Source organism: Marmota marmota, unplaced genomic scaffold (assembly GCF_001458135.2).
Source record: "Marmota marmota marmota unplaced genomic scaffold, marMar, whole genome shotgun sequence".
NCBI classification, from domain to species: Eukaryota; Metazoa; Chordata; class Mammalia; order Rodentia; family Sciuridae; genus Marmota; species Marmota marmota.
In genome coordinates, this window is record NW_026000185.1 from 14506532 (window position 1) to 14578620 (window position 72089).

The 72089-nt window shown below is 39.4% G+C and overlaps 3 protein-coding genes across 4 annotated transcripts in view; 2 read left to right on the forward strand and 1 right to left on the reverse strand.

Moving 5' to 3' along the window:
- The first annotated feature begins 13683 nt into the window (after positions 1–13683).
- Positions 13684–26452, forward strand: Anks4b (ankyrin repeat and sterile alpha motif domain containing 4B). The gene is made up of 2 exons (XM_015491151.2): positions 13684–13908; positions 24486–26452. Exons 1-2 carry the CDS (start codon positions 13745–13747, stop codon positions 25576–25578), a joined length of 1257 nt encoding a protein of 418 aa, XP_015346637.1. The 5' UTR covers positions 13684–13744; the 3' UTR covers positions 25579–26452.
- A 5303-nt stretch (positions 26453–31755) lies between these two features.
- On the reverse strand, positions 31756–48095 carry Crym (crystallin mu). Of its 2 annotated transcripts, XM_015491152.1 has the most exons (8): positions 47854–48095; positions 47227–47380; positions 44940–45002; positions 41325–41426; positions 38874–39057; positions 34783–34904; positions 34087–34171; positions 31756–32100 (listed from the first exon to the last, which is right to left on the reverse strand). In XM_015491152.1, the coding sequence occupies exons 1-8, from the start codon at positions 48021–48023 to the stop codon at positions 32036–32038; spliced, it is 945 nt and encodes a 314-aa protein (XP_015346638.1). In that variant the 5' UTR covers positions 48024–48095; the 3' UTR covers positions 31756–32035. The 2 variants fall into 2 exon arrangements, with proteins under 2 accessions (XP_015346638.1, XP_048645588.1); XM_048789631.1 differs by lacking the exon at positions 44940–45002.
- Positions 48096–52319: 4224 nt separating this feature from the next.
- The window catches only part of LOC107146539 (phospholipid-transporting ATPase ABCA3-like), a 134165-nt gene continuing 114395 nt past the window's right edge, over positions 52320–72089 (forward strand). Inside the window, exons 1-3 of the mRNA XM_015490637.2 lie at positions 52320–52393; positions 60370–60491; positions 60787–61039. Coding sequence (XP_015346123.1) covers positions 60432–60491; positions 60787–61039 — 313 coding nt within the window. The 5' untranslated portion in view covers positions 52320–52393; positions 60370–60431. The remainder of the gene's footprint in view (positions 52394–60369; positions 60492–60786; positions 61040–72089) is intronic.

Genomic DNA, 72089 nt, shown 5'->3' on the forward strand with positions numbered 1-72089 from the left:
GAATAGGATGTTTTGCCTTGGAAAAGGCAGCTTTGGTCAGAGCCCCAACTTGGGGGCTTCTGGGAGGCTGAAAGGCAGCACTAAGGCCCTGGGCAGGAGGCGTGGAGAGGAGAAGGTCTACCGTGGGCTGGTGAAGTGCAGCAGAGATTAACTTCATCTCTGTCTCCTCACCCAGGCCCCTGCTGTGCCAGGGACAGCCACCCAACAATTGGCCCCAGGCCCTTGGGATCAGTTTCTAGGATTCCACTTTAGAAAATCCCTGTGTCCATCTACGAGGAGTGAAGTCAGCTTTAAAAATAGGAAGAAATAGCTGCTCTGTAAGATGAAGTCTCCTTGGCAGTAGGTAGGAAAAGCTAGTCTTTACAAAATAGACACATTCTTAATATCTCACTAAATAAAACAGTGGGGTCTCTCAAATGTATATTTCCACACTCTCTTTCAATGAGCTTTTTAAGTTTGGTAATTTATGATTACAGAGGTGTTCCTTTTCTTCGTCTCAGAATGCCCTGGTCTTTAGTCCATAAGGCCTCTCCTGCTACCCGCAAGGCATTTCTTGAGGTAGTTTAAGTTGCTCTTAGGCATGAAGGAAAGCTTATTGGTTTGTTGTTGCTGAATTTGGGTGGTATCCTCTTTCTGAGGTGCAGTTCCCATAAAAATAGTTCGTAACATTTAAAGACTGAATCTGCGATCTTATTGTCCACAACTGTTAAAATATTAACTGAAGAGAACCTGAAGGAATGAGCTTCAGCTATTAGATATGATTGTGTGGATCCATTCAAACCTATGAATGCTGATGTAGAAGGTGGCCATAACATGGGACTTTAGTGTCATTGGATATGGAAAATGACAAACCCCCAAATAGTGCAGTCTTGGAAAAGGGAATGGAAAAGAAAGCCATACATTAATTAATAACATTGATCTTTTCCCAGTACATTCTTTCCTGGTGACCAAAACAAGCCCTGGTAAGAAGGTGTCCATCAAACCAAGAATGACAGTCTCTGGGAAGAGACTTAAGCACAGATCTCTCGCAAAGTAAATCCTTTCCAGATGCTGGCCACTGACCCCCAACCCTCCGCCTTGCCCATAAAAACAGATCCCGGATACTGACCGCTGACTCTGGGCCCTCCACAGCCCAGTCAAAACAAAACAAAACAAAAAGCAAATTCCTGAGTGCTCAAAGTGACACACTCATTAATTAGTAAAACAGACCCCGGATTCCTGAGTGCCCAAACTGGCACACTCATTAATTAAGTCACCTCTCAGTATAATCTGTAAAAGCCCAGACTCCTCCTTTGACTGGTGGCTCATTTTCCACCAGGAGAGTGGGTCCATCAGAGGTGTAATTCCACTCCTGAATAAAGACTATGGTGATCCCTGACGTTTACATCCAGCTGGGTCCTTTTGTGCTAACAAGTGTGTTTTCATTTGAAAAAAAAGTGAAGAAACTTCTCTGTATGTCTCTACCTTTATGTGGGTACATAAATGTGTCTTTGCATTGAAAATCCAGAAGGGTCTTTCAGAGCGTTAACAGTGTCACCCAGGGAAGAGACTGTGCAGGTGCTCAGTGAGACCACATGGCTTTGCAGGGCACTGACCACCATTGCCTGCTCTGATTTGTTTGTGCTTTTGATCTTCTGGTTTTAATATACTTAATATTCTCTCTCTGAGATTAGGAATAGGCAGATAGGAATGGGCGATGACAATGATTTCTTTTATATTTTATTCATTTCTGTTTTGATTGAATTGTTCTAGTGGTACAATAACCAACGAGAACAATTTAAAATTGGTATCAGCAACCAAAGAGAATCTCATTTCTATTGGAGTGACCTCAAGATGCTACAGAACCAAGGATCATCGGCCAAAACTCAGTGGGATACAGGTTTGATGTCCAGGTGAGTTGGCTGGATTTAGAGCACGAGGCTGCCAAAGTCCGGCTCCCTATCACAAAATGAAAACAGTAAGTCTAAAGAGGTCTAGTGATTTTTCCCAAGGTCATTTACTAAGTTAACAGCAGACAGCTCCAGTGAGAAGCCCTGTCTCTTGATGCTATCCCCACCCCTCCTTCAATTTCATTTCCATTTTCTGTGTGTGCATGAGGGGGCGTTTTAAAACTCTGTGCTTTTCTTATAGTTCACTTAGCTTTAAAAGTACAAGATGACATTAATTAGAATTTAGCAGTATAAGATAAATAAGAAATAGACTTCTACCAGTTATGCTAATACAGATTAAAATAGCTTCCAAATATCAAACGTGAATTTAACTTGGCAAAATAAGACTGTCAATGAGAACATTCTTGAACATCATGTGGTAGTTTCTTCTTTACTTTCTTCTTGGTACTGGGGATTAAACCCAGGGGTGCTTAACCACTGAGCAATGTCCCTGACTTTTTTTTTTTGTATTTTTATTTAAAGATAGGGTCTCATTGAGTTGTTTAGGTCCTTGATAAATTGCTGAGGCTGACTTTGAACTTTGCAATCCTCTTGCCTCAGCCTCACAAACTGCTGGGATTACAGGTGTGTGCCACTGAGCCTGGCTATGTGGTAGTTTTTTTTAAAAAATAATGTAACTATGGTGATAATGTGCTCCCCTTTGGACCTTTAGACAGACCCAAGTTGAATGAACCTTCTAACAAGTAGTAGATTAAGAGAAAAAACTAGGACAAAGGCTTTGTCTATAAATGTTAAGGTAGGACTGCTTCCGTAAATTAAGACAGAAAGCTTAGAGGCTCTAAATAAAAGCTCATTTGTATGCAAATGTCAACTACAATTAATTTATACACCAATGTTAACACAGATTACTCTGTGCTAATAGCTGGGGCGATGGTTACCATAGGAATAAAGAAAAGGTTTTCTTAGCAATGTAGCACGTTCCTTTTAGTTAATAGAAAATAAAATACTTGTCCCCACATAGCCTTGGGGGATTGATTCCAGGATCCCCCAATGACACCCAAATCCTCAGATGCTCAAGTCTCTTTTATAAAATGGCACAGCGTTTGCATACAACCATGCACATTCTTCTGTATACTTCAAGTGATCTCTTGATTACCTGTAATACAGTGCAAATGCTGTGTAAATAGTTGTTATGCCATATTACTTAGGTAATAATGATGAGAAAAAGAATTCTGTACATGTTCAATACAGAAGCAATATTTGCTTCCTGAATAGCTTTGAACTGTTTGGTTGAATCTGAGGTGGGAACCTACACACATGGAGGGCTGACTGTATATTAAATTTCTTAACGTGATATGGTGGATTAATTGTAAGGGCCTCACTTTTCTACCCGTCTCTGTACTCCCACTCTTTGCATTGTGTCCTTGTAGTCAACCTGTTTCACCCCTTTCCCCCACATCTGCCTTATGACTTGCACTTGCCAGTATAAAGCGGTGTCCTACATGCCTGTTCCAAGCCTAGCTCTCAAGAGGTCTTGCCCACCTATGCTCTCTCCATGAGAACAAGCCCAGCCTAGTCTATTGGACGATGGGCAACCCCAAAGAGCAGAGCCAGGCCATCCTGGAGTAGCCAGTCCTCCACTGAGCTGCCAGTTGACTGCTGATGAAAAAGTGAGCCCAGCCAAGGTCAGCTGAGTCTAGAAGAACTGAGCAGTTGACTGCAGGCTTGAGTTGAATCAGTGCCTGCTGTTTTAGACACCTAGTGTTGGGTGGCTTGTTATGCAGCACACTTATGGCAGTAGGTGTCTATGATTATTATTAGAATTAGAGATTCTATTTCAAAACGATCCCAGTCTTTAATTATGAAATCCAACACATACTCTTATAGGGGTGGGGAGTGTTTATTGAGCAATCATGAAGCTATGAAGTCTTCAAAGAAGCAACACATGCATATGTGAGTGCCCACTGTGTTACACCCAGAGAGATTCACACACACACACATACACACACACACAGAGTCATTGAGGGATATCTGATAGAGGAGATCAAATGAATACTCATTGAATACTTAAGTAACACTCAAGACCTAGGTGTAAATGAGTAAACTTAAATACATACAGGTATATATTTTTTTCTGTCTAGTAAGGGTAGCACTGTGATGTGGCTGGCTATAAGGAAATCTCTTTCCCATGAGATGTAATCTGGGTGATGCTTTGTCAAGCTGCACTCTTTGGATGAGGGTGGGCATGTGACCTAAGCTAATCAATCAACGTTTCTGTGGAATCTGAAGTTCCAGGTAACAGGGGTTGGAGCTCAGCCCATTCCCTGAAGAATTAGCTGTCTCTTTGATCCTAGAAGCTCTTCTGGTTTTGTAGGTATGTATAGGTTTTATATCCAATTGTTCTTTTAATTTTGAAATCTTACACAGAAAAGTTAAGAAATAGAGAAATGAACATGTATAAACCATCTGCAGGGTTCAACAATTACTGATACGTTTCCATATTCACTTCATCATGTCTCTCTACGTGTTTTTGTCATAGAGTTATTTAAAAGTAAGTTGAGGGGCTGGGTGTCATGGTTCATGCCTATAATCCCAGCAATTTAGGAGGCTGGGGCAGACCAAGTGCAAGTCTGAAGCCAGCTTCCACAGCTTAGAGAGACCCTCTCTCAAAATAAAAAAATAAAAGGCATTGGGGATGTGGCTCAGTGGCAAAGTAACCCTGGGTTCAATCCCCAGTATCAGTCAGTCAGTCAGTCAGTCAGTAAATCAATCAATCAATCAATGTAAGTTGTGGATGATATCATACTTCTAAATATATTATCAAGTGTCAACTAAGAGCAAGGTCATATTCCTCCATAACCACAATATCATTCTCTCTCCCAAGAAAATAATTCCATAATGTCATCTACTACAGTCAGTCCAGAAGCAAATTTTCTCATTTGTCTCAAGAATATGAATCAAAGCTTTTCTTTTTATAAAGAAGGATCCAGTTAAGTTTCATGCACTGAATTTGGTTATATCTCTTTAGTCTCTTTAAGTCCATAAAATACAGTCCCCCCAATTTTTTAATAATAACATTGATTTTTTTTATTTGTTACAGGTGGTTTTCCCACAGAGTAACTTCATTTCTTACCAATTAATTGTTACTTAAAAAGTGTTTTACCCAGAATTGGTGTCTGTTGCTTGATGGTGAAGGAAAACACAAGGTGTTAGATGAACTGGGAATATTAAATGTGGGCAGGTAGGGGTGGTGCTTGTGGAGCAAGGCTTCTGACACTCATTGAACATCTGCCCTGAGCCAGGTCCTTACTACATGCTTCCTGTGTACAGAGAAAGACAGCAACAGTGTCTGGAATATCTGGATACTGAATTGATTTTCCTTATCCCACTTAGGTGTGTAACTTTGCTTATGCTGAATTTGGTTCAAGAACCAAGAGAAGTTGATAACTATAAGGGATTAGAGTTGTGTTTATGTTCACATTATGTGTATGTATATATATAGATAGATAGATAGATAGATAGATAGATAGATAGATACATATTATTTTTTCTTAGAGTGGTCTGCATATACTAGAACAGTGATGTAGCAAGAAATGTGCTGCTGTTTTCAACTGTGACATGATTTTGCTTGTTCAGGGAGTGTTTGTGTTAGGTGCTCAAACAGCACTAACAGGAAAAGACCAGGATAAGTTGTTCCTAAAACACACAGTGACTAACTTATGTGTTGCCACTTCTGTTATGTTTCTATATCCTTGGTTGGATTGGAAAATTTTCCTGCAAGTGTGTGTGTGTGTGTATGTGTGTGTGTGTGTATGTGTGTGTTTTCTTTCTACTAATTCATCTGTAATTGGACAATATGCAAGTTTCTTAAGTCTCACAGCCTTATGAGGGCAGGTGATATTTCTATATCACTCAGAATGGTTCTGCTTCTCTGATCAAACCGGAGTGATGCAGAACTGGTTGCTATCTCATCAGGCGAGGAATCTGGAACCCAGCCCAGATAGATGCAATAGCTCTAGGTCCCATGGCTCTTCACTGACAGTCCTGGAAATGAAATGCCATCTCCCCTCATCTCTATTCTTTACTTTTTCCCTTCTGTATAAAGAATTTGATTCTCATGTTTATATAATTTTTAAAACATCTTTCCCAGAATATCCCCCCTCATATTCAAGTCGGAGTTGAGTCCTGTTAAATCTACCTTAACCTTGGCTTGTAATCCACCTCTTCCTCTTTTGGTCCCCTGCAAGTTTTGTAAAGCCACACCTATGTCTTTCACACTGCACACAGGGTGCTGGGAAGGAGCAGGCGGTTCTCGGAAATACGTGAGTGGATGAGCCTCTCTAGGAAGAAGGGAAGACAATTTTTGTCAAAGTCCATTGTGTATAGGTCTTGTGCTGGGCACCAATAGAAGTAAGAAAAGGAGCTGAAACCTCCTAGAGATGAATCCCCCCAGTTGTTATAGACCAAACGTGTCTCTCTCCATGAAAAAAAGTTCATGTCCAAGTCATAATCCCCAGGACCTCAGAATGGGACTGTTTTTGGAGATGGTATTTACGGAGGTGATAACATCAAATTGAAGCCACTAGGTCCCCACCCCCGCCCCGGCCCTCCCAAACCAACATGACTGGTGTCCTTACAAGACAGAGAAGTTTGGACCCAAAATGTACAGGGAGAAGACAATGTGAAGACCCAAGAAGAAGATGGGCAGCTATAAACCAAGGGCAGGGATGTGGAGCAGATCCTTCCCCCAGGACTCTCAGAAAGAACTGGCCCCTCCGACAGACACCTTGATCCCAGACGGTCCGTCTCCAGAACTGTGGGAAAATTAATTTCTGTTGTTTGAACATCCCATTCCTAGCAAACGAATATAAAATTCCAGATGGAAAGCAACTCTATATGACTACAAAATCTATAATTTTTTACTATGTCATGATGAGAAATAGGGCGACACCCTCCCACACCCCCACATCCCACCTGTTTTTTGTTATTGGGAAGAAAATGCAGAGGAAAGGGAAGATGGTTTTGGAGAATGAAGTGATCATATGTCTATAATTGGCTTAGAGGGGAGGTGATTTCTGCCTTCCTTCTATTTAGTGGTACTGCTGCTAATTTCCACTTGTTGAGTACTCACTCCATACCCTCCTCAGTACCAAGAATTTTACAAATATTCATTCAGCAATTGCTTGCAACAACCCCATGAATAATTGGAAAATCATTCTCTTTATTTTACTGATGAAGAAACTGAGTCTCAGAAATAATTTGCCCAAGTTCATGGTGAGATCCAATTTGGGGCTTTCTGTGTGACTCTGGCTTCAGAACCTGTGTTTTCTCCCATAATTCTGGTTTTATTTCAATGCAAAGCTTGGCATTTACTTTTGCTTATCTGCCCAATCCAACCATCAGCTTCGAGAGTTAAAAGGTTCAGTGATATTTGATGATATGCTAAAGGGTGCTGTCATACACCTCCCCTGTGGTAAATTCTGTCATCTTTAAGCAAATTGGCAGCTAATACATATTTTTCAATGACTTACTGCTTCTGCAGTTTTTAATAGGACTTGAGTTTTAAGGGAAATTCAGGTCATAGAGTTCTACAGGCGACACACTGGTGGAAGAATTAAGTTGACTGAAATCTTCAAGTCACAGAACCAATAATTAATTAGGAAGGGGGAAAGGAATAAAGAAGAAAAAAAAAAAAAGAAAATTTATCCAGCTAACAAAGCCGGTTGATTCAAGTGTTTGAATTAAAATTCATAGCCTTTGCTTAGACTAGCCAGTATTCAAATTTTAAAGAATTTGTTATTTGAAGCCTTTATAAAACTCTCCACTGTTAAAATGTATGCCATCTGGGATTTAGCATTTATAAAATGTGCCGTTAAGAGATGCCAAGAGATTCCTCATGCAAACCAGATGGTACAATAACAACTCTGTATTTTTTTCCCCTTTGGCAGAAAAATAGTGCTCTGAATGATTTTAAACTTATGTGCATAAATTAAGCCAAATCAACACTTCAGGGACATTACGATTTCAATATTCAACTTAACCCACCTAAATATTTTCATCTGGAAAAGAAAAAAACAAAAGTGTAGACAATGGTTCCTTTTGATCTCTTCATGACTGTATACATTTTTTCTTAACAATGTTTCTAAGGAAAACAATATCAATGACCTTCAATGTGGGAAAGAAAGTTTCTTCTTATTTTAAGAGTGATATTGTGTTTAAATCCACATTGAATAGTTTGAACAGTTTTATTACTTTGATAAAGAGAAAAAAAATAGGACAGGTGTAAGTGACATTTTCTGGAGAAAGCATTTGACATGTGTTTACCTCAATAGTTTGGTTTCTCATAAAGCCCCTATTCAGCACAGAGAGAGGGTGGGAACAGTGTCTTGTTTCAGTCTTCCCTGGTTCTTGTAAGTTTTTCATGTAACAACAAGACTTTTGTAAATTCCCTTTTAGATTTCCTTTACTTTCCTGTATTGTTTTTTATTTTCATTGAAATTCATAATAAGACCCTCATTAGATGAAGTAATCTTGTTAAAAGCAATGTTCTGCTCAGATCTTTTTCTTCCTTATTACGTAAAAATGTGCTTCCCTCTCCCTACAAGCAGACTTCTTCTGTAATTAGACATGAATAGCTTTATTTAAAGAACAAACACAATTTGCTTTGAAAAACCAGATCTTTTAGGGTGCAGGGGGCAATCTCATTACCCAAAGTATGTGTTTCTGGGACGCAGAGGCCATTGAATTTCTTTCCCAATTAGCAGCGAATAGCTCTTGGGAACAACAAGGGAGACGTTTGGTTTTTACTTTGCTAACACTGGTTTTTCTTAGGAGTACATAAGACAGACATATCAACTGTCACTGTGTCTCTTAGTCTGTGTTGCCTGTTTTCCCCTCTCCAGGAGCAAAGGAACCCCACCAGACTCTGTGTGACAGATAGTCAGAATCCTAGGTAAATTCTTCCTGGCCAGCATTGGACCCTGTGGTTGATGGAATACCTGTCTAGTTTACCTGGCTGTTAGTAGCTACTGCAAAACTATAAACTCAACATGGAACAGTAGACTATGTCATTGTTCTGAGAGGAGCAGAGCATCCATTGGTGGGAGGATCTCTTCTGTGCTGCCCCTGCGGTAGTTGTTTTCTACTAGTTGTTTTCTCTGGTCAAAAGTAAGAGCTGTCTGGGTAGAAGGGATTCTCAAAATGAAATTTGAGAATTAAATACTCCAAATGCCAGATAATAGATTGAGTTGAGTTTCTAGAACTTTAGGGAAATGAATGACAAAATAAAAGCTACCCCTGTGAACCTAAGTGACAGCCCAGAGGACACACAAGTCACTGCCGGATGTTTCTTAAAGCTGGGTTATACTAGTGGAGGAGGGTGGAGAGGTGTAGGGGCGCGGCTTGGCTCCAACAGGACAGGTTGAGGGCCATGAATAAGGTTACCGCCACTCGGGTCTGACCCTCCAAGTCTCTGCCATGTGTAGGGCAAATATTCTTGACCTTGAAAGAGGCCAGCAGTATACTGTTGCTACACCCTCAAATATTAATTTCCATGAGAGCAGTAAGTTCAAAACATAGTAAAAATCCATAATATCCCCCACTGACTAGAAGACTCCCCAGAAGGACTTGGTGTCTAAATTATATGCACATCTACATTCTTTTCATTAACTTCTGCTCTCACTATTTCTCAGGAATTTTGTTTCCTTTGGGCTTTGGGGAATAAGAAAATAGACCTATCACAATCACACAACTTCTTATAGTTGTAAAACTGTACTTTATAGTTTGTAGGGAATTTTATCTTGCTTCATCTTTACTACTGTAAAGTTAGTTGATGGTGATATTTGTGATCATTAGCAACATCTCCCAGTTTCACCCACAAGGAAACTGAGGCTCAACCAGATGGAGCCACTTTCCCTAGATCTTAGGGACCCCAGGTCTTCTAGCTCTGAGCACAACCTTCTTTCTCAGCCTCACCTTGAAGGGGTGAGGTATGAAGGATATTCAAGTTCAGAATGAGTTGCTTCTGCTTTTCTTTCTCTTCATCACTTATTTTTCTCCTAGGGAAGAAGTTTCCTAAGGAAATGTCAGAGGGTTCTGGGATCTTTACCACTTAAAAAAATTCAGTTGTTTTATCTTTCTTCCCTCTCTCCTCCTCTTTCTTTTTTCTTACTGCTGAAGATTGAACCAGGAATGCCCTACCACTGAGCCACCTCCTCAACCCTTTTTATTTTTTACTTTTAGACGGAGTGTCACTAAGTTAGTTGGTGAGACTAGCCTCGAACTTGCCATCCTCCTGCCTCAGTCTCCCCCATATCTGGGATTATAGGCAAGCACCACCATGCCTGGCTCAGATATTTTATCATTTCATAGGTGGGTTTAAGTCCAAGTCATAAGAACCACTAAAGCCAAGATACTCTTCCTCATCCTCCTTCTCCAGTCCTCTTTTTCTCTATAATTGCTCTGTCCATTTAATCATCTGCCTTCATCCTCACCCTCATTATTCTCCTCCTCTTTATCATCCTCTGACAGCAGAATCCTTAATTGATTGACACATAGGACTGTACCACAAATAATTTATCTTTCAGAAGCCCTTTCCCTGGATATGTATATTTTTCTCTATCATACTACACTAATTAATCCAGTTGTGTCTAAAGATCTTATGCAAAAAGTGAATTGAGAAATAATCTTTCCTTTTTCTCAAAGTGTTCACAAACATGTTTGAATATATCATTCTCTCTGGGCTAAAAACAATTTTTTTTATGGCTAACTAATGCTGTCCTTCAGGCAACTTCCTACAGCTTCTGTTGTTCACATAGAAACCAGAAAAAAATAACAGTGACCCTTGGAGCTAATTAATTATTGTAGGGATTCTGGAGATGAAAGCTCTGTACTTTTACCAAGTAGGCAAATAATTTATTTTGAGATACAGATGGACAAAAAGAGTTAAGAGGAATAAACATCATATCACTTTACTGGACTATTCTCCAAAATACTAAAGATTTTGTAACAACATGGGAAGATATTTATGGCAGGTTAAAGACAGGAAAATACATAATGCAAATGGTATGTAATGTTAAAAATGACATAAAAGTATACTGCAAGTTCTCAGTTACGTAAAGGTGATAGATTTTAATTTTCTTGCACACTTAGGCTTGGAACCTGTTATTTGTATTTGTTGAGACCTGCATTGATTCTATATGAGAGTCAATTGTTATAAATATTTCCTGTGTGCTTGAAAAGAACATGCAGTTTTTGGTTGATTGCAGGGTTTTATGTATAATTTAATACCAAGCTTGTTAATTATGTTCAAATGGTTTATATCTTTACTAATATTTAATCTGATCTGTAACACTAAGGAGATGTGTTATAATCTCCCATGATGATTATGTATTGTTTTTTTCTCTTAAATCCTATTTAATTTTGGTTTTATCTATTGTAGGGCAATATTATTTGGTATACATAAGTTTAGGACAATCATTTTAAAATTAATTTTTCTTTTCATTTTGATGTATTTTCTCTTTCATCTCTAATAATTTTTTGGCTTGAATTATATTTTGTGTGATATAAATGTAGCTACACCAATTTTCTGTCTGCTTAATATAACTTTTGCTTTTTTTTCTTTCAGTCTTTCTGCAATTTTATATTTTTAAATGTGTCTATTATAAATAAAACACATTGACTCTTTTAAATGGTGAATTTAACTCATTTAATTTTATGTTGATTACAGATAGATTTGGATTTTCTGAGTGTTCTATTGTACTCCTTATTTATGTTAATTTTTTTCCCATACTTTTCCACCTTCCCTCAAGTGGAAATTCGACTTAATGATTTAAAACCTTTTTTTCTTTTCTAATAAAAACCTATGAATTTCCCCTTAAGTAATTTAAACTTTATCCTATAAATCTGGATGTGTATTTTTCCCCTCCATATTGGGGGGACTGAACCCAGGGGTGCTTTACCACTGAGCTATACCCCAGCCTTTATTTATTTGTTTGTTTTTATTTTTTATTAATTTTTAAAAAATAAATGATAGTGGAATGCATTATAATTCTTATTACATGTATATAGCACAATTTTTCCTATCTCTGGTTGTAATATAAAGTATGTTGACACCAATTTGTGTCTTCATACATATACTTTGGATGATGATGTCTATCACATTCCACCATCTTTGCTAATCCCCTGCCCCCTCCCTTTACCTCCCACTCTTCTGCCCTATCTAGAATTCATTTTTTAAAATAACAGGATCTCCTAAAGTTGAGCAGCCTGGCCTCAAACTTGCAACCCTCCTACCTCAGACTTCTGAGTAGCTGGCATTACAGGCATGAGAACTGTGTCCAGCTCTTTGTTCCAAATATTGGACAAAAGACTTTTGTCCAGAATACATAAAGAATTCTTATAATTCATTAGTAAAAAGACAACCCAATGGAAAAAAAATGGGGAAAAGATTTGCATGGAAAATTTAAGAATGTCTAATAAGCACATGAAAGGTGTTCACTTGGGCAATGTCAATTAAAGCCACATGATACCTTTCATACCTACTGGGATGAATATAAACAAAAAGATGGACAGTAACAAAGACTGGCAAGGATTTGGAAAAATTGGGACGTTCATACATTGCTGGAGGCAATGTGACATGGTACAGTCACTTTGGGAAACAATTCAGCAACTTTTTTTTTTACTGTATTTTATTTTTAACACAAATGTAACATAATTAGTGTAGTAGTTTTACACATTTATGGTGTATAGAGTGAAACTTTAGTATAAATCCAATCAAATCAGGGTAATTGACACATCTGTCACCTCAGACATTTATCACTTCTTTTTGTTGGGAACATTCAAAATCCTCTCTACTAACTATTTTGAAATATGCCATTAATTGCTGTCAACCATAGTTATCTTACTTTACTACAGAACATTGGTTTGGTATTTTCTAAAAGTTAAATATAAATTACTATATAACCCAGCAAACATTCTGCTCCTTGGCATATACTTGAGATGTAAAAATATAAATCTGTACAGAAACTCATATGTAAATATTGATAGTACCTTTTTTTTTGTATAATTGCCAAAGAAAGGAGAACATCCCAGTGTTCATTAAACATTGAATGAACGAAGAATATTTGATAGGTTAGCATGATGGAATATTATTTAGCAATAAAAAGATAAACTTCAAAATTTATCCTTTGGAAAAAAGCTAGATGCAAGACTATATATTTTATGATTATATTTTTATGAAATGCTCATAAAAAGCAAATATACATAGAGAGGAAAAAGATTAGTGGTTTCCTAGCATTGGGAGTGGGAATTAAGATGGGTGGCAAATGAACATGTGGGATATTCTTAGCATGATGAAAATGTTCTAAACTTGAATTATGGTAATGGTTGCAAAGCTTGGTAAAATTTGCTAAGAATCATTGGAGTATATACATCAAATGGGTAAATTTCAAAGCGTACCAACTATATACCTCAATACAACTATTAAAAAGACTACCCCAGTCAACTAGACTAGTTCTGAATATTTTGGAAATTATTTCTTTACATTCTGTGTTAAGATAACCAGTATCATTAAGACTTGTAATGGACATGGCAAAAATTAAACATTCCTAAAAGCCCTCAAGATGAATAGAGCGGACTTCAATATTCAATGTCATGATCATTCCAGAAGGAAAAGGTCCAAGTTCAGTGCTGCAAATCTTTCTGGCTGCCTTCCAAGGAGAGAGGCTGGGATGAACTTTGTCCTAGCATAACGCTCCTTATCACTGATTAACCAGCTCTATAGGACAGTCACTGTGCCAACATTCGGCTTTGCCTGAAGAGAAATATTCAGCCAAGCCTCGGTGAGCAGGAAAAAAATGTCCACTCGCTACCACCAAGCTGCTAGTGATAGCTACCTGGAACTTCTGAAGGAGGCTACCAAGCGAGATCTGAATCTTTCTGATGAAGATGGAATGACTCCCACTCTCCTGGCAGCCTACCACGGGAACTTGGAAGCCCTAGAAATAATCTGCAGCAGAGGGTAAGCTCAACCTGATGGTTCTGTAAGAGACAGGGGTTAAGGTAGGATTTTACAGGAAACAGCAAGAGTCAGGGAAGTCAGTGAAAATGCTTTGCCCTCTTTCTAGAATGTCCAAATAACTGGCTTTTTAGAGAAAGAGAGAATATTATATTAGAGATGCAGTCGTTCTCACGGAATTGGCTCCATGGGAGGGGCTCACCCATTAGCCAAAGGCAGAGGATTGACACTGAGCTCTAAGGCATTGTTACTGGCCTGGGGGGTGGGGAGATTTTAATCTAGTGTCTTTACAAATCTTTTTCATGTAATTTAAATAGTGGAATCTTTAAAAAGGGGGCTGGGCATGGTGGCACAGGCCTGTAATCCCAGCAGCTCAGGAGGCTGAAGCAGGAGGATCAAAGGAGTTCAAAGCCAGCCTGAGCAACTCAGCAAGACCTTGCCTCTGAATAAAATACAAAAAAAGGGCTGGGGATATGGCTCAGTGTTTAAGTGTCCCTGGGTTCAATCCCTGGTACCAACACACACACACACACACACACACACACACACACACCACAAGACGTTGCCATTCTACTTGGTTTTAAGTTGCCAATCTTGCCTTGGCTGGAATAAAGGATGTGTTTTTATATTTTTTAATCTATGCCATTAAAGTCCCACAGTCTTTTATTAGTATACACACCCAGTGCAAGCCCATAATTTTCAAATGGAATTGTTGGCTTTCCAAGTTATAACAAGGACTTTCAACTATAGTAGGGACTACGTCAACTTCATTACATCTCTAGCCACTACACACACACACAGCCCACACCAAAGGGGTTAGGTAGTGTTGGCCATCATGACCTAAGAGGGGGAAAGAAATAAAGAAAAGTAAGGAAGAAAAGAAGGAAGAGAAGGAAAAAATGTAAACAGGAGAGCCAAGTGAATTCAATTCAATACATATCGCATATTATTAAATGGCAGCCATTTTTTTTCCTAGTCACTGGGGACACTGATCAATAAGAGAAACACAACTCCTGACCTGAAGGTCAGATTTGAGAGGGGAAGACAGATGAGCCATCTAGGACTTGGGTTGAAGAGGGAAAGTAGAGGGTACTCAGGGTTAGGGAAGTTTCTACCGGAGGGGAAAGGACTTCAGCTGGGATTCCAATAAATGAAAAGGTGTTGACCAGGCAAAGGTGGAAGGCAGCGAGACTCCCCTAAGACAGCGCACTGTGCATTCCGGGAACAGAAGTTGAGTGTGGCTGGACATGGCTTGAATAGGGACAGGAAGGACTATCATATGTGATGAGACCAGATTACGGAGAACACTGAAAAGAGGAGTTGAACTTAATATCTTAAGGGTCAGGGAAGACAAGTCTTGTGTTCATGCAAAGGGGACAATTAAGTAGTTTCATGTTTACCAAGATTGCTCTGGCAGAGAGAAGATCAGGGACTCTTAATAGTGGAGATGAATTGGACTCGGATAGTGACAGTGAAAATGCGTAGGTGCATGGATTTGAGTGGCAGTTCAGATGTAGAACGGATAGTGATTGACTGGCTGTGGACTGAAGAGGAAGAGGAGGGTCAAAGCTCAGGTGCTGGTTCAAAAAGCTTGTAGATGTTGAGACCCTTAATTGAAATTGGGGGGGCCCTTGAAGGAAAAGCAGGAAGAACCCAGGGTCAGGAGAGTTCCTGAGTTCTGGACTCAATAAGGAAAAGAATGAAGTTGGTCTTCCCCACTCCTTTTGTCTGATTTAAGACTTCCTTTCCCTATAAATATATGTATTTACATGTTTACATGTTTACGTAAATATTCATGTACATGTGTATGGTCCACATCAATATTCTTCTATAAGAATATTAGTAGTCAGGGCTGGGGCTGGGGCTCAGCGGTAGAGTGCTTGCTTAGTGGGTTCGAGGCCCTGGGTTCGATCCTCAGCACTACATAAAAATAAATAAATAAATAAAAATAAAAGTGTTGTGTCCAACTACAACTAAAAAATAAATATAAAAAAAGAATATCAGTAGTCAGCAAATTTATTTCTTAGGCAATCCCTCTCTTGGACAGATAGTTTGTTTTTCCTGGTTTGAACAGTGCTGCAATGACTATCCTTACTTATAAAGCTTCACTCATTGTTAATTGAGAAAAAAAAATTCTCCAAAGGGAAGTTTTTTGATTAATTGGCCCATTTGTGCTTCTGTGCCAAAATACCTCGAAATGGGTAACGTATAAAGAAGAGAAACATATCTCACAGTTCTAGCAGCTAGGCAGTCCAGATCAAGGAGTCGGGAGTCTCAGTGTCTGGTAAGAGTCCAGTTTCTGCTTCCAAGATGGCACCTTGTTGCTTTATCCTCTGGAGGGATGGAACAGTGTCCTCACATGGTGGAAGAGACAAAAGGGGCAGAAAAAGAGGCAAATAGTCTCCATCAAGTTCTTATATAAGGATAACCAATCCCATACTTAAGAGCTCCACCTAAAGGCCTCACCACTTGGTACTGTGGCATTAGAAATTAAATTTCCCTTGAATCTTGGAGAGGACATGGATGTTCAAGCCATAGCAGCCTGCATGCAAAAGATTCTTTTCGGGGGAGTATTGGTAACTGTCCTTCAGAGAGTGAAGACATGTTTTGTTTTGTTGCCAATATGGTAGGTACAAAATGATGTATCAGGTGTGGCTTTAATGTTCTCTGGTTACTGGTGAGGTTGAAAATTATTATTATTATTATTGGTACCAGAGGATTGAACCCAGGGGCACTTAACCACTGGCCACATCTCCAGGCCTCTTTTGTATTTTATTTAGAGAGAGGGTCTCGAATTGCTTAGTGCCTCACCCAATGGCTGAGGCTGGCCTTAAACTCGAAATCCTCCTGCCTCAGGCTCCCAAGTTGCTCAGATTACAGGTGTGTGCAACCATGCCCGACTTGAAAATTATGTTTATGTTTACTGTTTTGTGAACTGTGGACTTTTAATCTTGTTCCACTTTTATATTGGGATCATCAACATTTCTCATTAATTTATAAAAATGCTTTCTAAAGTTAAAAATATTAACCCTTTTGTCATATGTTACAAATATTTTCACACAATTTATAATTTATTTTTTGACAACCAATATTTTAAATATAAATGAAAATATAAATATAAAAATATATATTTTAAGTACATATAAGTCTCTCTCAATCTTTGGTTGGTACCTCTAACTTTGAGTTCATTCATGACTATCGACTGAGATTTTCTTTAGTACTTTTCGTGTCATATTTTAAAAATTTTATTCATATATAAGTTATTTTTCTTTAAAATATAAGGTTATGATTTAACTACACTTGTCCATGTTTTTAATCATTTGTCTCAACAGTTTGTTACATAGTCCACCCTTTTTTTCCACTAATTTGACAAAGCAACATAATTTTTTTTCAATATGATATCAAAATCTAGCCCATTTATTCATAGTTATTAAACATTGGCTATGGCAACAAAAATTCTTCTAACCCTGTATTTTTTTTCATTTTTAATTGATTTTTAAAATTTATATATGACAGCGGAATGCTTTACAATTCTTAATACACAAATAGAGCACAATTTTTCGTATCTCTGGTTGTATACAAAGTATATTCACACCAATTGTGTCTTTATACATGTACTTTTGATAATAATGTCCATCACATTCCACCATCATTTGTAATCCTTGCCCCCTCCCTCCCCCTCCCACTCTTCTGCCCTATCTAGAATTGTCTATTCCTCCCATGCCCCCCCCTCCCTATCCCACTATGAATCAACCTCCTTATATCAAAAGAAAACATTTAGCATTTGGTTTTTTGAAATTGGCTAACTTCACTTAACATTATCTTCTCTAACTCTATCCATTTACCTGCAAATGCCATGATTTTATTCTCTTTTATTGCTGAGTAATATTCCATTGTGTATATATACCACATTTTTTTTTATCCATTCATCTATTGAAGAGCATCTAGGTTAGTTCCACAGTTTAGCTATTGTGAATTGTGCTGCTATAAACATTGATGTGACTGTGTCCCTGTAGTATGCTGTTTTTAAGTCCTTTGGGTATAGACCAAGGAGAGGGATAGCTGGGTCAAATGGCGGTTCCACTCCAAGTTTTCTGAGGAATCTCCATACTGCTTTCCATATTGGCTGCACCAATTTGCAGTCCCACCAGCAGTGTATGAGTAACCCTGTATTTTCTAGCCCTTTTTTTTTTCTCAACTTTTGTTTGCTCACTGATTCTACTGCTGCTCAGATTTTGTTTCCTTACCCCAAAGCATTTAAGATTTGCTGTGTTAAATTGATCTGGTATAGGCTAAAAACAAAGTCTTGTGAGGATTTTCAGAGGTCATCTTCCATGTTGACCAGAGTTAATCTTTAGACACCAATATGAGATCAAATGTCCAATTAGATTTAAAGGAGAGACAAGAGGAAAGAAAGCTAATACCTTGAATTTAGTTTATTGATTATTGAAGAAGTACATTCCAGCCTGATAATTTAAGTGTTTATTTCTTATTACCTGATTGAGTTAGTGGATCCTGTGGTAACTAGAAATTTAAAAACCCCGGCTTTCTTAGAAAGTTTAAAGCCACACCAATTATCACAGCCATCACTACTAGTACAGATGCTACTCAACTTACGATGGGGTTGCACCCTGCCTGGTAAGCCCTCAGAAGTTGAAAATGTATTCAATTACCTAATTGCTAAACATCATAGTTTAGCAAGACCGTACACTGTAGAGCACCAGTTGTTCACTGCCACGATTACATGGCAAACTGGGCAACAAGGCTCACTGCTGCTGCCCAGAATCGCTAAAAAAATACCCCACTGACTATCACAAACCTGAAAAAGATAAAAATTCAACACACAGTTTCTACTGAATGTATATCACTTTTGCACCATTGTAAAGTGAAAACCCTGATAAATATAAGTATTATGGCTTGGGGACCATCAAAATGTCCTTCCAGATTTTTTGCTTTGAGCCCATGCATGTGTGCATTTTTCTCCCTACAAAGGCAATCATGGAAATCATACTGACACTGTAATATATCATGGGCCATTTGCACTTAAAAGTTGAGATCCATGCTACTATTTAAATGACTACACGGTAGTATGTTTTATTGTTATGTTCATTCATTTACTTATTTTAAATTGATAAAAATTGCATACATCTATGGCATACATTGTGAACTATGTATACCTTGTGGAATGGCTAAATCAAGCTGATTGTATGCATCATCTCATATGCTTTTCTGTGTAAGAGCATTGAAAATCTACTTTCTTAGCAACTGTTAAGTATATAGTATATTGTTATTAACTATAGTCACCATATTGGACAATGGCTATCATGAATTAAATCCTCCTGACTGAAATTTTTGTATTGGGGACACCAACATTTCCCTAATCCCTTCCCACCCTCAACCATCATTCTTTTCTGAGACTTCTATGAGTTCCACAGTTGCATTTTTGTTTTGATTACACAAAGATCTGACATTTCCTTAGGATAAATCCCTAATATATAATAGTTGATTCAAAGGGTGACTGATTTAAAGGCTTGTGACACATATTCAAGTAAATTTGAACTATTTCATGCTTCCTCCAATAGTTCCTTTCCTCACTCCTACTAGAACCAAGTATTAATATTCTTTTTAATCATTGCCTATCTGATAGGCAAAAAAGTAGTGTATTGTTTTAATTTGCATTTCTTTGATTATTTGCGAGTCCAAATAATTCCTTTTTACATAGAAAAACATTTTTGAAAGAATGATTGTTTTTGAGAACAATTGCACCCACAAAAAATCAAATCAACAACAAAAGGAGAAATTGTAAGGGAATAGATGTTTTAGAGTAATTTAATTTAAGGAAATTGCCTATTTAATGACAATAATACCAAGCCAGCTTTAAAAATTTTTGTCAAAATGCAACTGGTCTACCAAAAATCAAGAGCACAATATTTAAAATCTCTTCAGTTAGTTTCTCTTTTCAAAAAGACTGTAGGAAAAAAAAATCAATAGTGGACTAGAGTTAGCCCAAGGGAACCACACAGCATCAGTGTTAGAATTTGTTAGTCAATTCTTTGTTGTGTAACCAAAGTACCTAATGAGAACAGCTTAGAGGAGGAGAAGTATGGTTTGGCTTATGATTTCAGAGGTTCAGTCCATGGCTGGCCAACCCCATTACTCTGGGCCTGGGGTGAGGCAAAATATCATGGCGGAACATCAGGCAAAGGAAGATATGGCAGTCAGGAAGCAGAGAGAATGAGATGGGAAGGGGACACAAGGAAGATGAACCTTTCCAGAGTGTGCCCCCCATGACCCACCTGCTCTAGCAAAGTCTGGAGCCTATAGTTACCATTCAGTTCACTCAAATTGGGATGGACCAATTAGGTTGCTGCTCTCATAATTCAGTCATTTCACCTCTGACTATCCCTGCATTAACAAGTAGCTCTGGGCGGGGATACCTCATATCTGAGCCATAAATCTTGGCTCCTAGAACAAGTTTGTGCATACCTGGGCAGTTATATACAATAGTTTCATCAAGAAATGTGAAAGAAGATAACGATTGACTTTAGAAAGACCTCATAACGCTTATTCATACAAAATATTATTATTTAAGTTATATATCAGTTTGGAAAGTTGTCTTTAAATAGAACTTTTGCAAGTGGAAATAGCTTAAATACACCAGGAATACTCATGAATCCTCTTACAATTTCATCTGTAAATTTGGAATTTTGCATTTGAAATTTTCTCTAAGGAAGACCCACTTTGATAGTCATCTTGGCTCTTCCTCATGTTCTTCCTCCTCATTTAAGGTATACTGAGATGGGAAATGCTGTGGCCTAAGCATATTGATTTAACCCAGACTTCTTAATACCCGGTCACCCTACCACCACCACAACTCACTCCTCATCCTAATTTCCTTTTTAGCTTATCCGATCCAAGGATAATTCCAGGCAAATTTAATCAGTATGTTTCTGTTTATGTCTATATAATGTCTTGAATGTTTTACAATTCCTCTTTTGATATCTAGGGTACTTAAGAAGTCTCTTGAATATGGTGGTTGGCTAAAATAAATAAAAAGTAAAACCACGTGTTTGGGGGTGAGGCACTGTGTTCCCCTAAGATGCACAACTGTGCCAAGGTTGAAAGGGGTCTCCTTTGATCCAAAACAATTAAATCAGACTGACTGTCCAGAAACTTCTTGAAAGAGGCTGCCCAACAAAACAGTTAAATAATATTTGCTTTTTTTAGATTTAATTTCATAGTCTTTTTCTTCTCCGCCCCTCACTTTTCCCTTATCCCCAGCTTGGTGCACTCTGGTCACACCACTGTATATGCTGGGTTCCCCAGGTATGCCATGCAATGTCTCGAATCTGTGTATTTCCTCAGGCTGTTCTCTCTGCAGAAGAAGGTTGCCAGTTTGTGGGCTGGATAGAGTCCACAAATGTGTTTTGTTTGGACTTCACTGTGTTTTTCTTTTAAATTTGAGCCAACACCTAAAACTTCCATGAAATTCTGGATTTCTTCTTGCATTGAAAGAAAAATGGAGGGTCTGACGATATTGTCTCTGTGTTTTATTTAAGGCAGTATCAGCTGCAGTCATGCCCTTTCTAGAAGGACATGCATTGAACTGTGTCTTCCTTGAAAGAACCTGGCCTCTTTGGGGCTCTTACAATACCTGCTTGGCTTCTTTGTGTTGGGTTTGAGATTTCTGCTAGGAGTTGTACATGACCAAAAAAAGAGAGAAAACAGGATTTGCTCTGTCTGGAAAATTATCTAACTCTGGAGACAGAGCATACATATTTGACAAGTAAGACTATAAACACTAAAATCTATAAAAGCCATTGTGCTGCCAGAAACTTAGTAGGTGGGTTGGAGGAAAAAAATAAATACATAAAAATTCAGCATTATGAATTTAGAGGGGAATCAGAATAAGTAATGTTTATAAAGCACTTTCCCATGCTTTATATATGTTAACTTTAATTCACATAATGACTCCATGAGTCAGTAGTGTTGTTAGTCTCAATTTACAAATAATGGAACTGAGTCCTAGAAAAGTCAAGCTAGAGGATTTGTGGCTGGTGAAGTGGAAAAGCTGAGAAATGTTACTTTAAGACTGTATTGAGTAAGAGATGGTTAGACTTAGAGACAGGCCTGGCCCAACCTGTGCTGCCTGTTAGCCTTGGGCAAACCCATTACACTCTGAGTCTTTTAAAAAAAAATTTTTTTAAATTTACTGCATTACAGTTATAGATGATTGTGGGGTTCATTTTGACGTAATCAGTCAAGCACAGAATATAATTTGCTCCAATTCAGTCCCCAGTACTTCCCCTTTCCCTCTTCTTCTCCCTGCCCCTATTCCTTTTTCTCTAGTCTACCGATTTTCCTTCTATTTATTTATAGATTTTTAAAATTAATACATTATAGATATACATAAAGGTGAAATTCAAGGTGCTATATTCATGCATGTGCATGGAATGGTTTGGTCAATTTCATTCTACCCTTCCTCCCTTTCCCTTCCTTCGTCCCTCCCACTCAGTCTCCTTCCTCTACTCCACTGATCTCTCTTCTGTTTTTATGGGACACCCCTCCCCTGGCCTTTTCTTTTTCTCCTTATTTTGGTCTAGCTTCTGCATATGAGAAAAAAAAACTTCAAGCCTTGACTTTCTGAGTCTGATTTATTTCACTTAGTGTGATGTTCTCTACTTCCATGCATTTACCAGCAAATGCCGTAATGTCATTCTTCTTTATGGTTGAGGAGTATTCCACTGCACGTGTATATAACACTTTCTTTATTCATTCATCTGAGTCTCCTTTTACTTCTGCAGTAAGATTCTCTTCCTCCTTCTCTAAGAGGGAGATTGTGACAATGGTGGTGTTGGGCAATGAGAAACAAAGTGCTTAGAAACTGAAGAGCATAGGGCAGGCAGGGCTCCCAGGAAGGAGTAACAGGACACTGACTCGGCTGCATTCACTAGTGCAGCTCTTCCCAGTCCATAGTGAGCCTGAGAATTACTAGAGGGTAATGTTAAACTCTACTCTAGATTCTCATTCAGTAAGTGTGGGCTGGGGTCCAAAATTCTGCTTTTCAAACAAAATCACAGATAAAGCCCTTGCTGCTGTTGCTTGTTTGTGTCCTTAGTTTGGTCCCCAGACTACCACAAGAAACTATTCAAAGGAGAAGGATTACCGAATATTATTAATTAATTCGGTGTGATCTTTTCTTCTATTTCTGCCATTTCTCACAAGAAATATAAGGAGAACTTTTTAGTCTCGTTCTCCTGACCTTCCACAGGGTCTATGTTTATATCTCTAGGCCTCCTACGACAGGGGAACTAGGAGCCTGGGCCAGGATTCCAGTAGGTGTTCAGTCATTTCACCAGTCTTCAGTGAGAATCTACCAATGTCATTGTTTCTGTGCCAGACGGTAGATCAGTGGCCTCAGTGCCATTATAACACCCCTAACCCACCTTGACCTCTTGTAGAACTATCACTCATACAATACTGGAAGGAAACAAGAATAGATGGAGATGTTCTACATTTCACATGAATACTGGTCATAGCAGACACTGCTGACTACCTGCCCAACATCTGCTCCTCTCTTCTTGTTGATGATGACCCAGTTTGGTTTGGTTGTTCGTTTCCACTTGTGACTTGAGGGAACACGGCATTATTGTGCTGGAATCATCTCTTGCCAGCTCCTGAGAGGTTGCTGTTGAATTTTCAGGAAGTTTCAGAGTTGGTTAAACACAACAATTATTGAAATAAAATGATATAAGCCTACAATTTAATAAATCATGTTAAAATAAAGATAATATATTTTACCACATTTTATTATTATCAGTGCTCTTAAAATTATACAGGTCCAGGGCTGGGGTTGTAGCTTAGTGGTAGAGCACCTGCCTCGCACATGGGAGGCACTAGGTTTAATTCTCTGCATTAGATATAAATAAACAAAATACAGGTCCATCAATGATTTAAAAAATATTTTTAAACAGATTATACAGATCCATTGATTTTATATGGAAGAAATAATTAATAATGGTAGGCTACTGCACATCTCTTCCAAACTCTGTCTAGGGATTTTATATTGGGAGGTTTAAATTTATCATTGTGAATATTCTTACACAACAGAAATTGGCACATGCTATACATCAGGGCTTTGATGATTTTCCCCTCAAATGAGCCAGTGGTTAAACATTTACCAATATGCTTTTGGATAATCCTATTCCTAGCTTCAGGGAAAAATTCTAATTGATCTAAGTTAAACATGGTACTACCCTTTCTAGGCATGGGAACCAATTCTGGCCAATGAGATATGAAAGTTGACTTGTTAGGGAGTTTCTTGGAAAGATTTTCTTCTAAAAACGAGGTAGGGCAGAGAATGGCTTTTTTTGTTTGTTTGTTTCTGGCCATATGGTGTCTAGCTGCAAGATGACATATCTAGACTTAGAGCAGCTATAGTATGTCAACGTCAAGGCAGGATAAACAGGCTTGCACTAGCCTGCATTTTGTTCGTTATTTTTGTTTTTATTTCTGTTTTTGGAATTTATGTTCCCAGAAAAAAAATGTTTCACTTGCAACTTTCATATTTTCTCTTTTAGAGGGGACCCTGATAAATGTGACATCTGGGGAAATACTCCTCTACATTACGCAGCGTCCAATGGCTATGCCCACTGTGTCTCATTCCTGATCAACTTTGGTGCCAACATCTTTGCCCTGGATAATGACTTACAGTCTCCATTGGATGCTGCTGCCAGCAGGGATCAGAATGAATGTGTTGCTCTCCTGGATAAGGCTGCCACTGCCCAGAACACCATGAACCCCAAGAAGGTCTCCAGGCTGAAGGAGCAGGCTCAGAAAAATGCCAGGAGGCAGATCAAAGAGTGTGAAAGGCTCCAGGAGAAACACCAAAATAAGATGGCCCGCACCTACAACAAGGAGGAATCAGGGACTCTTTCTTCTTCCAAGGGCACCTTCTCCAAGTCATCCTTCTCAAGTGCTTCTGCTTCCAGTACATTTGGGTCCTTGTCTAAGGGCATTAAAGATACCTTCAAGATGAAGTTCAAGAAGAACAAAGACACAGCAGAGCCCATAGGGAAGGAGGGTAGAAGTGGGCAGAGGAATGTGATGGAAGTGTTCAGAGAAGAGGACGAAGATTCATTTTCCAGGGGCTTCAAAGAGAAGCTCCAGTTCCCAGCAGAGGAGGACGATGATAAGCAACATGAATCCATTCTCAACCGTCCAGGTCTAGGGAATATTGTCTTTCAAAAGAACAGAGCATGGAGCCCTGAAGACATCTCAAACAGCAAGAGGGAGTCGGAATTTAAAATGCCCAGTGACTTGCTCCAAAGAGCAGCAGAGGCTGATGAAGCTGAGGCGGGTGAAGAGGGAGAAGCGGGTGAAAATGGCCTTGGGTCACCTGAGCTGCCTTGGGATGAGGATGAAGTGGAGTGGGAGGAAGAAGTTGTGGATGCGACTCCCCTCGAAGTGTTCTTGCAGTCCCACCACCTGGGAGAGTTCCTTCCCATTTTCACGAGAGAGCAGATTGATCTAGAAGCTCTGATGCTTTGCTCCGATGAGGACCTTCAGAACATACAAATGCAGCTGGGTCCTAGGAAGAAAGTTCTTAATGCCATAAACAGAAGAATGCAGGTGGTCCAACAACCTGGCCCGCTGGTGGACACCAGCCTCTGATGGAGAATGTTGAGTTGACTGGAGCCATGCTGTAGCCCCCTGGAAACTCTCCACCCCATACCAGATCTCTACCCAAAGCCGGACCACTGGGAATGGCTTCTAGGGTTTTGGAGGTGCCTACCTAGGAAGGAGGCCCAGACTCCACTCCAACACCTATCCAAATAAACCATCAGTGAGAAACGCAAAGGAGATCTTGGAACAAGAAAATGGCATTTCTGTTCAACTAGCCTTTGATATTGTTGAATAAAGATAGGGTTAAATGGATGACAGAGAAGGAAAAATATTCTACTTTTCTAACACTGGATTTAATCATTTCTCATCATGATGGCCGACTGCTTCCTTTCTGATCTACGCTGGGGATGCTGACTCTGGTTTTGTCCTGAGCTCTATGACTTTGCCTGTCAGTGGGGACTGAAGTTCCATGTTGCCCCGAGGCTTGGTGCCCAACTTCAACTTCCAACAAATGCTTACGTGTTTACAAACAATGGAACTGGGATCATGATATTCCTGTCTGAGAACAAGGACAGAGTGGCAGGTAGGGAGAGTAAAGAAAGAGAACATAGGTGCCTGTTGTGTTCATGTTGGATCCCTAACCCCCAAAGTGACAGTTTTTGGGGGGTCTTTGAAGAGGTGATTAAGTTTAAATAAGATCACAAGGATGGGGTCTTCATCCCATATGACTGGTAAAAGAAGAGGAAGATATATTTAAGGATGTACTCACACATAGGGAAATGTCACCCAAGGACACAGCCAGAATGCACTATCTGCCATCCAAGGAGAGAAGCCTCAGGAGAAACCAACCCTGCCAACATTTTGATTTTGGCCTTTCAGCCTCCAGAGCTGTGAAAAAAATAAATTTCTTTAGTTTAAGCCATTCAGTCTGTGGTGTTTTCTTATGGCGACCAGCGCTGACGATGGAGCACCTAAGCAAGAGGGTGGTGAAGGAAAGAAAGAAGGATAAAGAAAAAAGGAATCAGGCCTACTTCACAACTATTTTTGAGTATGTATAAAACTGGGGAATTGGGCCCAGGAGTACTCCACCACTGAGCCTCATCCCCAGCCCTTTTTATTTTTATCTTGAGACAGGATTTTGCAAAGTTGATGAGACTGTCATCATAGGTGTATGCCACTGCACCCAGCTCTTCTTGATATTTATAAGGGTTTAGTGTTTCCAGTAACTTAAAAAAAATCTAGTTTGTTTGTAGGAAATATTTATTTTAGGATTAAATTCTGTATTTTCATGCTTATTATGTATCTTTTATTTACTGTTGTCTATCACCAATGCTACATGTACGTTCCACAACATAAATTGGCAACCATTGCTCTGCTGAAATTTATTTGAAAGGAAACCCCAAATACAACTTGAAACTCTTTTGAACAGATAAACTTCACTGAATTTTTATAGCCAGACTTACATCATGTAGAATTTGTCATTGATCATGCATATAATATAGAAGAAGCTGTTTGCCTTCAGCATGGTCTAATTCATATAAGTTTCAGCCAGCCTTTCCATTACTGTGACCAAAAGACTTGACAAGGACAATTTTAGAGGAGGAAAAGTTAATTGGAGGCTCATGGTTTCAGAGGTCTCAATCCATAGACGGTCAACTCCATTGCTCTGGGCCAGGGTGCAGGAGAATATCATGGTGGAAGGGTATGGTGGAGGGAAGCAGCTCAGAATATGGCACCAGGAAGCAGAGTTCCGCTCATCAGGGACAAAATGCCTCCCCCAAAGGCTGCCTCCAGTGCCCCACCTCACCCAGCTACATCCTACCTAGTTACCACCCAGTCAATCCATTCCAGTGGATTACAATACTGATTAGGTCAATATTCTCATAACCTGATCATTTCTCTAACTTTCTTGCATTGTTTCACACATGAGCTATTGGGGGACACCTCATATCTAAACCATAACAACTTATTTCAAGAGGCACAGTAGAGGACATAGGTTTGGGATGATACAGATGCTCAAATCTGATGAACAGCTGGCTGATTCTTCCTTGAAGGATGATTTTAGGAAGCTTGTCAGTCATTAAATACGTTGCATTAGAGCATAATTATGTTTACAAATACTGTTTTTGTTGTCTTGAATTAAAATTTTCACTTCATCAATAATGTGTATAAAAGCAGTTGGCATGTGCAAGGCACTCAAAAAAGTTTGCAGTCTGAGCTTGCCTCTATTATACGTATTATTGTAGATGCTAGGAGCCCCTCTTCATGTATCCCACAATCTTCCTAATGAGATGCTATTTCTATTCCTGTCCCAACTTATATAATAAGGAAACATCAAGTTGGGAGAAATGAGCCTATACAGGTACCTCTTGCCCCCTTTGAGGGGATATTTGCCAGTGAACACTTTTATGCTCTTCTTGGGGGCCCTTGTCCTATTTTGATTTATGGAATTAATAAGTGATGAGTTCTCCTAACTTCTCAACATTGAAGATCTAGCTTCTTCATCATGCAGCATTATGTTATGAAAAAGATTTATACCACGTTATAGAAGGTTATAAATGCTCTAAGAATGTCAGATCATTCAAACTGCAACAAAATATGTCCAAGAGGAGATGCAAGAGTGACAGAAAGGTTTGGCCAGAGACAAAGACAGGAGGGTTAGGAGCCAGGATGGGTCTCAGATATCCGCTGATCTCAGATCTCCATCCTTTAACCACATGCCTAGAAGAGCTCAATCCAGTGATACTGGATTCCTGCTCCCATTCTGCTATTTTTTTCCCTTCTATATAGCTTGACATAAACATCAACAAGAAAGAAATAGCTGGACGCGTTTCACCAAAGAGAGGAGTTTGAGAAGTTATGGTGCGGTGGATGTCATTTCAGAAATGTTATATGCTCATAATTCCTCTGTTGAGTCACCAGCCCACACTATGATGTTGGGTTTTAAATTCACAAGCTTAAGTCTTACCTGACATCCTTCCCCTCAAATGTCTCAGAGGTACCTCAAACTCAGTCTGCCAAGAACTGAACCATTTTTCCCCCAAATCAAAAACTATCAACTTAGATCATTTTGCCGCTTGTTGTCACCTGGCAATGTCTCGGGACATTTTTGGTTGTCATGAGTTGGGTGGGGGCGCTCCTGACATTGAGTGGGTAGAAACAGAGGATGTTAAACATCCTACAATGTATAGGATAGCCCTCTATAACAACGAACCATCTAGATTCAAATGTCGATAGTGCTGAGGCCGAGACACCAGCTGGATAGCTCCATTTTTGGTGAAAGGGAAGTTCAACACAACACCCCTTTTCCTTCACCTTCAACACTAAGGGATTACTAACTTCTTTCAACTCCCTAATATTTCAAACCCAAATTCTTTTCTCTATTTGCAAGACTACTGTTTCCTTTATGACCCTGTCGTCACTCCCAAGGATGGTTACAAGTATCCTTATTTGTCTCTAATTCGCTTCCTGCAATGCTGGTTGAGTCACCTTTGTACCGTGTCAACTTCCTCGTGTCACCTTCTGCCTCCCTCTTGATTTTCAGTCTCTCAACATCACACACAAGACCCTCATGATGAAAGAGCCCTCTTCTCTTCTCCAAGACTCAGATCTAATCTCTGACCTTGCTCTGTCCTCTAATTATAACCACAGAAGATTTCCTGTAGCTTCTCAAATATATCATGGCTCTCATATGCCAGTGTCTTTGTACCCCAGCAGTCCTCTGCCTGGAAGACACTTTGTCCATGCCACCAGCCCCACTGAGAGACTTACCCTCTCCTTCCCCCAGTCTGGTACTCTTGGATGCTCTTCCTGGCTGGGCAGCCTGTTTTCTTTTGCTCCTCTAAAACTTCTGCTATTTTCTACCCAACTCTGTGTCCCAGGTAGTTTACCTCTGTAGACTACACCAAAGAGCTCCTTTGACCTTGGGTTTCTGGTTGGGTTTGACCAATGGGGGTGTTAACAGGAGACCAGAGGGTGGAAGAGATATTGGGACATTTATTCCATCTGCTTCTTCCTTGCAGGACAGTCGCTGGCTTCCGTCATCTAAACCCACAGCGTGTGTCTGGCAGCCATCTGTCATAGCTCCAGTTCTTGCTGGGCTCCACTAACTGCTCTTTCAAGCTTAGTCGTGGTACCAACTTCCTACTGTTGTTAGCCCTGAGGGCACTTCCTTCGAAACAGTCTCTTCATTAAATTCTCTTCAATCTTGCCTTTGAGGGCTCTGGAATCATATATTCTGCTAATGCCAAGGCATTGTACAATCATTGCCTTTTTACATATCTGTCTTCCAACAGATATGTGTATTCTTTGGAGAGTGAGGACTTTATTCTCTTTTGTATTTTAGTAGCCTAGTGCAGAATTGTGATGGGGCTGTTGTTCAGAGAATGAAAGTGGTATATGAATGAACATTCTTATCATCATACTCCCTTCTCTGCACATCCATAGGGTGGTGACACTATTAAGACCTTCAGAAAGACTCAATGAGATGTGCATAATCAGATCCTGTGGATATTTTATTTCAGCACAAAGGCCCCTGTCCAGAGAGCCTGAGAAACAGGCTGGTTAATCTGGAGCAGGAAGAGGCCCTGCCAGGAGAAGTATGGGCAGAGAAACAAAGCAGAGTAACATACTAGGCTTTTTGTTGGCTTGTCTGATAACTGCCTTGGGATGGGGTTGGGAAGTGGATGCAGACAGGTTCTTTTTTTTTTTTTTTTTTTTTTTTTACTTGTTCTAATTAGTTATACATGACGGTAGGATGCATTTTGACACATTGTACACACATGGAGCACAACTTCTCATTCCGCTGGCTGTACATGGTGCAGAGTCACACCAGTAGTGTAATCATACATGTGTATAGGGTAATAATGTCTCTTTATACCATCCTTCCAATCCCCACAGCCCCACCCCTCTGCACAAACCAAAGTTCCTTCATTCTTCCCTATCCCCCCACCTCTCTATGGATCAGTGTCCGCTTATCAGAGAAAACATTTGGCTTTTGGTTTTTTGAGATTGGCTTATTTCACTTAGTATGATATTCTTTAGTTCCATCCATTTACCTGCAAATGCCATAATTCCCTTGGGACAGGCTCTTTGGCAGGACAGAGGCAACAAAGCTCTGCTAGTGATTCCAGGGGTCTGGGGAAGGCATCTCTGCATCTGCAGCTCATTCCCCATCCCTATGTTCAGATTGGAGTATATGATTCCTAATGGCTCTTTCCACACTAAAAATGTAGTGGATAAGTGTAGATTTAGCCTTCTGCATGGCCTATCCTCCCTCTTTTTGTCACCTCATGTGGTCAAATGGGTTGATTCCACACCTGAGTTCAAGGGTAGGCATGCGACCCAGGCCAGAATAGCAAGGGTATCAGATTCCCCCAGATAATGCAATCCTTCGGGGACAGGCACAGAGTGCATTCCATCTCCTATTGCTATGATGTTAGGCCCAGGAATGAGCTCATGACCTGGGTGGTTTAAGTCTCAGTGCTGGGACTTTAAACTGTGAATGAAGAGGATCTCTATGCTAGAGTCAATAAAGAGGGCAAAGTATAATTCAGGAGCTGTTGGCAGCCACAGTATCTTTACAGGGGAGAACACCCATAATAAGAAAACAGAATGGAGAGATGCAGAGAATAAGACTGGCTCCTGATCACACTTGCAGCCTGTGTAGACACCACCATAGCTGGAACCAGTTACCTGTTTACTTCTTAATTACGAGAGCCAGTAAATTCCATTCCACTCGTTCATTCCACTTAAGAGAGACTGAGTTGTGCTCTCTACTATCTGTGACCAAAGGATTCCTGACCTATAATAGAAACTCTATTTTTCTTTAAATTTTAAAACAGGCACAAAAAGTTGCATGGAATAGGATTCCATTTATAAGAAATTTCCATAAGAGACAAATCCATAAGAGGTAGAAAGTAAATTCGTGGTTTTTAGGGGCTAGGAAAATGTTTAGTAACACTAATGAACACCAGGATTCTTTTGGGGTGATGAAAACATTCTGAAATTAGATAGTGGGGATGGATGCACAACCCTGTGAATATAACAAAAACAACTAAATGGCACACTTTAAAATGGTGAGTTATGTGATGAGTTGTATTTCAACCAAAAAAACAGAAAAAAAATTGTCATTACAGTCATTGAAGGCCCCCCAGGGAGTAAATGTAAGCATGAGCCTCCTCATTTCTTCACCATGAGGGATAGAAGTTACTGAAACAAACAATGCAGAATTGGAAAATGCTTTATTTCAGGGGAATACAAAGTTAGTGAAATACAAGGGAGGGGGAATGTTATAATAATCTGGAATAACAGAAGGAATGGTTACCAGTGTTGCTTTCCAACTACAAACATGAATGGGGACCTTAGTATTTAAGATAAAACATGATAAGCACAAGTTGTGAGTCACTGGGGAATGGGCTTTCCTCATTTGATCTAGAAATTATGAAACAATCAGGGGCAGCAACCCTGGAGCTGTAACATCCATCTCAACACAAAATCTTTTGTTTCATTTACCAGATGACCAGGAATCATACACTAGTTTGGCTGCCACCATGTCTTCTATTGCCATTCCTGGAATGAACAGAAATTTGGGTCACTTTTTGTCAGAACAACACCCAAAATGACCCAGGCCCTGTGACTGGCAGTTTTCTGATAATATTGTGCATGCTGCTAATGCCCATCAGGATAATAGGGACTGCTATCCGGAGGTGAGTTCAGGCTTGGATATTTCTGCAAAGGTTAGGTCAAGGCATGGACTATGATGTTAAGCAATAAATGCCCAAATGTGTGTCCACCAAGGCCTTGTTCAGGGGTCAGCATACTTTTAGTAGAGTCAGATGGTAAATATATTCAGCTTTGTGGGCCACATGGTCTCTGTGACAAGTACTCAACTCTGACTCTGACAGTGGAAAAGCAGCTGTCGATGATAGGTCAGTCCATGGGCCTGCCTGTGTTCCGATAAAACTTTATGGGAACTCAAATTTGAAATTCTGTCATTTTCATGTGTCATGAAATATTATCTTTCTGGTTTTTCTTCTCCTAATCATTTGAAAATGGGAAACAATTTCTTTGTTTTTACAAAAAAAAAAAAAGTTTCTGTCTCCTGGGCCATACAGAAACACGTGGTTGGCCAAGTTTGGCCCCATGGTCTGTAGTTGCTGACCTCTGGTCTGGTTCAACCCTGCATCCTTTGCATCTCCCCTTTGTTTTGTTTAGCTTGAGCATCCCTAATCTGAAAATCTAAAACCCCAAATGCTCTGAAATCTGAAACTTTTTGAAGATCAATTTTGAAGCATTACAGATTTCAGATTTTTGGATCAGGGATGCTCAACCAGAGCAGCCTGTTAAAATACTCTAAAATTGAAAACACCTCTGGTCCCAAGCATTTTGGATAAGGGACACTGGATCTGTAATTCTGAATATATACCTTAAACTTTGCACCCAGCACAGATACATAAAGGTGTTCAGATGAAAAGATGTGCCAGTAAACCAATCCCCAAAAGGTAGAAAACAGAATACTGCTCAAAAGGGGGAGTGCAGGTTTCTGCAGTGTTTGGCCTCCTTAAGGAGGCTGACGTCCTCTGGTCTGCTGTGAAGCCTGAAACTTTCAGACACAACAGGATCAGTGGGATGTCTCTGAACCAAATTCTGCATAAAGCTTATACTGCCTTTTTTGCCTGTCTTCAAGTATCTGAGAGATTTAAAAAATGTTTAATAACTGGCAAGGCATGGCTACTAAACCATACCATGGCTTCTGGGTGGCCAGAGCCCTCTTAATGCTCTGCCAAGCATTTGAGCTTGTTATGAAGTATGGAAGTCTTAAGAGAAGGGCAGAGGGCACTCCTGAGGGGCTCAAGGTAGCAACTATATACCAACAAATTTGGGATTATTTCAGTATTGTAGGCCTATCAGTTGAATGTGTTCTGCTCCCATGCACTTCTATTCTCTTAGATCTGGTAGAGTGGAAGAGGTGAGCCCAGGGGCCCAGAGGGGAGCCACTGGGAGCCCAGTCTTGATGGGTTTCTTCCCGTACCAGCGCAGGTAGTTTATAGCTCCCATGAACCACATCGTTTGAGAAGCAAGGAGGAGGGTAGGGAAGGAGGGAACAAAGAGGTATCAGGCTGAACTTCCTATCTGAATCTCTTTTAGGCTTTCCCCCTTGTTCTCCCTGCCCCTACCTCTGAAAGCTGTCTCCTGAATTCATTTAGATCTAAGTCTGAATGATAGCACCAATCGGTTTCCAAGCACCTCTTACTTAATCCTCATAACAACTCAGAGTAACAGGTGCTGAAGAATGTGTGGCTCAGAGATGTCAGGACGAGGACACACACACCCAGTACATGGCAGAGAAGGGACTCCAAGCCAGGACTTCCCGACACGTCTTAGTGCAGTGAACTTCCCAGAGTTCACTGCACTAAGACATGTCAATAATTGACTGGCGTGATGGACTCAACAGCGATCCAGCCCCAGGGCCTGTTGACTCATTTCTCTTTGCCCCACTTGGGAAGCCTGCCTGTGCTCTGGCTGGATTTGTGCCCAGGGAGCAATGGATCTTACCCAAAGACTTGAACACCGTGGTCTTCTCACAGTGGGCTGGCTTTATGCCCTTCACTACTTCCCCCAGCTCAGCGAAGATCTCAGCCTGAGAAACAAACACACACGGACTAAGGGAAGGAGCCAGAGTCTGCTCGGGGTTGGCTTCAAGGGCTGAACTTGATAAAAGACCATGTGGAAACTGGATGCTGTCCTCTGAAATCCTTTCTGATGCCAAGAATGCAGACAGCTGAGCTTGCATGGAGCGGGGTGGCCTGCCAGGTCCCGGTCTCAGTGAGGAAATAGACGTGTCTTGATCTGAACATGCATTTTGGCTGCCCCCTTCTTGCTTCTATGCCCTGATTACAAGGGAAAAAGGCAGCCAAAAGGGGGTCAATCACAGTCCCATTGTCCTGGCCACACGGGGAAACTTTCCAGGCTGCAATAGGCTCCCAACTCCCAATCCTACTTCCTTATAAGAAAGTCCATTGGAAAAACCCCTCGAGCTTCTCTCTCCTGGCAGAGAGGGCAGGAAAACACATGCCATCACCATAATGGCCATTTTTTCTGGAATTGGATTTAAAAGGGTTATATGATGTTTAAGAGCTTCTTCCCCATCAGGAAGTGAGTGGACCAAGGTCTGGAAGAGGATAAACTGAAGGGGAAGTTAGTGAAACCCAGGCCAGTCAACAGCTGTGCCAGGCAGGACAGGAGGCTCACCCCTGACAACAGGACATCCCCTGACTCCTTCAGGGCGGCCTCCTGGGAATCCACATACAGCACGGCCTGCTTCATGAGTTCATCGTCCAGCTCACGCCAGTCAGGTCTGCTGGCTCCGATGGCTACGAGACAGCAAGACAAAACCTCAGCCCAGAAGAATCCCAAGGGATACTCGTCAGGACAAGACATGCGAGAGAGCTGAACAAAGGTCATGTGGGAATATTCAGACTTGGAAAACTACATAACTCCCTAGGCCAAGCAGCCCCACCCAATTGGTAAGACCAAATATTATTAAAAATAATTCTTACCATTTTTTCCCCTTTCTGTTTTAAACTCTACCTTATTCCTAAAAGATTTTGAGGCTACTCAGCATTCGTTTATTGGATACTTACTGTGGGGTGTCTTACATACACTATTTATGGTCTTTACAAGTACACTTCGATGTCTGATTCCCATTTAACAGACACACAAATTGAGGCTTTGAAGGGTGGACTCTTAAGGTTACATCTCATCCTGAATCCAGGTTTGAGAGTGCCTCTTACCAGAAGTGATGGTATCCTAATAAAAACCTTGAAACAGAGCCATCCCTTTGAGCTTATTCACACTCACACTCCTTATCTTCTGCTGTTTAGTTTCCAATCATTACCACTCCTCATTCCTAAACACTTTTCTTTGAACTCATGAGAAAATAGCACAATGTCAAGGTCACAGGGAAGCCCTAATAGAAAGAAGGCTGGCTCCTTCCTGGCCTTGAGCATTCACATCCTCCACAGAGCCCAGGACCAAAACAATGAATCCAATACATCATGCCTCCTACTGCCTCCTGCTACAGGGACACAAGATAATGCAGAGCCTGCAACAAAATGCCTGCAGAGCCAGGCAGGTAATGGAAAGGAGCAGAGTTGATAGAGGTACCAGATTGGAAATGGTGGAGGCCACGAAACACAGAAGAGAGCCGGCCTTCTCAAGGGGATGGTCATTGTTCAGTTCCAGCTAATTACTGCCATGTGTGAATACTTGTCACTGTTACCAGATATCCCCATTTTTTTTTAAGAGACCGGAAATCTATTTGCAAGTGTTATTTCTTGATTTCTCTAAGGTCCAAACAAAACAGGCTGGCTGGATCCAGCTCAGGGCAGTTAGTCTTTGAAAACTGCTGTGAAGTCTTTTCCAAATAGAAGGCAGCCTTTAAGTGTTTTCTTGCACTGACTTCCAGTTTTCTCAACTGTTCTCCTCCTCCTGTTTGCCCTCACTCTACTTTTCAAAGAGAGTAATGTAAAACTGTCCATCTTGAAGGTCAGGTTGTTGGTGCGGCGAGTTCTATAGAACAACAGCACTAGCTATTGAAGCTCGTAAATAAATCATAATATAGTGGGGAAAAAAAGCCTCCAGTTTCTCAGGGCATCCCTCATTCTGCAGTGTTCCCCTCAGTTCTGTGCTGCCCGTGAGCTCTCAAAGGGTTGTTTGAGGTTACTTAGGCAGATGGAGGTGGGCCAGGCAGCAAAGGAGGGGCCTAACTCAGAAAAACTGAGGACTAGAAAGACTTGAGAGTCAGAAGACTGGCTGGTGGGCTGGGGGACAGGGGATGTAAGTGTGGGGGAGGTTGGAATCAGGCCTCCTCTCAGCTGAGCTGTAAACCAGGTAAAGTCTGTTGGTGTTTCCCTGTTGTCTGTGGGGATGAGCTTTTTTTAAGTGCACTTGATGCCTCTGTGAATACAGACAGTAATTTTGACCCTAAGCAAGGGAACTAGAAGAGATACCTTGACTCAAGATCAAGTCAGACCTTCCTGGAGGGAGTTTTGAAGTCTGAGAAGGATCCAACACAAGGAGTTCTCTGCTACTGACTTTGAGGATGAGGAAAGTGGAATTGAGACCCTCTGTTCTACAACACAATGGACTAAATACTGTCACAACGATGTGGCCTGGAAGAAAACCCTGAACAACTTGATGAGATTACAGACTAGAAAACACCTGATTTCATCCTGGGAGACTTCTGAGCAGAAGACCTAGCTAACCCATGGCCAGACTCCTGAACCACGGAAACTTTGAGAGGATAGTTTTAGGTTGAAAAACAAAAAAATCAAATCAGTTTTGGTGGATATTCAGCTCTGGCCCTGGGAACCCACTTCACCAAGAACTGATTCCTTTTGATTCCCCCAAGTCCTTCCAGAAAAAGTTTTAGTTTCCAAAAACCACCTCATACCTACTCTCTGGACCTACCTTATAACAACAGTCCAACGCAAACTGGGACCTTGATTTTACTTTGGCGCGTTCCTCAAACATGCCATGATCACTGTCACCCCTGAAGTCTTTGCATTCACCGTCATCTGCCTGCAGTGCCTTTCCTTCAGCTCCTGGCATAGCTGGCTCTTCCTCATCATTTAGGTTACAACTGAAAAATGCCTCCTCAGAGAGCTGTTCAGATAACCCTACGGATAGGACCTACCTCCACGTCCGCCCTCTGCTTCACTATCAAGTTCTGTCATGGTCCTGTTTCCTTCAGAAATGCTCATCTTTAGCAGAAGCTGTCTATGTATTTGTAGTCTATCTCCCCTCATTAGAATGTAGCCACCAGGAGAGTAGTGTCCTCAAGTGCCTAATTAATTGTGGCATCCCCAGCATGGAGATCAATGCCTGGTGCATGGTAGAAATTTAATAAATGCTTATAAATGAACACATATCACCTGACTTGGCTCCTGCCTGCTCATCTGCCCAAGTGTACACAACTCCTAGCTTCCGAGTCTATATCACTGTGCTTGTCACTGAAACATAGGGCACTGGTACCATTTTCTGATGGCTCTGCTCATCAGAAGCCAGTCTTTTTTTGGAGGGAGTGGGTGGATACCAGGGATTGAACCTAGGGGTGCTTAACACTGAGCTATATACATCCCCAACCCTTTTTATTTGTTGAGACAGGGTATTGCTAAGTTGCTTAGGTCCTCAATAAGTTGCTGAGGCTGGCTTTGAACCCACGAACCTCCAGCCTCAGCCTCCTGAGCTGCTGGGATTACAGACATGTGCCAGGGCACCTGGCTCAATCTTATCAGAAGATAATATGGAACTTTGTTTAAGAGCTTGGGCTCTAAGGATAGACTTGCCTCTGTTCAAATCCCAATCCTGCCACCAAGCACCACTGGCTTTGGGCAAATTACTTAATCTCTCTATGCCTTGGTTTATCCTACCTGTAAAAAAGGAGCCCTGATAATTATGGTTACTACCTCATGAGGTTGTTGTAAAGATTATAACATAATAAAAACTTTAGAGCAGCACCTGGTGTTAAGTATTTGATATAGACCAGCTCTTGCTGTAAACTCAAAGGCGGATTAAAGATCTTCAGAGGCCCCAGATATCCTCAGGCTTAAACTCCTCTTCCCTCCTCCATCTCACCACACAAATTAAAAGCATTCACATGTCTTTTGTACTATAATTTCTTTGAAAAATTTTATAATTTTGTGTTTGAAAAACAAATGATTTCCTTTTGGCCTTTGAGATTTAAATTGCATCACATTTAAGAATGAAGCTGTGCTTTACCATTCACTGCAGTATTACATTTTATAGAACAGTATTAGTGAAATATTTATCAGTTTCAGAGTTGCAATTTCCTTTTTTCATATATATATGAACACACACATACATATATATATACACATATATATATACATATATATATGTATGTGTGTGTGTGTGTGTATATATATATATATATATATTTCCCCCCTTTCAGTACTGGGGATTGAACCCAGGGTGCTCTACCACTGAGCTACATACCCAGCCCTTTGAAATTTTATTTATTTATTTTTAAATTTCAGACAGGATTTCACTAAATTGACCAGATTGGCTTCAAACTACGTGGTCCCTTTGCCTCAGACTCCAGAGTTTTCGGGATTACAGATATGTACCACCACGTCTAGGTTCCTTTTCATACTTTGAGATATAAGATCTCCAAAGGCTCACATGTTTCTGAGGTCCTCATAAAGCTTGGGCATTCTGCACAATGAGGAAACCAGCCCTACCTATGTGGCCCTGGGGTCCAGTCTAAGGAGGACTCTTCGCCAAACCCTACCCATGGCTCATGGAGCCCCTCTGCTTACCATTGATGTGAGCCCCAGTCTTCACCCATTCACCAAACAGAATGGGTTCTGTTGCCATGGTGACTGTGATGATCACATCAGCACCTGTCACAGCCTCTTGCACTGATGAACAGACCCGGACCTCTCCTTGCACTGTGTTTGCAAACTTCTCTGCATTTTCTTTGGTGCGGTTCCATATCCTTACCTTCATTCGGGGTAACAAGAAGGACACTGGTGTCATTTTTTGTCTACTTACGTTACACCGGGTCCAGAGGTGCCAAAGGGAAATTGAACCTCTCTGGTTTAGGACTGTGATAGATTCCACAGGGAATCTAAATCATTCCCTATGGAGAATGGACATTTGATCAAGGACATGTTTTATCTACAAATTTCCTCTATAAAAAGGATGGAAATTCTCTAGTTGTAGGCAAGGACACACAGCCTCAGTAGCTAAATAGCTACTATACTATTACTGATTAGCAGATCGAGTTCTGGAGCCAGGCAGAATTAGAATCAATCCTTGCTTTGTCCCTTACTGCTCCTGAAATGACTCTACCTCATTCAGCCTTAGTTTTCATGTCTATAAAATGGAGATGATAACTAGGCAAAGTCTGTATAAAACTCACACTTTATGTCCGAGACCTGTAAAGGAGTCATAATGGGTGTGATATTCATAAAAGGTATCTGGCAGTGCTTTGCATGGAATAACTTGATCTCTGCAAGGTATGCGGTGATCAAAGACCCAAAGGGTTTGAAGGTGAATGGAGAAGCTGATGAAAAGTCCAAGAGTGTGAGCTGGAATCAGGTTCCTGGGAGGTGCTGACGTCGTGTTAAGGGATATCACTGACATAACTAGGGACTTGCTGGCTTGTAAACAGGTTTCAACATTTGGGTCTGGGGTTGTGAATCTTCAACTGAAAATAAGGCCTAAAAAATGTCTCACAAGGAAATATAGTAAATACAGACATAAACTTAAAGAAAGTTCATCAGCCAAGGTGAAAAACAATGCATTATGCATAGTCAAAAGCGAACAGCTGGCCATGTTACCCCTCTTGACCAGGGAACATCACAAATATCAGGGGAAAATTAGATAATTTGGAAAAGTGATATTAGAGCATTCAACAAAAAAGATAAACTGAATGCCTGGCATGATTAAAACTATAAAAAGCTAATGAAAGAATTTTAAAAAAACATTAACCTCTTGTCTTTGAAAACAGATGAAAGGTCAATTTCCTATCTTAAGTAATACCTCTTCTTTGGGAAGAAAATTCATTAAAAATTTTAAACATTCATACTTTAAATCTGTTCCACCTCTCTCATACACACACATAAAATAAAACAAAAATAGTATCATGTTATATGCACCTATAAAGGTACCAAAGGTGATTTCATATATATATATAAATATATATATATATATATANGAGTCTGAGGCAAAGGGACCACGTAGTTTGAAGCCAATCTGGTCAATTTAGTGAAATCCTGTCTGAAATTTAAAAATAAATAAATAAAATTTCAAAGGGCTGGGTATGTAGCTCAGTGGTAGAGCACCCTGGGTTCAATCCCCAGTACTTAAAGGGGGGAAATATATATATATATATATATACACACACACACACACATACATATATATCTGTCTCTTATACACATCTATATATATATATATATATATATGCGTGTATGTGTGTGTGTGTGTGTAAAAGGAAGTTTAGTAGAGTAGATGAGGGAGAACAGGGGAGAGGAGGATGGGAAGGGAAGTGAGAGTAGGGATTGACACCAAATTCCTTACATGCATGATTTTGTCAAAATGAATCCAAATACTATGTATAATTATAGTTCTCTAATAAAATGTAAAAAAAAAAAAAAGCATCAAACATTCTCAGTAGGAAGCATGAGTCAACACAGGGGAAAGGTGGGCCAATATACAGACTGCGGGAGGGAGACGCTGTGGCCTACTGCTTGCTAAGCCTCATCCCTGGTTCCTGGATCCATAGCCCTGGATATTTGAAAACTCCTAGATTCTCCTAAAAAAAGCACAGAGAGGGGCTGAAAGGATCATCTATATGTAAGAGTTATAGTTCTTTAACTGACCAGGTGTGCTGCATCCCTGTGAACTGAGAAACTGACAAGAGGTTGTTATCAGGGGTTGGGGTTGTGGCTCAGTGATAGAGCGCTCACCTAGCATGCTTGAGACACTGAGTTTGATCCTCAGCACCACATAAATACATACAAATAAGACTAACTTTTGTTTTATTTTTGTATTGTCTGCTTAAAATTAAAAAATAAATATATTTTTTAAAAAGAGGTTGTTATCATACCTTCCTCTGACACTTACCTCCATCAGGACTTCTGGTAAAGAATTGTCTCGATTGGACTGTTAACCTAATTATTTCATAGAAACTCACACTGCAGTGAAGGAATACAGACAGAGTTCACTGGCCACTCCCTCCCCACCCCTCACCCTGAACTTACCTCCTTAAAGGAGAATTGCTCTGTGAAGATCTCATAATGGCTATAGGCCTGGACACCGGCCCCAAGGATGCACAGCACATCACTGTTGGGTGGTTTCAGAAACTAGGGGAGAAATGGGGTGGGAAAGGTCAAGGAAGAAATTGGCAGCCAGGTGAAAACAAATACAGTTTGAAAATCAGGCGACTTCTGCTCTATCTTCAAGACCTTGCAGGCAATCCCAGAGACGTCGATTTGTGTTTCAGTTTACTCTCTATTCAGTGAGGAGGAAAGAAAGAATTTTCAGCGAGCACCTAACCTATGCCAATACTTTACCCTCATGATCTCATTTAGTCTGGAGAAGGACCCTATGAGCTGGAAACTCAAATTATTGTGCTCTTTTTATAGATAAGGAGATTGAGGTCCAGAGAGGTTAAATAACTTGATCGGGAGTCTAAAACTACTAAATACCCCAGTGGAGCTCCAAATTTACATCTTCATGCTTCTAAAAACATTCATAGTGAACTGCTGAGAAGGAGAAAAATTCAATTTGGTATTGTGAAATAAACCATAAATCTTAAATTTTTATTTAAACTGTTCAGGATCTGATTAAGGAAATCTGATTAATTCTTTATTTTTTTTTTATTTGTAGGATTTTATGATCGACTTCTCTCCAGTGAAGTCTTTCTGACCTCCCTGATAGAATCCACCACTTCAAAATATGTGTTTGGAAATTCATTTTCAAAATTCATTTTCTTGTACTGGTCTTTAAGCCCCAAGAGGACAGAGTTAGTCTTATTTGTACAGAAATGATACATGCAGTATGTGGTGGCACATGCCTATTATCCCAGCAACTCTGGAGGCTGAGGCAGGAGGAGATCAGCTTCAGAATTTTAGCAAAACCCTGTCTCAAAATAAGAAAAAACAAAAAATAGAAAGGGTTGGGGGTGTAACTCAGTGGTAAAGTGTTCCTGGTTCAATTTCCAACACTGTCCCTGCTCCAATAGGGTAGATGCCTATTATGACCTATAAGAAAGAGAATGGGGTTTCTCCATCTTGGCACTACAGAAATTTGGGCTGGGTCCTTCTTCAGTGGGAAGAGGGCTGTCCTGTGCAGTATATGATGCTATATAACATACCTTATTTCTATCCATTAGATACCCGTAGCACCTCCCATCTCTTTCCCCTTCAGTTGTGACAACCCAAAGTGTCTCCAAATATTGCTAATGTTTTGGGGGCAGATGGTGAAGTTCTCCTCCATTGTGAACTATGGATGTAGAGAAAGACATCCTTCACTTTTCAGACCATATTTATTAAGACAGACCCTCATCTGCCTTTTTTCTATTGAGTAAAAATTGAGTTTTTTGTGTCTGCTGTTTATTCTAATGCTACTTGCTAAAATTCTGGAGTATAACCTTAAAAGTGAAAAGTCTGTAGTGAAAAATCTTAACTCTGAATTCCCCATAAAACTCTTTTAAAAAGTCTCAGGACATTAGGATATTATCTCTTAAAGCTGCAGGAGGGATACTTTTCTGTGTTCAAAGAATCTGGGTTGAAATGTTTCAAAGAGACAAGATCCATAAGACTAATAATCCTATGCTCTTATCCAATAAATAGAATTAGATAATATTACCATGTTTTTCTGTTCATAGGTAATATAAATCTAATTTTGGAAGTGCACTCAAGTTTCAGAAATTGTCAATGCTGGGAATAAGGCTATGAGTTTCAGCCTAAACTCTGAAATGTCAACCCAACTGTTCTGGGAGTGCAGATTGTGTGTGTGTGTGTGTGTGTGTGTGTGTGTGTGTGTGTTTGTTGCTGGGGATTGAACCAAGGGCCTATGTATGCGAGGCAAGCACTCTACCAACTGAGCTATATCCCCACCCACAGATTTTTATTAATGCAAACAAGCACAGTGTTCTGTGTAAAATGAGATCATTAATACTTGCTCTGTCTTCCTCAAAATCCAGATGATGGGTTGGAAACTATTTTAAAAAAGACTGAAGTCCTTCACAAATGTAAGGTAGTAAGATTCCTTCTGTTTCTAAATCACCAGCAAACTTATCACCAGCAAAAGTTATCTCAAGGAGTCTCTTGATTATTTGGATCTGATGTAATTAAAAACTAGTTTGTCGAGGTGTGTTCTGTGATCTACTCTCTTCACATACAATTATCAGATTAATCCTTGTTTCCTTCCCTCCCTGTAATATATTGAGAAAACCTTAACTTGCAATCTGAACACCTGGACTTGGTGGCTCCAATCCCCTCAGGGTCATGTTTCCATTAGTTTCCCATCATCCTTCTCCATTTAACATAAAAGCTTCCAGACCGCAACTGTTCCCAAAGACACCTCATTTTCTAAGCCTCTTCTTCTTAACTCTAACCCCTAAAAAGACATTGTTATTATTATTATTGTTATTGGGATACCTTGACGCTGTTTAAAAATATTGTCAACCCATCACTTGTGGTTCCTTCTGCCTAGAGGGCTCCTCCACACTCTTGCATGGGTCACTCACTCACCACTTTGAGTCTTAATTCAAATGTCATCCTTTCAGTGAGGTCTCTCCTGAATAATTTAAAATGTCACCTCTTCCCTAATCCTCCTGATTTCTGATTTATTTTCATCTTTCTAACATACTAAGTGGATTTCTGGGGTTGTTGTTTGTTTTTCAGGGCTCTGAACACAGTAATAATTACTTATTGATCAATAAATATTAATTACACAGTAATATTTATTATTAATTAAGGATTATTGATGCAATTCATTATTAGACTCAAAAGGCTTTTTTTCCTGTTGTTTATTTTTTTAAGCAAATCATACTCTGTGTTTTACTTTTCACTTTTATTTTATTTTTGATCTTTTCTGTGTGCATCTCTCTGTTTTGTTCACTACTGGATCCTCAACAGTTAGAAAAGTGTCTGGCAGCCAGGCACAGTGGCATACACCTGGACTGGAGGCTGAGACTGAGTCTGGAGGCTGAGGCAGGAGGCTAAGGCAGAGAGAGGATCATGGTTTCAAACGTCAGCCTCAGCGACTTAGCAAGGCCTTAAACAACTTAGCAAGACCCTGTCTCTAAATAACCCATAAAAGGGTTAGGAATGTGGCTCAGTAGTTTAGTGCTGGTAGGTTCAATCCCTGGTGCTGGAAGAAAAAAAAAAGTGCCTGGAATGTGGTAGCAGCTCAGTCAACACTAGCTGAATGAATAAAAGAGTGTGGCTTAGATTTGATATGCTCACCCTCTGCCTCTTGTGCACTACTGGCTGTCCTGTGGGGCAACCATACTGTCTTAGGTCTAATGTGGTACAGGGGGAAGAATGTAGTCCTAGGAGTTAGGTCAAGATTTATTACTTATTAGCTGTGTGATCCTGGGCAACTGATAGAGCCTCTTTGACAATCTACTCTGCAAAGTGGATGGGAATAATACATGTGAGGTATTTAGCATCTGGTCATGCATGCTAAGTGACAGCTGATAATTTGGTGAATCATTGTGCCAATATCTTGTATTTGACATATAAAGTTCCAGCAATGTCCAAAGGAAGATAAGAAAACATTCCTTATTCTCTATTACTCTCTCAAGATTGAGGCACCCAACCTCACCCACCAGTTCACCTGATGGCACAGCCAGCCACTCATCTTACCTTGGTGGCGATGGCAGATACTGCAGCTGTTCTCTTTGCGGTAATGACATTTCCATCCATGACCTTGGAGGAAGTGGAGACAGTGAACAAGGGGTTCCCCTCTCTAGTACTCAAACTGGGATAAACAGCTTTGAAAGAGAAGCCCTACGAGTATAAAGTATCCTATAGAGAGCGGGGGCTTATGTCAGAGTTGGATAGAATCCTTCCACTTATGAGACATGTAACTGAACATTTTAATCCCTAAGCATTGGTTTCATCACCTGTAAAAACAAAGATAATATAAGCCTTTCAGAGGGGTACTGAGAGGATTAAAGGCATTAGTGTATAGGAAAACTTCTAGCACATGGTGAGTTCTTAACAACTAACCATCTTGTTTCCTTGCCCTGGGATTTTCAAACACCAAACTGAGGAGGAACTTGTGGGATAAGATTGTCATTTCAGGGCTGGGGCTATAGCTCAGTGGCAGAACGCTTGCCTAGCACGTGTGAGGCACTGAATTCAATTCCTAGCACCACATTAAAAAATAAATAAAAATTGGGGCTGGGGATGCGGCTCAAGCAGTAGCGCGCTTGCTTGGCATGCGTGCGGCCCGGGTTCGATCCTCAACACCACATACAAAGATGTTATGTCCGCTGAAAACTAAAAAATAAATATTAAAAAATTTCTCTCTCTCTTTTAAAAAAATAAATAAATAAAAATAAAGGCATGATGTGAATCTACAACTACAAAAAAAATTACAAAAAAAAAAAGATGGTCATTTCACATCTGTCAGGGGCCAAGAATTCCACATCAGTGGTGCTCACTCCAGCTGTTTATATGGGGAGCTTTGTAAAGATACTATTCCCAGATACTATCTTTAGATTAATTGAATCTGAATCAGAGGTAGAGCATATGCCCAGCATTTAGGCCCTGTGTTCACTTCCTGGCACAGAAAAAAAAAAAAAATAGAACAAAACAAAAAACACCCCCCGGCCCTAAAACCTAAATCTCTTAGGTGTAGGACCCAGACATCCTCATTTTCAAAAGCTCCCCCCATGATTCTCATGCACAGTGAGGACTTCTGTTACGCCTGCTCAATAACTATCTTTGGCACTGACCTCAATTTATAAGTTATTAACTTAGCTGACCTTCAAAAGGTAGGCATCATTATTCTCATTTTACAGATGAGGACAGAATCACATAGTACTGAGCAGAAGCAGCAAGGATATAAGGTTCTGTCAAAGGCCCAGGAATCAGGTTCCAGGGGAACCACTGTTACAGGTAGATAGTATGGATGTTATCACCATTGGATGAATTTAGGCTGGGAAGAGCTAGATACTCCACATAGAGGGGTGATGAACCGTCAAGAGTCCTTGGGGAATCAGAAATTCAGGAAAGAAGGAAAGAGAGTTTAAGAGCCAAACTGAAGGACACTTAAGAGCATAAGCTCTAGTCAGTCAGTTAGACTTAGGAGTGATTTTTAGGTCTTTCACTAACCAACTATGTGACATGCAAAGTTGCTCTAGAAACCTGAGCCTCAAGGACATCATCAGAAATTGGGTGGAAGAAGGAGTTAAAACTCCCAAGGAGGAATTGTCAGAATTGAATGTGACTAGAATCTCCTGCCTGGCAGACAAGTGCTCAATTAAGTAGCAGTTAAAAAGGCAGTAGAGCACATCATGGGCTTAGGCTGAAGTCCTGCCATGCCACTTACTAGCTACATAGATTTGGGTAAGTTGGTCTCAGTTGCTGAATGACTTGATTTTCTCACCAACGAAGGGGGGTAATATTTCCTGCCTCATAGGTGGTTTTCAAAATTAAGAGGGCTAATACATGTGAAGTGTTTAGAACAGGACATGACACATTAAAAACTGCTCAATAAATGTGAGGTACTTCTACTTTTTGATTCTATAGTTACATATTAAAACAGGTCACTGTGTACTCCTCAGAAGAGACTTCCACGGATTGGAGAACACCCTCCCCCACGTTGATAGGGATTCAGTAAATACATATTCTCTCAGCTCAAGCTGTATGTGAGGTATCTGAGCAGATACGACCATGCAGAAGAATGAGGACATTATTATTTCCATACTGTCACACACTGGAAGCAGCAGTGGGCTGGGTTACACACCCTCAGACAGTCATACAAACAGACACACAGTTACAGATAACCCTCTCTGTGGCTAGTATCCATTCATTGGTAGAGGGGACTTGGGGTCACAACCAGAATGCCTCCCACTCATGCAGAACTAACTTTTGAGTCTAGCTCTGGAGCCCCAGCTCCACCCCAGGATAAAGAGTTGCTCACCGCCAGCAGGGTGCCATTGCTAGGCTCCAAGAGTAGCACAATTGCCTGGTGCGAGGGAACGGTGGATGTGGTGTTGTGGCCCTCATAGAAGGTGACCAACTTGGTGGTCAGGGCATCCTCTGCTGCACTGTAGACGGGCATGACCCCCAGGAAGCTACACGGAGAGAGGGAGCAGCTTCAAACCCTTCCCATCAACACTGGGGTCTCCTATAAAGTCCGATTCGCCATCTTTTCTGTTTCCTCCCCCACAGCTCCACTCCCGACCCTCATTACCTCTGCCCTTCCCTTATGCACTAAGCCGAAAAGCTTAGTGTGTTCAAAAGCCTGACTCTGGTCAGAAAACAACCCCAGGTCCGTCACTTATTAGCTCTGTGTACGCCTGGGTAAATCATTTAACCTCTCTTGAGTCTCTTTTCCCCATCAATATCTCCCGATGTGGACTCTGTTTGATTAAACCTGGTAACACCTGTAAAGCGCCCACTTAACAGAGGTTACCGAAGAAGTGGCAGCTGCCATTAGCAATGATCAAGCAAGTCCTCTTTTCCTTTCTCCCACAGCATCCCTTCCCTGCCTCCTGGTCCTTCTCCTCAGTGTCTCCGGACCTTTACCCCGGTCTTTCTCACTCACCCCCTGTGCTTGGCCACCGGCACCACGGTGCGCACGGGCTGCACGACTCCTCCGTCCGGGCCACTGGAGAAGTTGGCCAGAGCCGCCTCCAGAGGCGGAATGAGGAGGCTGGAGCTTCGGAGGTGGTCCTGCACCTCGGCGGCACTCAGGAATGCGGGCGCCCGGCTCATCTCGCCGCCTGCTTTCTAACCTCAGCCCAGCACAGACTGACACCCACGTTCCCCCGGCGGCGCGCTATAAGAGCGCGCCCGCTGGGCTGCGGTGCCGCCTACTGGGCAGCGGCCAGTCCCCGGGAGCGGGGCAACATCGCCCCGCCCAGGCTTGTCTCCGCCCTCCCCCCCCCCGACTCCAAGAGCGAGTGAGGTGGGTGCTCCCCAGGGGTGGAATCGGCTTCAGGCCAGGAGTTAGAATTCTTGAGTCTACTTTCTTAATTTCCTGGGATTAGCTCTAACTACATTCCTGGCTAGACGTGTTAGTGAGGACTTTGGCACTCCATCTCCGCTCCTCCCCACCAACTCCGCTCTTGGCTACTGTCTTGGCAAAGGAGATAGGGAGATGGGGCACAGGATCCTGTAGCGAGCATCTCTTATGTCTTAAACTATTACCTGCTGCTAGATCTTGGATGAAAGGAGACAGGATTATTAAATACTTTGCTTTCAATTCTGTCCCCATCTGGAGGCTCCAATCCCAATCTTCCTCCCACCCACACTCCCTAGATGCCTGGCTATTAATGGCTTTAAGTGCAAAGCTGTCTCTCAGGCTAACTAATCAAATTAAACTTCACCTTAGAGGAGAGAGTTCTCAAGGCAAGGTGTAATGACCTCAGTCACACAAAGAGCAAAATGCAGAGGTTTTTGTTTTGTTTTGTTTTGTTTTCCCCAAGGAGTTCACATTGCACTTGAGGAAAGAGGACAGAAAGCACCCTGGAGGGAAATCAATGATGTACAGTAGTAACCCCTGGCTACTAAACCAGTCATATGGAAACAACTTTGTGTAATTCAAAGAAAAGAGATTATTTTGACTTGGAGTGGTTAGATAAGAGTGTCATGAAAAAGCAGGAGAAACCAAGGCTTGGAATGATAATAATGATGACAATACTTATGATCACGATTATTATTGATATTATTGATATGTGCTAGTACAGCACCATGCATTTTACTGCATTATTTCACTTAATTATGCAATAATCTCTGAGGTATGTAGGTGGTGTTATGAGCCTTACTGTCCATTTTAGGCGCTGAAAAGGGAAGGGATGTGTCCAAGGTCACCCAGCAAGTTAACAGAAGAGTTGGGCTTTGCCTTTGGAATCAGATTCCAGATTGATACTCATGATCATTAAGCTACTCTGGCAGAGAGGGAGGAAGAGGACATTTCAGGCCAGGTGAATCCCAGGTGTGCAAGGAATGTTGTCCAGTCCATGGGAACAGTAAGTTTGCCAGATGAGTTGGGCTAGAACTAGGGACTAATGTCAGGAGCATCAGTAGTAAAACTAGGATTGCTTCTTGGAGACCATTGGCTAAGAGGGTATGGTTCTTTGAAAGAAATTACATGCTCAGAAAGATTAAGTACTTAGAATGCAAATGTTTAGGATAACACAGATGAGCAAGAGTGGGATCTGGAAAATAATAAATACAATTTCTTGGTATTTTGGCTGGGCATTTCTTAGGAAATGGTCACATCATAATAGAATAGAGTGAATTAGTAAAGGGTGAAAATATATATCAATGAAGTGAGAAATCATATATAGTGCATTTGGCACAGTGTTTGGTACAGAGTAGCCATGTGATAACCAAGTTTTTAAAGTAGTATTACCAGGGAAGGGGGAGGAGAAAGGAACATCCACATGCAGGCACAGAGAACTGGGAAAAGCTGGTTTTCACACAAGGAGGTTGAGCACCTCCAGGGCTGTTGGGTTTACAGAACGTTATGGCCCCTTATGTGTATTGTTATAATCTTTATTACATAACATTTACTGGATTTTTAAAACACAGAGTATAAAGAAAATACAGTTTGGTCTTTCATTCTTGAGGAGAAAGCAAAATAAAACGAAACCAAATACTCATCAACCAAAAGTATGAAATAACCACCTATTTATTTGCTTCCATTGTGAATTAAGGAATTTAATCCTGGTGAAAGAGAAAGCTTAAGTACTTGCTTCTAATATGTCCAGTAGGAACAGGACTACTCTGTATATCGTCTTCCTTATGAAGCTTTAGATGACATCACCCAGGTCGTCAGTTAAGCATAAGTAAGAAACTTTGCCTTAAATGAGTTCAAATAGGACTAGAGACATAGAAAACTAACTCTTGAGGTTCCAGAGCCTTTTCAAAATGCAAGTTATCCTGTTGTGGGTCAGGATGTATAAAACCTAAGCAGGTAGAAGAGAATTCTTAGTTGGCCCCAAATACCATTAGTCCAACTATCGGTTTTCATGAAAGCTCTTAATACTTAATGATATCTCTTTTATTATTTACTTAATATGTTTTGTTAAAAAATTATACTACCTTCTTTAGCTTTGGGTGAAGCAAAGTAACATAGATTAATGACCTACTTCAAGCATTTCCAATTTGTATCAAAATAAATGCATAGCTGCCAAACTAAAAAACAATCCTCCCCCCCCCACCCCCACCAAAAAAGGGGGGGGTCTATAACTTACCTCAAATCATCTTCCTTGGAGGGTTTTGGGTAACCTTACCCAGGTCCTCCTGATGTTTTAGCTGCCAACTTGATGCTTTGATTTTAGCTAAAGAGCTTGTAACCATTGTTGGAAAGAAGACATAATAAAATGGGAAAGCAGCCTTCTTCCTTCTTCCTTGCTTGGTGGTAGCAGCATTGGTTCTAGTGAGACTGGTTGGTCCAGAATTCCAGGTGACCTGCACCAAGGCCAACTGTATACTGTATACTGAAATACTGCTATATTCTAGAATAAAAGCTGGTGATGCAATGGAAACTGACAGAGGGACCCATGAATGTACTTACTGCCCAGGGGAGAAGGAGATTACTGAAGTTCAGACATCTCATGACAGTCGGGGCTGTGGAGTTAGCATATTTTTGGGTGACATATAAATACTTTTCTATGACTACTTTCCAGAGCACTTTCATTAGGGATGGTTGTTAAGAGTCTTATATACATTTAAGAAATGATTATATCATTTCCCTACTTTAACTAATTGATGTGATGCATTATGTGAACATCCTATTATCCTAACTAGTTTTGGGGGGTTTATTGGAGTTCTAATGCTTTTTAGCTGAAATTCTCACCAAGTAGCTGGTAGTTGGTTAGGAGCTTCATATTTAGTGATTCTCAAGTAAGGGCTCTGATATTAGTCAGTTTAGATTTGAGTCCAGGCTTGTACATATGAGATAACCTGTAGACAAGAGAGGTAACCACTCCTCTAATCCTGATTACTCAACTGTAAAATTAGATAATACCAGTGATATTAGAATCAACCTTCCAGAGTTGTGGTGAGATAAAAGAGATCTTCTGTCAAGTGTTTAGCAGGCAAGTATTTATTTAATAGGTATTATTCATCAGCATATGAATAATTATTATTAAATATTATTGATGTTTTAATTATTATTATTAAAACAATGAAACTACTAATTTAATAATGACTGAACAGAAAGAATGTCAATAAACTCACTAGTAATGTGGGGGCCACTATCCAGGAAACCAGGATCATTCTTCTCCCCACACTCTCCTGCAGCCTTGTTATGGGATAAGTCTGAGGGGTTTGTAGGATTCTGTGCCTGAGTCTCTGGAAATTCCCTGCTTAAATCCCAATGGATTCTGGGGGACAAGGTGGCCCCTTGCACTTCCCCAGATTTCTGCCCACCACCACACTGAAGGTGAGGGTAGCACAGAGCTCTTCCTAGGGTGAACCAGGTATAGTGACTGCCAGTGGTACTCACCTGCAGTACAAAATTTATGGGACATACTCAGTACTCAAATAGTCAGTATTCCAACATGAAAACATTTTAACGCAATGTTTAAAGAATAAACATTAATGCAAGAAACCACGATGAACAAAATATCAACATGTTAAGTAAAGACAGGATTCGGAGTTTCTGTTTTATTTTAGGCTCTAATATATCTCCTTGTTTACTTTTTTTAACTTTAAAATATCATATTAAAGAATCTCCGTAGCTGGTTGGCTCCCCTTTAAGACCAAGGCAAACGTCTCACCCCCTTTACTCCAGTCTCTGTCTTTCTAGAGGGAGCGCACGGCGGGGTGACCTAGGAAGAGCAAGCGGTGAAATTATTGTGAAAGTCTGACAAAGGTGGGCTAGGACTCCAGGGGGCTTTTGCAGGGAAGATAGACGCAGCAGCCGCCAGCCCCGCAGGACAGCCTCCCTGTCTCCCCAGTCTCCCCACCCCCGCTCGCGTCCGCGCCTTTGATTGGTGCGCGAGCCTAGACCACGCCCCCGATCGCGAGCCCGCTGCGCTGCAAGCGGTTGGGGAGCGCGTTGAGGAAGCGCCGCTCGGGGTCGACGCGAGCCACTCAGCGGTGGAGGCGGAGACGGTTGCGAGGCCTGATTGGTGAGTGTGCGGGTCTGGGACCTTTCCTGCTCCTGCCAGAGTGAGTCACCCTGCTTTGCCGCTACTCCAAAGAACTCGACTCCGCAGGGACGGAAGGTGCCCCTTGAACGCAGACAGACAAACAGACACCCAACAGCGACTTAGATACTTAGGGTTAAATTTAAACTTTTTTTTTTTTTTTTTTGGTCAGCCTAAATTCGAGAGACTCCTTAAGGACTACGGGGTTTATTCGGGAGTAGCAGGGGACTCCAAACTGGATTGTGCATGCAGCAGAGGACATAGGCATCAACAAGGAGGTTGAGGCAAAGGGAAGCTTTTCAAGGCAAAAATGAAAAGTGTGCCGTTATTTGTTGTGAAATAGAGAAGGTTGGTTATAGGGCTTTAGCGCAGGAGCTAACTTTAGTTCCTTAGTGAATACAATGTCCAGCAAGCTGTCCCTGTGACTTATGGAACAAGGTGCAGTGTGGGAAGTCCGTGGCAAAACGTTTTTGTTATAGGCATATATGCTTAAGAGCCCTTAAGGGAGCTTGGTGTTAATGTGCTTATCACAGACCACGTGTGCATGATGTTCTTCTCTTCTCAACCTCTCGCTATTTTGTTTGGGTTTGATACAAGTGACTCCATGTTGATATATGGACAACTTTTCTCAGGTTGTAGTTTAGTGGTTAGATGGATTTGGACCGTGTAGTCAACTTTGGTTGTAATCTGACTTGAGGCTTGACCTAGGATCTGATCTAGAATAAAAGTAGCATTTTTATCCTCTCTTGGAGATTTTCATTTAAAAAATTGCAGTAAAATTCAAATAACATAAATTCAACCACTTTACCCTTTTTGAAGTGTACAGTACAGTGGCTTTTACCATATTCACAGTGTTGTACAACTGTGCTAATTCTAGAGCATTGTCATCACTCCCCAAAATAAACCCTCTTTATTGCTGCCCCTGGCAACTGCTATTCTGCTTTTGTGTCTATGAATTTGTGAATTGTGTAAATAGAATCATATGTTTCCTTTTCTTTTATCATGTTGTCAAGATTCTTGCCGGTTGTAATATGTATCAGTACCTCACTCCTTATAAGGTCAAATAATATTCCATGGAATGGAAATATCACATTTTGTATATTTGTTCTTCAGTTGATTTCTATGGGGTTGTTTTTACCCTTTGGATATTATGAGTAATGCTGCTGTGAACATTTATAAACTTCTTTTAGTTTAGTTTTTAGTAGAAAACATAAACTGGGAGTAGAATTGGAGAGTCAAATGGTAGTTCTGTGTTATAAGGTTATGAGGAACTATCAAAACTGTTTTCCATATGGGCTGCACCATTTTACATTCCCACCATCAGTGTGTGAAGGTTCCTGTTTTTCCATGTTGTCAATACTAGTTATTTTCTATTTTGTTTTTATTAGTCATCCTAGTAGAGTGTGAGGTGGCATCATGTGTGGTTTTCCAGTTTGATTTGTCTAGTGACAATGTTGAACATCTTTTCATGTGCTTATTGGCCATTTGTTTAATTTCTTTGGAGAAACATCTATTTGCATCCTTTTGCCCATTATTTACTTGGGTTGTTTTCTTGTTGGGTTGTGGGAATATTTTATATATTCCAGATATGAACTCCTTATCAGATATATGATTTGCAAATGCAAATATTTCATTATTTGCTTTATCTTTTCCTTTTCTTGTTAGTGTCCTTGATGCTCAAAAGTTTTTTTTTTTTTCATTTATTTTTGTGAAGCCCATTCTATCTATGTTTTCTTTTGGTATTATGTCTAACAGCATGTTTCTAAGTCCTGATCATGAAGATTTACTCTTGTTTTATTCTAAGTTTGTAATTTCTGTTCACATTTGGGCCAATGATCCATTTTGAGTAAATGTTTATATATGATGTGAGGCAAGAATCCAGCTTTATTCTTTTGTACATGACTAGTTGGTTGATTAAGGACCATTTATTCAAAAGACTTCTTTTGTTAATGAATGAGCATGTCAATGTAGAAGTTCCCAGGAAGGAGGACCTTGACTTGGGTCCTTGGTATACATGATTAAAAAGAATTTCAACACACACCAGTCAGTCACTGATTTTTTTTTTAAAGGAAAGCAGATACACATTCAAGGGAGAATGTGGGCCATATCCAGAGGCAGAGAAAGAAGCCCCTTGTTTTGGGGTGTGACAGTAGAGTGACAGTAGCTAGGGGCTAGACCAGAGGTAGAGTTAGGACAGAATTATATATACAATTTTGTGCCACTTTTCCCTGAATTTGAGAATCAGAAGAGATGTCGCTACATGCCATTGAAATGTAAGAAATACCCACAAATGTTTGAAGTGCAAAATAAGCAACCAAACCTATGTCCATGACCCATTTCCTTGTCCACAAAAAGTAACAGGATGCCAGGGCAATAATCAAGTTCAATGGCATGTAGCTACTTCTCTTCTGATTCTCACTATATCTTTCTTTTTCTTTATCCCCAAATTCCTGTTGTTGCCATAGTCCTAGGCGAGAGGCCTGACTTTGGGGATCCAACAAATTAAGTCTGGCTGCTTATTCCAGAAACCCAAGAGGAAAAGTAATTTTCCTTCTGTGAAAAGTACAAAAGGAACTTTTATTATTATAGCTACACTATAGAGACAAAGTGATCCATTTCCTTAGCTCTGTCTTTGAGGTGCTGATAATGACTTTGAGGTTTTATAGAATGGGGAATGAGGGCAAGGGTTTTGGTGGTGGGGGTTGCACAGCTGAAGGCTTTTCACAGCTGCCAAAGCAAATGACCTTGATCAGTCGTGGTCATACTGGTCTCAGGATTGGTTAGGTAGATCTTGTCTTAATAAGAAAGTTGCTGTTGCTGGGGGTGGGGGTTAGGTTTGATTATCACAAGATGTTTATCAGACCAGACCTTGTTCCTGGAATCCAAGGTGACTTGGAGCAAAGGAGATGAGTACAAAAATGGATGCCAAAATGTCAAGGTTTTAATTCTTCTTTCAGCTGCCCATCAGACATTTGCAGGCAAAAGTGAAAAGTTACACTATTTTAACAAGGATTTGTTTAATGTATAGATTTATTTCTAGACTCTTAATTCTATTCCATTAATAATTTGGGTTTTTTTCTTGGACAGTCCAGATAATAGATGTGTTCCTTTTGTTGATCATTTTAAGGGACCATTTGGTTTCCTTGGTTCTGCTATCTCTGCTTTAACCTACTTCTGGCCTTCTAGTAGCTTTGGTTTTAGTTTGCTCTTACATTTTTTTCTAACTTTTTAAAGTGGAAGGATAGGTTATTGATTTGAAATAGTTTTAAGTGTACGAGTTTACAATTAACTTGCCTCCATTGCATCCCACAGGCGATAGTATGTTGTACTTTGTTTTCATTTATCTCACAGAAATTTTTAAATTTCCCCTGTGATTTTTTCTTTCATTCATTGATTGCTTAAGATTCTGTTGTTTAATTTACAAATATTGTGAATTTTCCAGATGTTATTCTATTACTGATTCCTAATTTTGTTCCATTGTGGTCACAGGAGATTCTTACTATGTGTTCTTTCATTATTTTTTAATTCATAGAGACTTGCTTTGTGTCCTAAATAATGCTTTGTCCATGGCACTTGAGAAAAAAATGTGTATATTGTTATTGTGGAGTGGAATATTTTATATATGTCTATTAGATCAGGTGGTTTATACTTGCTATGGTTTGAATGTGGTTGGTCTTCTCCTGAACAAATGTTAAATTTCATTGCCATTATGACAGTGTTTGGAGGTGGGCTGTTAAGAGATGATTAGGTTGTTAGGAGGATTAATGCCTTTCTCCAGGGAATGGATTAATCCTTACTAGAGTAGGATAGTTGTCACAGAGCAGGTTGTTATAAAGTCCTTTGTTCCTTTCTTCATTATACTTGCCTGCTTGCTCTTTTGGTTTTCTATCATGTTAAAATGTGGCATGAGGCTCTTGCAGGATCAAGCCACTTATCTTGGACTTCTAACTTCTAGAACCTGAGTTAAATAAATTTCTTTTCTTTATAGATTACCCGTCTTGGGTGTTCTATTACATACAACAGAAATATTAATACAACAGAAATACTAATAACAGAAATACTTTCTTTGTTGATCTACTTATTATTGAAAGTGGGCTAATGATACTATAATTTTTACACTGTTTCTCCCTTATTTCTGTCAATTTTTGCTTCATAAATTTTGGGGGCTCTGTTGTTAGGAACATGTATGTTTATAATTATTATGTCTTCCTGATGTATTGGCCTTTTGTCAGTATATAATGTCCTTTGTGTCTTTTAACAATTTTTACCTTAAAGTCTATTTTTTTTTCTGATATTGATATACATATGATCCATTTTAGTTACTATTTTCATGGAATGTTTATTTTCTGTCCTTTAACTTTCAGTTTATTTCTGTCTTTGGGCCTATATTTATTGAGTCGTTTATAGATAGGATATATAATTGGATCCATTCTCTTAATCTCTACCCTTTAATTAGAATTACTGATGGGAAACCACTTCCACATTTGCACTTTTTAAAAAATGTCTTATAATGTTTTTGTTACTCAGTTTCTTTTCTGTAAGATAGATATTTTCTAATTTACCATTTTGTTTTTTATGCAGTATATTTATAGTGATATTTTTAGTAGATTCTCTGTGAACTACAACTAACATCTTAATTTATAACATTCTAGTTTGAGTTAATTCAACTTGATTTCTATAGTATACAAAAATATTGCCACCTATCTATCTCTGTTCCACCTCTATTATTATTTTCACAAATTATCTTTACACATTGTTTGCTAAATCGGCATGGATTTTTACGTTTTTATGCAATTGTTTTTAAAATAATAGGAAAATGGATTATAGAATATTAATACTGACGTTTATATTTACACATGTAAACTTTGCCAATGTTATTTCTTCTTGTGTATTTGGTTTACTATCTAGTGTTTTTCTTTGCAATTATCCATTGTGATTTTGTATAGCTTTTTAGTTGTTATACTAGGGATTATAAAATATAATCTTGTTGTGGTCTATTTAGAATAAATATTTTATCATTTAAATTACAGTATAGAGATTTTATCAACATATAGGTTTTCTTACTCTTCCCTGTTTATATTGTAGCTTATTCATATACTTCATCTTTATTCTTTGAAAGCTTCATCAGGGTGTATTAACTGTATTATTTTCAACTATCAAAATACTCCAGAGTATACTCAGGAAGAGAAGAAAAGAAAACCATCTTGCTTTATTTATCCAGATGTTTAACACTTCTGTTGCTCTTTCTTCATCCCCAATGTTCCAAGTCCTTTTAGTATCATTTCCCTTTCTCTGAAGAACTTCCTTAATTAATTCTTTCAGATCAGACCTACTGGCTGGGATGTCTATTAGTTTCCCATCATCTGTGATTATCTTCATTTCAAACCTTAGTTTCTGAAGGATTTCTTTGTTGAATATCCGATTCTGGGTTAACAATTTTTTTCTGGCATTTAAAAAAATGTTTATCATTTTCTTCTGACCTCTGTGGTTTCTGATGGCAATTTTCCCATTTTAAAAAATATGTGTTTTCTTAAAGGTAATGCTTTGTTTTCTTCTGACTTCTCTCTTTTCTTGCTTCCCTAGAGTTTTTGTCTTTAGTTTTTATTAGTTTATGATATGTCTAGACATTTATTTCTTTGCATTTAGCTTTATGTAGGGTTTGCTTAACTTCTTGTGTCTTTTGGTGCATTTGAGAAGGTTTAAGCCATTATTTATTCAAATTTTTATTAGTATCAGACTTTTTCCCCTCTTCTTGGATTCTAATGAGTTGAAAATTAGAATTTTTATTAGTAACTCGCTTATTTTCCCCCTTCTTTCTCCCAGTGTATTTATATTTTATAATTTATATTAGATCTGTATTCTAGTTGATGGATTATTTTCTCTTGTCATCTTCATTCTACTGTTGAGTCAACCCAATGAATTAAAAATTAGTTTTAAAATTTTCATTTGAATTATCTTTACATTTCGTCTTTCTTCAACAATCCTTTCTACTTAAATTTTATTTTAGTACTATATGTGATTGTTCTCTTGAGCATTTTAATAGTAGATGCTTTAAGGCACTTTTCTATATAATTCCAACATCTATGCCATGACATCATTGGCATCTATTAATTGTCTTTTTATTCCAACCCCTCTGCCCTATCTAGAGTTCCTCTATTCCTCCTATGCTCCCTATCCCTATCCTACTATGAATCAACCTCCTTATATCAAAGAAAACATTCAGCATTTGGTTTTTTGGGATTGGCTAACTTTACTTAGCATTATCTTCTCCAACACCATCCATTTACCTGCACATGCCATGATTTTATTCTCTTTTATTGCTAAGTAATATTCGATTGTGTATATATGCCACGTTTTTTTTTATCCATTCATCTATTGAAGGGCATCTAGGTTGGCTCCACAGTTTAGCTATTGTGAATTGTGCTGCTATCAACATTGATGTGACTGTGTCCCTGTATTATGCTGTTTTTAAGTCCTTTGGGTATAGACCAAGGAGAGGGACAGCTGGGTCAAATAGTGGTTCCATTCCCAACTTTCCTATAGAGCACCTTTAAAAAAAATAAATGGAGGGGCTGGGGTTGTGGCTCAGTGGTAGAACACTTTGAGGCACTGAGTTTGATTCTCAGCACAACATATAAATAAATGAATAAAATAAAGGCCCATCAACATCTAAAAATTTTTTAAAAATAAAAATAAAAACAAATGGAAAGCTAGTACAGTAGAGGGAGTGAGATGTGGGGTGAAGCAGGGAGGGAAAGTGGAAATAGTAGGGATTGAAATGGAGCAAATTATATTCCATTCAAGTATGAATATGTCAAAATGAATTCTACTACTGTATATAACTATATGTACTAATAAAACATTTTGAAAAAGAGGTGAATAGGAAGAAACTCTTACAGGCTACAAAATGGATGGACTTTCAAGTCATTTTATACCAAGGGAAATAAGCCACTCACCAAAGGACAAATGCTATGTAATTCCATTTGTATGGTACCTCCTCAAATTCAGAGAGAGAAATTAGAAAGGGGATTTCCAGGAACTAAGGGGAAGGAAGAATGGCTATCTATTGTTTAGTGGGTTTATCATTTTTGTTTAGGAACATGAAAAAGTTAGAAATGGTGATAGTAGTTATATAAAAGTCCGAATGCAATTGAGGCCATTAAACTGTACACTTAAAAATGTGATAAGGAGCCTGGGGTTGTGGCTCAGCGATAGTGCACTCAACTAGGGGTGTGCAACGCGCTGAGTTTGATCCACAGCACCATATAAAAATAAAGATATAAAAAATACATAAATAAATAAAGGTATTCTGTGTTTAAAAAATGGTGATAAGGCAAATTTTAGGTATATATTTTATCACAATTACAAAAAATGGTGGTGCATAGCCCTTCAGCTGTACCCTCCATAGGAGCAAATAGAAGGACTTTATGAGGTAAGTGCTATAATTTTATGACTTACCGACTATAATCAGTGATAGGTTAATTATTTTTTTGCTCAAAATTATATAGCTTGTTAAAGAGTTAGGATTTGAACTCAATAGTCCTAAGTTCAGATCCTGAGTTATTAATTACTATGCCACACACAAAGAAAGATCATGCCTGTTTTGAATTGACCAAATGTTTAGCACAGAACATTGCACAGAGTAGGCATTAAATAAATAGCGGGTATGCAGTGTTGTGATTTTTGAAACTTTCAGAACCTGTCCAAATAATAATTGATATTCTACATCTGTGTTTTACATATTTATGAAAATGGAGCTAGAACTTTTGCTCTTTGTATTTTTATTGTATATTTTATACATATTAGAAGACTATTGGATGTGAATTTAATTAGGATATAAAAATATATAAGGAGAAAATATGTATTTAAAATTTTCATGTAGTTATTTTTCAAGATTGATAAAATAAAACTAGAAAATGAAGTAATCCTTTATTTGATGAAATTTAATATTTTGGCAGGTAACCTTAATTATTTTAGATTTTTACTTCTTAAGAATTGAGCTTCCATTCGTTGTGAAAAAATGGATTCACTATGGCTCAGGCAGTTTTCAGTCCTCCTCTGGAAAAATTTCCACTTAAAGGTAAGTGGAAGTCTCTGTGAAAAATGTATGTAAAGGTTAGTGAAGACAAATGGGAAATTTCTTAATAGTTCCTTTGTTTCATTTTTTTTTTCTTATGCTCCAAGGCTTGGGGTAGCCCTTCTAAATCTGAAGAATACCCATAGGGTGAATCAATAGAATGAATAATAAAATGTAGAAAAGACAATCCAGGAAACCATTCTTATTATAGAAGGAAGCAGGATAATTTAGGTTTGTAAACCCTAGAGTGAAACACACACACATGCCAATTAACATAGTTTTTTTGTTTCTCTTACAGATGCGGGAGATGAGTGGTTTGATTTTGGAAATGCTCTTGGTATTTCTGTTCTTTTTATGGACTTTGACTGTTCGAAATTATAGTGAAAAGAAGCTTTATAATTCTTCCACTTTTGATTCTCTTCCCCTGACGCTTCCTTCTTTTCTTGAAATACCTAACTTGACATTTGAATTGGTTTATGTGCCTTCTGAAAGTGATGTAGCAAAACATATTACTGAGATGGTGAAAGAGGATTTAAACTTCGATTTTAAAGGTTAGAAATTTGTAATGCCTGCAAGGTTTTCTGCAGGATGTATTGTCAAATTCCATTGACTTTCATTATTTATGCCTAAATATAACAATGTGGGTTTTGTCAAATAATATTGAATGTATTCTTAATGTAATCATTATCAAAACATAATATTTAAGCTTAGATGTCTGAGTTACTTTCTTGTTCTATAATTCTAAATATTGTTTGTCAGTAATTATTCTTCTTAACCTTGGGTAAACATTGGATCTTTGGATTTGGTGTCATGGGCACACAAAGTCTTACACAAAGTCTCAATATCAGGTACATTTTCCTGGGTACTGAAACTTTTCTCAAGGTCATGACTTTTCAACATTTCATTAAAATATTACTTAAGCATGATATATAATACATTTGAAAAAATTGAAACAGTATTAAATTATATAAAAAAGAAATGCTTATCTCCTTACCCTTCATCTTCTCTTCACATCCAATTTCTCTTCTGCAGTTAAAAATACTGTCAGAATTTGTTTAACCTCCCTCAAGTCTTGTCATATGCTTTCCATGAGTGTTTGTATTTACTGTTATATACATTTAAAATTATGATTATATTCAGAATAGCAATAGCAAGACAGTAGAATAGAAGGTCCTCTGCTTGTATCTATTCATGGCAATAATTTTGCAGCCATCCATGGGGAAAAGTGCCTTTGTGGGAGCTTTAGGATCCGAGTAGTATATTGTGAAATCCCAGTGGAGCCCAAGACCTGGGAGAGCTATTTTGAATGAACAATGCCTAGGTGGCAGACTTGACAACCATGTCTCTGCCTTCAAATCTGGGCATGACCTTTACTATATCCTAATTTGTCTTGATCTTGCTCTCAGAAGCATCCACCCAGAGACAGAATGAACAGTGCTCACTTATACCTCCAGTGATAGACCTGCTGACCTTAGTTCTGGCTGTGGACCAGAAATGGCTGTGAGACTTAGCTCAGCCCCTCTCAGCCGTGACCAGAGATCAGCTTTCTGGCAACATAGGAACTTGATGAGAAAACATTTTGAGTTCCTAGGGCAGGCTTGACAATCTTGGTACCAGTTGTGGATGCCTAAATACATCTAAGACTTGGGTATAACCCCTCTCTACAGTGAGATCAGTCCTGCTAGTGGCACAGGGACCCCAAGGGAGGGGTGCCTTATGTAGGCTTGCTGATAATGGTCCTACTTGTGGACTCTGAAACAGCCTCAAGACTTTGTTCCAGCCCATCACAGCTGCACACCGAGAGTAGTCTTGCTCACCTATAGACTTCAGGGAAAGATACAGCAGATCTGCCAACAATGATCTAACAGCAGACTCTGAAGTAGCTGCTAGACTCAGATGTAGTCCATCTCAACAGCAGGCTGAGATCAGTCCTGCTGGTGGCAAAGGGACACACAGAGGGATACATGGCCATCTGTGTTCCCTGGAAAGACCTAACCTCAGTTCTGGCTTTGGAACCTGAAGCAGCCCTGCAACATGTTTCCACTCATCTTAATACAGACCAAGGAAGTATCGCTGAGTCCTCCTGGGACCTGGAGGAAGCCACACCCATCTGTGTACCTCGAAACAGGCCCATTATCTATACCCTGAAGCAGACCCTAATCCTAGTACCAGATTTACATACCAAAAAAGATAGTCCATACCTGTTAGAGCTCCTGGTAAAAGACTTTCCAGCTGTGGACTTCACTTCATATCCAGAAGTAGCCCCATGCTTAGATCTAACCCCAATCCCCATGATCCTGGAGGCAGTCCCATCAATCTGGGAACTTAACAGAAGAAGGACATAACCTGATGGGACCAATCAGTAAAGCCTGGAAGAGGTACTGGCTTATTCAAAAGTACAGACACTCATGCAAGACTGCATGGATAATGAAGAATGAAGAAGATAGCACTGCTGAAGGAAACTAATGAAGCAGCTGACCCAAATAAATGGAAATCTACAAATTGCCTTAGAAGACTCAAAATATCAACCTCATAGAAGCTCAGGAAGATGCAAAATAACACAGACAACTAAATAAAATTACAAAAGCAATGCAGGAACAAAATGAAAAGTTTAATAAAGAAATAGAAACCATAAAGAAAAACCTAACAAAACATTTTGAGTTGAAGAAAACAATGACATATCTGAAAAATTCAGTAGCTTCAATAGCAGACTCAAGCATGCAAAAAAGAATCAGTGAACTTGAAGACATAAATTTTACTTAGCCAATTAGAGGAGCAAAAATAAAAAAAGATGAAAAAGAGTAAAGAAAGCATATGGGTCCTATAGGACACAAATGATTGTATGAATATATAAATTATATACCATGAAGAAGAGAAGTGGGGACATACTGTCTGAAAACTTTCAGAATCTTGGGAGAGATATAGACATCTATATTCTTAAAGCTCAAAGGTCAACTCAAAGAAGAATACTTTGAGGCACAATATGATCAATTGTCAAAGTCAGAGACAGAATCTTAAAAGCAGCCAAGAATAAGAGACTCAACACATGTAAGGGAACTTCCATAAGACTATCAGCAGACTTCTGAGAAGAAACTTTGCAAGCCAAGATATTCAAAGTGTTGAGACAACAAAAACTAACAATAATCTCCCAACAAAGTTTCCTTCCCAAATAATTAGGTACTAAATCACCTAGCTCTGAGAGCTAATGGAGCCTGATATTTTTAAGTGCCCAATGACCAGAGAGAACAAAGAAACAATTTTAAATGGGTACTTGAACAATTTCCAGACTAATACTCTCGGCTCAGCATAGAGCAACTAACCCAAAATTCCTAGCTTCCAGTTTTTTTTCTGGAAGGAGTTTGTATCCTTTTCAATTGCTGCCCATGGGTTTGCCTTCTTACTAGCCTAAATCTGGGAGCTGATGGGGCAGGAAATTAGTAATCCTCTGAAAGCCTGAACAACCATGAGGACACTCTCTATACCTTCTCCTCATGATTCATTCCAGTAAAACAAAACAAAACAAAACAAAACAAAAACAAGTCTCTAGCTTCACCATGAAGAAATTTGTCCCAATTTGGGCACAATAACTATTATGGCTCCTCCTAAAGGGACTGCCTCATAAATCACCTGTCTCTAGGAGTGAGTCCCTCAGGACCATGGAACATAAAGAGATTATGAGTGTGTGAATAATTCCTAATTGCTGTCTCCCTTGTTCAATGCAGAGCAAGCCCAAAGGCAAAAATGTCCAACTCTCAGTTTCTTTCTGGAAGAAGTTCAAAATCACCCCTAACATCCTGGATTTCCCAGCTGCTGTGTATGGTAGGTTGGGCTTCTAATTGCTCTGTATCTGACAAATGATGGGGTAGGCAAGTAATAGTACTAAAGGAGCCCAAAAAGGAAGGAGACCATTTCCTACTGGCTTGGTTCAACGTAAAAATCAAGGGCTAAGGTCTAAATGTTTGTGTCCCTACACAATTCATATATTTAAATTCTAATCCCAAGGTTAATAGATGGGGTTTGGGAGGAGGAGATAGTATCATGAGGGCCTTTATAAATAAGAAAAGTGTCTTAATTAGAGATCTGGTTTGCCCCTTCCATTATTTGAGGATACAGGAAGAAGGTACTGTGAATTAGGAAATAGGCTCTGAATCACCTTGATCTTGGACTTCTCTTTCCTCAAGGACTGTAAAAAATAAATTTATACACTTTAGAAGCTATTTAGTATTTTATTTTATTGATGTGATTATGTCTTGATATGATTATGACCACCGTGTGACAAAACTAGAAATCAGTATCCATGGGCTGGAATGTAACCCAGTGGAAAATGTTTGCCTGGCATGTGCTAGGCCCTGGGTTCAATCCCTAGCACTGCATGGGGGAGAAAAGGAATCAATAACAGCAAGAAAATGGGAAAATTCACAAATACCTGGAAATTAAAGTCTTGAACAACAACTGGGTCAATGAGAAAATCAAACGGGCATATAAATATGAATAAAAATGAAAATATTACTAAAACCTATGTCATGCAGAAAAAGCAATACTGGGAAGAAAATTTATAGTAATAAAATGCCTAAATAAAAAGAAAGATCTCAAATAATCTAACTTTACACTTCAAGAAACAATAAAGAAGAAATATACACTGGAGAAGATAGTCTTTTAAATAAATGGTGCTGGGAAAACTGGATATTCATACCAGAAGAATGAATAAAACTAGATCCCTATATCTCACCCTGCATAAAAGTCAGCTCAAAGTGGATCAAAGATCTGGAAATTAAACTCTGCATCTGCTAGAAGAAAACATAGATCCAACACTCCAACATATAGAAGCACACATTGGCTTCTTTATTAAGACTACTAAAGGAGGATCCAAGATGGAAGAATAGAGGAGGTCCTGTTTCTGACTGCTCTGTGTCATGAAACCAAGAAAGCAGACAGGCAGCTTCTCCACAAGGTCTCACCTAGATGGAACGCAATATCTCAGTGTGAGAAGACCCCTATACAGTGGATTTTCACAGGAATCACCAGCACTGTGACCACCCACACAGAAATCAGAGCCTCTGCATTCAAATTTAGACTCCAGACTCCGACCCAAAGACTGCAGTTCTAGCTCATGCATGGCTCACAGGCAGCTTAGCAGAATCACCTATCAGCGCCTCTGCAGAATTTCAGACTGTGATCCACTCCCACACAGGTAATTCAGCTGCTACCTATCCATAGCACAAGGCCATTGCCCAGCTCCCACCACCTCACCAGACATCCCGGCACTGGAAGCAGACCGACTCCATCTTGGAAAACCTTTCTTGCCATTTTTTGGTGGGCGTGGCTATCAGATTGGATCTCCAATTGAGTAGGTACCTGGTTTCCAATTCCCCCCACCCAGCGGCAATAACTTGGCACAGTGGCCACTCAACACAAAAACAGCTCTCAGTTGGACAGGAGTGCAGTGCGCGGTGCACTTGGTGTGAGCCTGGGGGTGAGAGGTCCCGCAGTTGAAATCTGGTAAGTAAGAGAGTGGAGGGAACTAAAGTTTGGAGCACAACAGAGAGACCAGGATCTGGGAAATCTCCAGGCAAGAGAGGCAGACAATACTGGGGGCTCAAGTCAGATGAGTGGTCACAAAAAAAGACCCATGAGGTGCAATTTCCCTGCTGAGACTGGTGGGTGGCACTCCCTGTTTCCAGACACTCCACACCAGATCCAGTCTTCTCACCCTGGTTACCTACACCATCCTGAGGGCAGAGGCACCAGCTTAAAAAAGGCAATCCCATCTGCTGGATGAGAAGAGAAGCAGGAAAGAAAGGGGTCTCTAAGAGTATTTTTTTCCTTCTTCTTTCTCTTTTACCCCTCTATCCTCTGGCCCTCACATTCCCAACATATGTGAAACCAAGAACTTTGCATGAAATAGGACTTTGAGGACTGAGTCACCTGAATAATATAATATAGAGGACTTGCATAAGCCCCCTTTTTTCTTTTTCTTCTCTTTTTTCTTTCTTTCCATTTTTTATCTTTCTTATTTCACCTTCAAATTTTATTATTTTTACATCCTGTATTTTTCTAAATACATATGTGTGTTTGTTTTATGTACTCTACTGGTTTCCCATGTATTTGTCTACCCTAATTACTTCCTGTCTATTCCCCTGCTACTAACCTTCTTCATTAGATTTCTCCTTCAGAATTCCTAAGATATATTAACTCTATACCCTCACATCTTTCCCCCTTAGCATATCATCCTATGCCTGACCCCAATTCATTGTTTACTGCCAGAAACTGAAAACCTTTTTATGAAACTGCTGATTATATTTTAAATAATAATTGAATCCAACATTTTTATGGACATTGAGGCTAAACTGTAAATGTCTTAATAACAACAATTTGTTCATAAGTGGTGTATTGTTGATATTGGGATCTGTTAACATTGTCCTTCCCCACAAAGGAGAGATCTTGGAACCCTACAAGAGCACTACAAATCTATAGGATAAAAACAATAACACTGTAGATCCACAGAGCTGGAAAGGAAAACACATGAGCAACATGAAAATATAAGGGAAGGAAGTACCACAAACAAATCAAGACAACACATCATTAGAAGTATTGGCAGCAGAAAAAAGAAGATTTCAGGATATTCATGGTTAAGATGTTCTGGGATCTCAAGGGAGACATAAAGAGAACAAATATAGGCAATGAAAGATCACTTTGACAGTGAGCTACATAAGCAAATCCAAGAAGCAAAAGATCAACTCAACAGAGAAATAGATTCTTAAAAAAGAAAAGAAAAAGAAAAAAAAGAAAGAAAAAAACAAACAGAAATCCTTGAAATGAAAGAAATAATAAACCAAATTAAAAACTCAAATGAAAGCATCACCAACAGAGTAGACCACTTAGAAGATAGGACATCAGACAACGAAGATAAACTACATCATCTTGAAAAGAACATAGACTGTACAGCAAAAATGATAAGAAACCATGAGCAAAACATTCAAGAAATATGGGATAGCATAAAAAGACCAAATCTAAGAGTTATTGGGATAGAGGAAGGCATAGAGTTCCAAACCAAAGGAATGAACAATTTATTCAATGAAATAATATCAGAAAACTTTCCAAACATGAAGAATGAGTTGGAAGCCTACAGGATGCCAAATGTACAAAATCACAACAGATCTACACCAAGGCACATTATAATGAAAATGCCCAACATACAGAATAAGGAGATAATTTTAAAAGCCACAAGAGAAAGGAATCAGATTACATATAGAGGAAAACCAACTAGGATAATGGCAGATTTTTCAATACAGACCCTGAAATCTAGAAGATCCTGGAACAACATAAATCAAGTTCTGAAAGTTAATGGGTGCCAACCAAGAATCTTGTATCCAGAAAAATTAAGCTTTAGATTTGAAGATGAAATAAAAACCTTCCGCGATAAACAAAAGTTAAAAGAATTTGCAGCTAGAAAACCGGCACTTCAAATCATCCTTGGCAAAACATTACATGAAGAGGAAATGAAAAATAACAATGAAAATCAACACTGGGAGGTAGTAAAGGAAAAACTAATCAAAGAGGAAAACCAAGTCAAGTAACAAAAATAAACAAATATGGAAATACAGACCATGTTTCAATAGTTACCCTAAATGTTAATGGCTTAAACTCGCCAATCAAAAGACATAGGCTAGGCAGATTGGATTAAAAAGATCCAACAATATGCTGCCTACAGGAGACTCATCTGATAGGAAAAGACATACACACACTGAAGGTGAAAGATTGGGAAAAATCATACCACTCACATGGACTCCGGAAGCAAGCAGGGGTTTCTATCCTCATATCAAATAAAGTAGACTTCAAGCCAAAGTTAATCAAAAAGGATAAAGATGGACATTACATACTGCTCAAGGGAGCCATACACCAACAAGACACAACGATCATAAATATATATGCCCCAAACAATGGTGCAGCTATGTTCATCAAACAAACTCTTCTCAAGCTCAAGAGTCAAATTGACCACAACACAATAATCTTGGATGACTTTAACACACCTCTCTCACCACTGGATAGATCTTCCAAACAAAATTGAATAAAGAAATTATAGAACTCAATAACACAATCAATAACTTAGACTTAACTGACGATTATAGAATATTTCAACCTGCATCAAGCAGATACACTTTCTTCTCAGCAGCACATGGATTCTTCTCTAAAATAGACCATATACTATGCCACAAAGCAACTCTTAGCAAATTCAAAAAAGTAGAGATACTACCATGCATCTTATCAGATCATAATGGATTGGAATTGGAAATCAATGACAAAAGAAAAAAGAAAAAATTTTCCATCACCTGGAGACTAAACAATATGCTACTGAATGAACAATGGGTTACAGAAGACATCAAGGAGGAGATTTAAAAATTCTTAGAGGTAAATGAGAACATAGACACAACATATCAAAATCTCTGGGACACTATGAAAGCAGTACAAAGAGGAAAATTCATTGCATGGAGTTCATTCCTTAAAAGAATAAAAAGCCAACAAATAAATGGTCATACTACATCTCAAAGCCCTATAAAAAGAAGAACAAATCATCAGCAAAAGCAGTAGAAGACAAGAAATCATTAAAATTAGAGCTGAAATTAAAACAATTGAAAAAATTGACAAAAGAAAAATTTGGTTCTTTGAAAAAATAAATAAAATTGACAGACCCTTAGCCACACTAATGAAGAGAAGGAGAGAGAGAACTCAAATTACCAGCATACATGGTGAAAAAGGTAATACCACAACAGACACTACAGAAATACAGAGGATAATTAAAAATTATTTTGAAATCTTACACTCCAATAAAATAGAAGACATTGAAGGCATCAACAAATTTCTTACGTCATATGATTTGCCCAGATTGAGTCAGGAAGACATACACAAATTAAACAGACCAATATAAAGTGAGGAAATAGAAGACGCCATCAAAAGCTTACCAACTAAGAAAAGCCCAGGACAAGATGGATATACAGCTGGGTTCTACAAGACCTTTAAAAAAGAACTAATACCAATACTCTTCAATTTATTTCAAGAGAGGCAGTAATTTCAAATTCATTCTATGAGGCCAATATCACCCTGATCCCAAAACCAGGCAAAGACACATCAAAGAAAGAAAACTTCAGACCAATATCTCTAATTAACATAGAGGCAAAAATTCTCAATAAAATTTTGGCAAATCGGATACAAAAACATATCAAAAAGATTGTGCAGCATGATCAAGTGGGATTCATCCCAGGGATGCAAGGCTGGTTCAACATACGGAAATCAATAAATGTAATTCATCACATCAATAGACTTAAAGATAAGAATCATATGATCATCTCAATAGACACAGAAAAATCATTGGACAAAATACAGCAAACTTTTATATCTGAACATTGTAAAGGCTATCTACGCTAAGCCTCAGGCCAACATCATTATAAATGGAGAAAAATTGAAGGCATTCCCTCTAAATCTAACAAGACAGCGATGCCCTCTTTCTCCACTTCTATTCAACATAGTTCTTGAAACACTGGCCAGAGCAATTAGAGGAAAGAAATTAAAGGGATATGTATAGGAAAAGAAGAACTCAAATTAGCACTATTTGCTGATGATATGATTCTATACCTAGAAGACTCAAAAAGCTACACCAGAAAATTTCTGAAACTAGTAAATGAATTCAGCAAAGTAGCAGGATATAAAATCAACACCCATAAATCAAAGGCATTTCTGTATATCAGTGATAAAGCCTCTGAGAAGGAAATGAGGAAAACTATCCCATTCACAATAACCTCAAAAAAATAAAAAGATCCTTGGGAATCAACTTAACAAAAGAGGTGAAAGATCTATACAATGAAAACTACAGAACCCTAAAGAAGGAAATCAAAAGAAGACCTTAGAAGATGGAAAGATTTACCTTGCTCTTGGATAGGCAGAATTAATATTATCAAATGACCATACCAAAAGCACTGTATAGATTTAATGCATTCTGATCAAATCCCAATGGCATTCTTCATAGAAATAGAAAAGGCAATCATGAAATTTATCTGGAAAAATAAGAGACCCAGAATAGCTAAAGCAAGCCTTAGCAGGAAGAGTGAAGCAGGTGTCATTGCTATACAAGACCTTAAATATACTACAGAGCAATAGTAACAAAAACAAGATGGTATTGGCACCAAAAGAGACTGGTAGACCAATGGTACAGAATAGAGGACACAGAGACTAACCCACAAAATTACAATTATATTAGACAAAGTTGCCAAAAACATGCACTGGAGAAAAGATAGCCTCTTCAACAAATGGTGCTGGGAAAACTCGAAATCCATATGCAACAAAATGAAATTGAATTCCTATCTCTCACCATGCACAAAACTTTACTCAAAATGGATCAAGGACCTATGAATTAAACCAGAGATTCTGCGTCTAATAGAAGAAAAAGTAGGCCCTAATCTTCATGATGTGGGATTAGGTCCCAACTTCCTTAATAAGACTCCAATAGTGAAAGAATTAAATCCAAGAATGAATAAATGGGATGAAATTAAACTAAAAATTTCTTTTCAGCAAAAGAAACAATCTGTGAGGTGAACAGAGAGCCTACATCCTGGGAGCAAATTTTTACCCCTCACATACCAGATAGAGCACTAATATCCAGGGTACATAAAGACCTCAAAAAGCTAAGCACTAAAAAAAAAAAATAACCCAGTCAACAAATAGGCCAAGGACCTGAACAGACACTTCTCAGAAGAGGACATACAATCAATCAACAAATATATGAAAAAATGTTCATCATGTCTAACAATCAGAGAAATGCAAATCAAAACTACTCTAAGATGTCATCTCACCCCAGTCAGAATGGCAGCTATCATGAAGATAAACTACAATAAGTGTTGGCGAGGATGTGAGGGAAAAGGTACACTCATATATTGCTGGTGAGACTGCAAATTGGTACAGCCAAAATGGAAAGCAGTATGGAGATTCCTTGGAAATCTGGGAATAGAACCACAATTTGACCCAGCTATTCCTCTCCTTGGACTATCCCCAAAGGACTTAAGAACAGCATACTACAAAGACACAGCCACATCAATGTTTATAGCAGCACAATTCATAATAGCTAAATTGTGGAGCCAACCTAGATGCCCCCTAGTGGATGAATGGATAAAAAAAAATATGGCATATTTCAGTCTGCACGCAGTGCCCATGGTGTGAAGGGTTCGTTCATGTGGGAAAATCCTCAGAGTGTTTAAATTAAATACACAGTCACCATTTTACCTTTAAACCAGCTCCAGGATGGCTCCTCAAACCCTCAGCATCAAGCTCCCCAGGGGGGCAGCGAGGTTTTACTGAAGAGGCTAGTGAGAGAGAGAGAGAGAGAGAGAGAGAGCATGCTAGGGAGAGGCTTTTATTGAGGAACAAAGAATTCTGGGGAAAATCCCATCTAATGAAGGTTAAGGGGGGCAGTGTTGCAAGGTCAGGTGCATTGATTGGATCTTTGGGGCAGTGGTGAGACATGCCTCCACACGGACAAGCTCTTGAACCCAAGAAGGGTGGGGAAAGCTCTGCCACATTAAAAGTGACTGAGCGCCTCATACCCAGCCAGGG

What these genes read in the sequence shown, in the direction of transcription:
- Anks4b (XM_015491151.2), top strand. Translation starts at nt 13,745, where the DNA reads ATGTCCACTCGCTACCACCAAGCTGCTAGTGATAGCTACCTGGAACTT. An exon ending in GAAATAATCTGCAGCAGAGG is followed by an intron (nt 13,909 to 24,485) that starts GTAAGCTCAACC and finishes TTTCTCTTTTAG; the next exon opens with AGGGGACCCTGATAAATGTG.
- Crym (XM_015491152.1), bottom strand. Translation starts at nt 48,023, where the DNA reads ATGAGCCGGGCGCCCGCATTCCTGAGTGCCGCCGAGGTGCAGGACCAC. An exon ending in CCGGTGGCCAAGCACAGGGG is followed by an intron (nt 47,381 to 47,853) that starts GTGAGTGAGAAA and finishes CTCTCCGTGTAG; the next exon opens with CTTCCTGGGGGTCATGCCCG. An exon ending in GCAATGGCACCCTGCTGGCG is followed by an intron (nt 45,003 to 47,226) that starts GTGAGCAACTCT and finishes ACTTCCTCCAAG; the next exon opens with GTCATGGATGGAAATGTCAT.